This window comes from Elephas maximus, chromosome 17 (genome assembly GCF_024166365.1).
Source record: "Elephas maximus indicus isolate mEleMax1 chromosome 17, mEleMax1 primary haplotype, whole genome shotgun sequence".
NCBI classification, from domain to species: Eukaryota; Metazoa; Chordata; class Mammalia; order Proboscidea; family Elephantidae; genus Elephas; species Elephas maximus.
Window position 1 is genome coordinate 75,688,800 of NC_064835.1, and position 72,089 is coordinate 75,760,888.

Consider the following 72,089-nt stretch of genomic DNA (forward strand, 5'->3'; position numbering starts at 1 on the left):
AAGATCCTATGAACGAATTTATCTACTTCAAGAAAAAGATAACTAAATTTCTCATGACTGTGCTAAATTGATGATAAAACTCCCTTGCACAGGTGAACAACTCAGATTTTCCTAAAGGTAGACCTGAAACTCAAATAAATACAACTTCGCACTTTTTTTTTTAAGTCATTCCAATGAAGATGGTATGTGTCATTGTTGAAAATCATTCCTTTCAAGTGTTTATCGAAGGAGATGTATTATTCTGCTTTTTCATAGAAAAGTATAGTTTTTCCAAGACATTTATTCATAGCCTCATTGACAAATAAGGCATTGTACACAGACTAATTTTCCAGGTACCTGAAACAGTCCCTTTAACACCAATAGTTTTCATCTTAACCTTTCTAAAATGTATTACATATGTTTTCTCTCTCTTAAGCAGACTAATAATGGCTCTCATTTCTTGAGGACCAGCCATTGTTGCATGTGCTAACTCTAGTAAATCTTTTAAGTAAAGCTTAATTACCCCGGTGGTGCAGATACTGTGGCCCAAGTTATGTGACTTGTCCAGTACCACACAGCCAGCAGGTGGCAGAGCTGACATTCAAACCTTGTTCTCTGTCTTGTTTAACCTTTTGAAATTACTCAGCTTGGTCACAGTGTCAGTTACTGCATTGGAATTTTAATGCAGAAATGCATTTAGAGACCGTTGGGGTTGCTTACTGCTATTTAATGTTTTTGAGTTTTCATTTTTTATAGTTTTTCTGTCTCTTTGTCAGACATAACCTGTTCCAATTTTTTGCCTTCCTTCTTTAGCTGGGACTAGAAAATCAAATAACTGAACTTAAAATAATTATTTTAAAACTAAGTAAAAGTGAAGGTCTTCTATTAGTAAAGTGCTGCCCTGAAGTTATTTTTTCATCGTGTTTTCTCATTGATCACCTGTAATGGTTTTCGAGATTCATGGATAGTGACTCCTGGTTAGTGACCCATTGCTATACTGACAGTGCTTTAAGAAATAAAAGGCAGAAGCTTCGAGAAATTTGACTAAGCTGCATCTCAGATCAACAATAGTGTTAACACCAATGTGTGTGACTTCAGCGAGTGTGAAGAAGGGTGTCTAACTGTATGCCAATATTGTTTCTGTTATTACCCAATTCTCCAGTAACATTGCATGTCGTTGTTAGGTGCTGTCAAGTCCATTCTGACTCATAGCGACACCAGGTGCAGGTAGAACTGCCCTATAGGGTTTTCTAGGTTATAATCTTTATGGGAGCAGATCTCCAGAGCTTTCTCCCACGGAGCTGCTGGGTGGGTTCGAACCACCAACCTTACTCAGCAACCGAGCTGCTTAACTGTTTGCGCCACCAGGGCTCCTTGTGTTGCCCAGTTTCCTAAAAATGTGTCCTTGCCAACTGTAACGTAGCCATGTTGTTATCATCAAAGGAAAATTTGAGGTGAAATGTTATGGTCGCCAGCCTCTTGAAATCACTGCCATCTACCAGTTAGATACGGGTTACCATGTAAAGTGTAGCCTTTTATGACAGTCATGTACCCAGAACCACAGTCATTCCAAAATTCCTGCTCTGTTTTGGCTGCAAAGTTTTGTGCATACACATAAAGCAAAACATTTTAACAGGTTGGGTAATGTGTAAGAAGCTAGACTTCTTTGTAATACGCTTATTTTCTCACGTAAAATCATAAGCTTCTAAGTGTATTTTGTTCACTCTATCTTGAAATTTGTATTATGAGATCTTATTTAAAGAATAATTTTATCTGACAAACCTGAATTCTAAAATTCTGTAATTTTTATGAAACCATTTATCAGAACATTATTTGTGAATAATAACAAAGTGAAAAATCAGAGTTTTAAAACATGGACAGTGGTAGCTCTTGGGAAAAAATATTTGGGCATTTTGCTAGCCAGATTTACAAGAAATACACATTCTTACTATTTGGAAAAAGAAATGAGATTTGATTTTTAAAACAACTTTATCAGGATTTAATTCACATACCATACAATTCACTCATTTAAAGTTTACAGTCCAGTGGTTTTTAATATATGCAGAGTTGTGTAACCTTCACCATGTTAATTTCAAAACACTTTCATCACCCCAAAAAAGAAACCTTGTACCGATGAGCAGTCCTCCCTGTCCCCTCCCTCACAGTCGTAGGCAACCACCAGTTTACTTTCTGTATCTAGTGATTTGCCTATTATGGACATTTCATGTAGAGGGCATCATACCATAAGTGGCCTTTTATGACTGGCTTCTTTCACCTAGCATAATATTTTCAAAGTTCAAGGTAGCGTTGTAAAGTGTATCAGTACTTTATTCTTTTTAATGGCTGAATACTATTCCACTTTGTTTTGTTTCCCAAAGCAGCTGCACCATTCTGTGTTCCCACTAGCAGTATATGAGGATTCCAATTTCTCCACATATTCACCAACACTCATTATTTGTCTTTTTTTGATTCTAGCCATTCGAGTGGGTGTGAAGTGGCATCTCATTGTAGTTTTAATTTGCGTTTCTCTGATGACTAATAAGGTTGATTCATGTGCTTATTGACCATTTGTGTATCTTCTTTGGAGAAATGTCTATTCAGATCTTTTTCACATTTTTTAACTGAGTTGTCTTTTTACTATTGACTTTTAATAGCTCTTTATATATTCTCGTAAGTTTCTTGTCAGATGCATGATTTGCAAACGTTTTCTCCCATTCCGTGGGTTGTCTTTTCATTTTCTTGGTGATGTCCTTATAAGCAAAAAAGTTTTTAATTTGATAAAGTCCAACTTATTTGTTGTCATTGTGCATTTGGTGTCGTATCTAAGAAACAGTTGCCTTATCCAAGCTCATGAAGATGTACTCCCACGTTTTCTTCTGTTTTATGATTTTAACTCTTACATTTAAATCTGTGATCCATTGTGTGTGTGTGTGTGTGTGTGTGGTGTGAGGTAGGGATCCAACTTCATTCTTTTATATTTGGAGATCTAGCTATCCCAGCCCCACCTGTTGGAAAGACTGTTCCTCTCCATTAAATTGTCTCGGCACACTTATCAAAATCAATTGACCATAAATGTAAGGGTTTTCTTCTAGACTCTCAATTCCATTCAGTATACAGGGAGTATACTGTAGATATTTTGAAGGAGAAAAAATAAATGGGCCAAGTCATGTGAAAAAGACAAAGAAATATGATACTTGTTCTGCAAGAGCTTATGTTTTGTATGTTTCAGCAAACGTGGGTACCTGTTAGGTGCCAGATACAGACCTGGGCTGGGGAGGAATAAATGAATAAATTCATAGTTTCTGTTTTCAGTGAAGTCCCAGTTCTGAGTGGAAACTGCACAGAAAGTACCTCAACCCTTATTGTACAATGTAGTAAATAGAGAAAGGGAGGTATGCTCAAGGTTCTGTGGAAGCTCAAATGAAGGGCCCTCACCTTGACTGGGATTCTGTTGGTCTGAGAGAACGTAAGAAAGGTGGACAGAACATTCTAAGCAGAGGGCATAGCATAAGTCCTGACTATAGTGGTGGTGGGAGACAAAATATGAACACAAGAAATATAAGACATTGCATATGCTTTGACCTAATGACAAGTGGGAATGAGTTCTTTCCTCCACTTGACAATTTTTGTGAGTTTTAGCTCAGTAATAAAGGAATTCCTCTGAAGCAAAAGTGCTTCAGTAAGATTATTTTATAGACAGGAGGTGTGAGGTTCAGAATCCATTTTATTATCCCAATTTGGAAACATGACTAAAAAACTAAAATCCTGAGTTTGGTGATAGTTTAATCTGAAAAATATTTAAAAAGAGGGAAGACCTGCAAATAGAGAGTAGTTTTAAAAACATATATTCAAAATATATGTTCTGTATTTAAAGACTGCTGACACATCCCAAATTTAAAAAGTTTCCTTTTTTTTTTTTTTTGCCATCAGCAACCCTCTTTAATTATTCTGCTCCTACTTCCCACTCACACTATAAAAGATTTTGTCTGGCAATCACATTTTCCCACTTTTTATCAAAGATAACACACTGTCAGAGCTTTTGATCCACATAGCTTTATCATATACTAAATTGATTTGAGACAAAAGGAAAAAAGCTGTTGGCCTAGCCTGTGCCACCGTATCATAGGTGCATTTCTAATAGTATTCCTTTAGGTTTTATGGATTACTGAAAAGAGCTCCTGGCCACCTTTGTGGGGTTTTAGAGAACTCAGGTTTGGAACCACTTTATGAGCCTTTTGGCCGATTTAAAATATCACCTATCAAATGTGGTCACAGATAGTGGCTAAAACACTGGATTGAGCTAAGAAACCTGGATTTACTTCCGGTTGACTGCCAGTGACTCCTGTAAATCTCTTAATCTGTCAATCTCTCAGTGCTTCAGCTGCTCCATTCTCTAGTCGTTTGTGTGTGTCCTTGAAACTCTTGAAAGAAATGTGTTATAAGTTAAAAAACACGAGAAAATAGCAAAAAAAAAAATGGAATTTCAAGATAACTTCCAAATGATGCTAATCAAAAGTGTTACTGGCTGCTTGTTTGTTAAAAAGTAAATGTGAACCCAGTTTTAATGTCCCATTAGTTGGAAGCCTTAAAGAGCTGAATAAAAATTATACTGGAAAACCTTAAGGCCCAGTATTTCTGGAAGCATTTATTTTATCCCGTATAAGAAAGCCATGTACCAACTTGCGTCAGCCACTGGACCCTTTTTTTTTTTTTTTTAACTGTAATTGCTGTTCTTTAATAAAATGTTCAAATATCTTTGGAAAAGAAGAAAACTGTAAATATTCAGCACACGTATTTCTCAGGAATGTTTCGCCCAACAGCCTTCTATGTTTAGCCTTCTATTTGGGGAACTGAGATTCAGCAATGCAGACCCAATTTTATGAGCTCCTGCTTACGCCAAAAACTCTCTGGTTCTGAATTTCTGTGGAGCTGTGCCTGTCACCTGACCAGCTGAACCGTTTAGTGGCCAAGAAGCTAAAAAGAGGAGATGCCATTATTCCCTTCTTCCTTCTAGTTTCCCGGCTTCTTGCATGCGGAAAGCGGGTGCAATCCCAGCCACCGCCACGCCATCTCTGTAAACCAGTGTTTCTCCAAGTGCCCCGCACGCAGGACCACTGTCAGGGCACACTGGGGGTGCTAGCTGAAAGCGAGGGCTCCAGGGCCACACCTGAACCCACTGTGTCAACCTCTGGTACCTGGCCCCAGAGTCTCGCCCCGGCCTCGCCGCACACCCCTGTCCCTCCCTCGGTTCCCCTGCCCCGGGGTGGGCGTGCTCCCGGGCCTGGGGACGGACGTGCAAAGCCGTGGGAAGGGGCAGAGGCGAGAGGGGCGCGGGCGACCGAGAAAACGTGGCATTCTCGCGAGGTTTCGGCCGAACTCTCGGGGTCGGGGGAGGCGGGGAGGCGGCTGCCCCGAAGCGGCTGCGAGATGCGCTCGGAGAGGGAGGCGGCTGGTGGCGCCGGGGCCACCGGGGCTGCAGTGGCAGCTCGAGGCTCGAGTGGGAGGGAGAAGCCGTCAGCGCTCACTCCCCGCGGGGGGCCGGCCATGGAGGTCCAGTTCCGCTGGGAGTCGCCGCGGCGAGAGCCCGAAATGCCGTCTGCCTCCGCCTCCAGCTGTAGGGGTGGTGGGGGCGGGGCGGGCAAACCTCGCGAGGAGAAGAGGACGGTTCTGAGCAAGGTCCGGGAAGGGGGCGGGGCGAGGACGGGGGAAGGGGAGGGGCGGGGCGAGGGCGGGGCGGGGCGGTGAGGGGGCGGGGTGAGGACTACGGAGGGGCGGAGCACCTTCAGGACCCCGGAGAGCGCCCGGGCAGGTCTCTGATAAGCGACTGACAAGAGTTGGGGAAAGGGATGCTGAGGGAGACAAAGTTTCCTGCACTTTCTGACTTGGTCTTTTCCGACTCAGAGGAAGAAGAGCCATTTAAGTGAATATATTAAAAAAAAAAAAAAAAAGCCGTTTGCCGTGGAGTCGATTCCGACTCATAGAGATCCTATAGGACAGAGTAGAACTGCCCCATAGGGTTTGGCTGGTGGATTCAAACTGTTGATCTTTTGGTCAGCAGCCGAGCATTTAACCGCTGCCCCATATTTTTCAGATGGATTTAGAATCCTTGGCTTACCACCATCAGACAGCGTGTTCAAAGCAAGAAATTTCACTCCTTCTACCCCTTCTTCCTTCCCACCCCGTACTATTTCCGGTTCCAAACCGACATTATTACTAATGACCACCCCTCTAGATAGGATTTAAAGACGCCTCAAAATCTGAAACATGAGACTGCTGAGAAGCCCCCAAACGGGTCACACGAAGGTAGACGATTACTTAGTTGGCAGAGTCACATTCAGAAGGCTGGTACATACCGATCTAATCAAATAAAGATTTCCAGAGAGGAACTGGAAATGGCCACTGCAGAAAAGGATTACCAGATAACCCTGATATTACTAGCATAAGAGACAGAGAGGAATGAACGAACACTGGAGAAAGAACTGCCAGTAATACGTATCAGAGAGGTGAAAGTGCCCACCACAGGCAGCCAAAGTGCTGCAGGTCGTGAAGCTGGCCAAGAACTCCTACTGGCAACAAGAACAAATACACTTTACTTTTTATTGCTTGCATTTCTCTGAATGTGTTTTCCCTTCTAATACTAATTAAGGTAGAGTGTGGAGAAGATTTCATTTTTCAGTGCTGGCACAAACAGTACATATCATATGCCAGCAGTTTTCTCGATGTAGTAATAAAATGCTTACATGAAAAAGAGCTGTGTTATACACAGCCTTTTCTGACCTCACTGATAACTTTTAAATTACTCAGCCATCTGTACCCTTTGACCACCATGTTCTCTGTGCATGTATGTCTTAACCTTTTTTCTGTGTGTGTTTCTGTTGGACTCCTGGTTTAGATTTTCCTCTGTGCATAAATATAGGGGATCAAGCATTCCAACAATTGACACTTAATAAAACCCATTAATAGTGAAAACAAAATCCAGTCAGCGTCGGTTTTACCTTGGTGCTCCTCAGGTCGTCATACAGTTTTACCTTGGTGCTCCTCAGGTTGTCATACAGTTTTATCTTGGTGCTCCTCAGGTTGTCATATGGTTTTACCTTGGTGCTCTTCAGGTTGTCATACGGTTTTACCTTGGTGCTTCTCAGGTTGTCATACAGTTTTACCTTGGTGCTCCTCAGGTTGTCATACGGTTTTACCTTGGTGCTCCTCAGGTTGTCATACGGTTTTACCTTGGTGCTCCTCAGGTTGTCATACGGTTTTATCTTGGTGCTCCTCAGGTTGTCATACGGCGGCTTCCTCCCAGTCTCACCAAGGAGCAGCTGGACGAGCAGCTACATCCGCTTCCTGCACACGACTATTTTGAGTTCTGTACTGCCAATCTTAGGTGAGGAGACACGTTAAGCTTCAACATTAAACAGCTGAGAGGTGTTGTCAGTTGATGGGCAGTTGTTATAGATAAGGGAAGGCATCCTTTTTTCCATATTCTCTACCAAATGTCCGCAGAAATCGGTACCGTTCTTTATTTTTGCAGCTCACTTCTAAGTAGGCAGATTACTAAAAAAAAAAAAAAATTTTCCCCTAAAATAGAATTTTGGAATATACTTCTACTGTCACCACCAGAGTATAAAAGGAAAAACAGATTTACACCATTATTACTTAGCTTTTGAACCTTGTTTCCTGTAGCTTGTTAAAGTAAATTATGTTGAGATATCACAAAATAAATGAGTATGTTATAAATGTGTAACCTGGGGAATTTTCACAAGTGAACAAGCTTATGTAAGTAGGTGTCAGTTACATAAAGAAGCCAAATATTTCCAGGACCCCAAAAGCCCCTTGTGCTCGGTTCTATCACTAACAGCCTCCCCTGCCAATTGTATCTTTTTCAGCACTCTTTTACAGTTTGATAATAGGATGACTAGCCTCACTTTAACACTTACTAATCTCCTTCTTAAAAGAGAGGCGACCTCAGCTCAGACCTTTAACAGACAACAGGGCAGCTAGAATTTTGTGATTTTTCACTATATTATTGTCTTCGTTATCATGATTTCCCATTTATGGTAGTCATGTAAACTTTCCTTTTGAATAAATGCACGCATTTAAGTTAAAAAAAAAAAAAGATCCATTCAGAGAAAAATATTACTAACAGGCAAACATAGATGTAGTGAAAAACAAAGGTGGTTTTCAAATGACTGAAGTTGAGGAAAATACTGGTATGTTAAAAGAGAACAAGCCTGGGAACTAGAATGATCTAGACTGGAACCCCAGTCCCACCTTTTAACTAACCATACCCTCTAAACCCCAAAAAAAACCACTGCCGTCAAATTGATTCTGACTTCTAATGATCCCATAGGACAGAGCAGAACCGCCCCATAGTGTTTCTAAGGAGCAGCTGGTGGATTGGAACCTTTTGGTTAGCAGCTGAGCTCTTAACCGCTGCACCACCAGGGCTGCACCGTACGCTTGACAAGCACCTGATTTCTCTGAGCTTCAGTGTTCTCATCTGTAATATGGATCGAAAGCACCTTTCTGTGAAGGAAACTGGGTTGCTGTGGGACAGAGGAAAAAGCTTAATTCTTCCAGTAGACCCCACTGAGCCTTTTGAATTCTGTACCATGTGCTACAATAAATACTCCTAAAATATCTAAAAGTGTTCTCTAAATAGTAAAGAATCCCTTTTACGATATAAATAAATCATGATTAGAGTTCTATGCCAGTTGTGACTCATAATGTAGGAATAACATTTTCTTTGGTGTTTTAACCTCTGAAGACCAGTATTTTAATCCTGGCTTTGTGCAATAAACAAACTGTCTCTAAATTGCCCCCCAGGTCATTAACAATATCTGTTAACTTCCCCCCCGAAAGAATATCCAGATTATTAAAAATAACTAAGACATTCTTTGGCATAAAGGCTTTATCTGAAGGAGTTTGTTGTGTCCAGAAAAGAAAAAGGCAAAATTAAAGAGATCTTGTATTTTTTTACTAACCATTATCTCTTATTTCAGTCTTTATCCTCATCTCTACTCAAGAGCATACATTAATTTTAGAAATCCTGATGACATCCTTCTTTTTAGAGATCGTTTTGATGGATATATCTTCATTGACAGTAAAGGTTGGATCTTTGGTTTTTAAGTCTTTATTGTAATCTCAGTATATTAATGAAATTTTGCTGGAATATTTGTGAAATTTAATTAAGATGTTCTCAGATATTAATCTAAAATAAGTTCATAAATAGAGAACTCACCAGTCTGTTTCGTTCCTTTCTTCTCTCTACTTTATTGAGATACGTATTTTTAGAATATGGGCTTTTTTCTTCTTTTCCATGATTATTATAAGAAATTGAAACTCATTACAGGCTTAGCAGAAATGTATTTTCCGGTTTGACAAAAATGATGTCAAGAAGGCCACTTGGGAAAATATTTCTGATTGTTTGTTGATAGAAAACACTTGAATTTTTGGTGACAGTCCTTTTGTTTTAAAGTGACAATGCTTCCAGATAAGCCGTGGGGAAGACCTTTGAATGCTCTGTGCGTGGCTGTGTTAGGGAAGGAGCACCATGCTCACAAAGTCAGAGTCTGTCATCTTTGCAAAAATCATAGTCACGGAGGGACACCTCAGGGGGATAAGACTGTAATAGGAAACGTCATTTATGGACTGTTACAGTGTTGCCTGCAGCCATGATGATATTTACTCCTGTAGTGAACGGTTCCACTTCCCTGTCCTTTTTGGGCTCTCACATCTTTCTGCTCCTCTCCTGTCTGTCTGCCAGCTGTGGTATCCACTGCCGTCAAGTCTGTGTTCCTTTCACGGCAAATTGTTTTCTACTGTCCCCTCACCAGCCAACCTCTTCCACTCCCTTCCCACCCCTACTACTGATTGTTTTTTTTCTTCTCTTCTGCTGTGGGGTAAAAAAAACTAGAAAAGGTTGTTAAAGCGTAATTTGGCAGAGGGCTGAAAGGTTTCTCCTGTGAGGAAAAAAGTTTAACGCTTGGACTGTTCGACTGCTCATTTCTTCAGTAATTCATTTAATAAGTATCTACTACATGGCAGGCACAGCAGAAGGCATTGTGGACGCAGCAGTGGATCAGACAGTCCCTACAGGTCCAAAGAAAGACCTGCTTTCTTCCCGTTTCTTGCCCTTACTCTGGATAGTTGAGGTTAGCACAAAAATGTCTTCCAGATAAATGAGGGTACAGTATCATAGTCAACGGGCCATTACTAATAAGTCTAAAAATGATTATTCAGTGGGTTTAGTACTGAGGTAGTAGTGTTCTGTTTGTGGGTTAAGCATATAGCAGATTCTTAGTGAAAGTGTGTGTGTGTGTGTGTTGGTTTTCCCCAACATAACAACAAAATCTTACCTGGAATATTACACATATTCTTTTTAAGTCCCTTTTTAAAGCCATATGTTCCCTCTCAACAAAGTAATTTTCTTGAACTCACATAGCAGATTGATAATTGGGTTAACCTTTTAAAAATTGAAAGTTTTAAAAAATGTAGCCAAGAGGCTTGGCTATTTAAAGGTATTCTATGTTAAATTATTTTTGGAGGGGGCCAGGTTTATTGAGGTACAGATCACATATGGTCAAATTTGCCCTTTTAAAGCATACACTTTGATGAATTTTGGATATACACAGTCATATAACCACTACTACAACATAATGAATTGTTTTATTTAATAAATAATTACTCTTCCTGTTACCAGTTTATCCTTTGTTTAAATCTGGAATTTAACATGCCAAGGGTACTTGAAAATAGATTATAATTTAAACAGTAATAATACATTATCATTGTTACACTTAACCCTGTAAGCAAACTACATTGTTATTTTCCAAAACGAATGTCGTAGAATTTCAGAATGGTTTTTGGAATTTGTTTTCTATTAAAGGGTTAGAATACCCTGCAGTAGTAGAGTTTGCTCCATTCCAAAAGATATCCAAAAAGAAGCTAAAGAAAAAAGATGCCAAAACTGGAAGCATCGAAGATGGTAAGCTGTTTTTTAAATACTGGATCAGGACACCACCAAATTAAATATACCGATCAGATAGAGGTCCTCTCCCGTCTATGTAGAGGAGTATTTTTCTTGTCTTCTTTTTTTTAATACAGATCCAGACTATAAGAAGTTTTTAGAAGCGTACTCTATGGAAGAAGAGAAAACTAGTGCCAATCCTGAAACTCTTCTGGGAGAGATAGAGGCAAAGACAAGAGAACTCATTGGTCTGTTTCCTTCACTTCTTCTCTCTAATTTATTGCGCTATGTATTTTTAGAGTGTATACTTTTTTCTTTCTTCCATGATTATTATAAAAAATTGAAACTTGTTACAGGCTTAGCAGAGATGTATTTTCCAGTTTGACAAAAATGATGGCAAGAAGGCATCTTTGCACAGAGCGCAGTCACAGAGGGACGCCTCAGGGGCCCATAGAAATGAAACCTTTTGCTTAAGTATGAGGTAATCTTACTGCTCTTTAAAAATTTATCAAGCACCCTGAGCAAACCAAACAAACTAGTGAATAAACCCTGAGGGACCACAGGATCTGGTTTAAATCCTGGCCTTTGTCCCTACACCCACAAATGGTATTTTTAGAAATGATTAACTCCTAGGTTTTTTTCCAATTGCCTTTGAGTCAACTCTGAGTCCTTTTGACCCCATGTGACTCCTGTCTCCTAGTAGCAGTCCCCAGAAATCTCAAGAGTAGATGTCAGACACTTTTAGCCATCAACAGGCAAGCTGCTTGTAGTTCCCGCACATATCTTAGAATGCCTCTCTTCTCTCTTTTTCTGCGGAATGCTAGGTCTGTTCTCAGGGCCTCAATGCTCCTTCCTCTGGCCCTTCCCAGCCTACTTCATCACCGTGGCTCTCTCTTACTCAGTCTTTAAGACTGATATGACATGACAGTTACATTGTCTATTGTTTATCTGTTTATTTGTCAATCCCCCCTCCACATAGACACTCTTCTGGGTCCATTTCCACTTTTCCACAACTGAGCTGTATTTTCATCTCTGTAGTGCCAGCATGTGGTACAGTGCTTAGAAAAGCTTAGGTATTAAGTAAATGTTTGTTGACTAAATTGAATGGTTAACGTTATTGACATAGAGTCTACTCACCTTCTAAGTCGGAATCAACTCAACAGCAATGGGTTTGGTTTTAGTTGGTTACCCTTCTTCATTTGGAGCCCTTGTGGCATAGTGGTTAAGAACTCGGGCTGCTAACCAAAAGGTTGGTGGTTCAAATCCACCAGCCTCTCTTTGGAAACCCTGTGGGGCAGTTCTTCTCTGTCATATAGGGTCACTATGAGTCGAGATCAACTCCGTGGCACACAACAACAACAGCCTTCAGAGCCGGAATTGACTCAGTGGTAACGGGTTTGGTTTTGGTTCGTTAACCTTCGTTAGTGTAGTAATGAAGTTTTTATATTTTATATTTTATATTTTATATTTTATATTTTATATTAGCTGATTCAGTGTGTGGCTAAAAGAATTCTTAATCACAAAAAGTAAATATTTATTAAGATATGCTTACGATGCATTTACTAGTTTTTATTGAACACGTGCTGACGGGCTACCAACTCTGAGCAGGTACTGTTCTGGGCACTGGGAATGTAGCGATGACAAAGGTAGACGAGGCCTCTGTCCTCGTGTAGCTGCCCTTTTATTGGGGATGATAGGTAGTAAGTGCATGCAGAAATAAACCAGCAGGAGCAGCTCAGTCTGTGAGAAGTGCCACACGTGTAATGAAATAGAATAATGGAATAAAGAGAGTACTCAGAAAGGCCCTTCTGAGGAGATGCTATTTGAGCTGAGACCAGAACATCAGAAGCCAGCTGTGCTGAGAGATGGAAGAAGAGAGAACTGTAAACACAAGGGACTGGAGGCTAGAGCTAACGCTGGGACGTAGGAAAGGAATGAAAGTTTGTATGGTTAGCACATAACAGGCAGGGGACAGAGTAGCTGGAGAGATAGGTTGGTTAGATCGTGTAGAGCTTGGTGGGCTGTGCTAAGAAGTTTGGATTTTTTTTTTTTTTTAAGGAACTTTGGATTTTATTCCAGGGCAACTGGAAACTATTGGGGGAGCTACCTGAAGGGGAGCGATCTGATTTAGTTTTTCCCAGAACTCTGGTGCTCCACACATGGTGGATACCAGGGGAAGCAGCAGGATCACTGGTCCGGAGGCTTTTACTGCAGCCCAGGAAAGTGGTGAAGGTTGCTGGTACTAGGCTGGTAAATCCAGGATGCCTTCTGGAGTTGGAGCTGACAGGACTGACTGGTGGATTGGCTGAAGGAGACAAAGAGATGAAAGACTCTAAGACTCCAAGGTGTTTGACTTGAGCAGATCAGCGGATGGGGGCAGCGTTACTGACATGGGGAGAGCAGTGTTGGGGACAAAAGTGAGATTTCAGTTCAGAATATGTTACGTTTAAGAAGAGGTCAAAGAAAAGCAAATTAGAAATGATTTACAGAAGTAGCCCTTCCCTTCCCCCATTTCTTTTCCACTTCGTTTTAAATGTCCCTTCGTACAGCATAAGTAAAGGAAGAGAACAGGGTTCTGTCATACCACTGCAGGATCGACACATCTTTGAAGGTGGACCCTGTAGGGAGACTCATGCCATCCAGCAAAGTCCGACTGTGCTCCTGGGGAATAGCGGCATGTCTCATTCGTCTCTATTCCCAGCACCTTGCTCGGCCTGGTGCACAGTTGGTATTTAATTTTTTGGTTTTGTTTTGTTTGTGGTAAACACCAGGAGCCCTGGCGGCACAGCAGTTAAGTGCTCAGCTGCTAACTGAAAGGTGGGCGGTTTGAACCAACCCGCCACGCTATGGGAAAAAAAGGTAGCAGTCTGCTTCTTTAAAGATTACGGCCTTGGAAACCCTATGGGGCAGTTCTGCTCTGCCCTCTAGGGCTGTTAGGAGTTGAATTGACTCCATCGCAATGGGTAAACACATACATAACAAAACATTTGCCATTTTGACATTTTTTACAAGTACAATTCAGTGACATTGATTGTGTTCATCATGTCATTCATCCATCACCTTTCCAATTTTTTCCCACCAAAATCACACGAATTTTGGATGATTTAACTGTTACAGCTGCTGATCGTTGACTTCCATGAGTCAGCTCTACTCATCCTGAGCTCAAGTTCATGGTTGACCCAGGAGCCACCCCAGCGGGAAGCAGGGTTCTCATGGCACCTTGCACTTGTCATAAAAGTGCAGGTGGTTGTACCCTTGTCAGTTCTCAGTACAGCTGGCCCACCTGAAGCAGAGCTGGCTGGCCATCTCCCCAACTCGAAAGCCTGTTTAGTTCCAAAAGCCTGCTGGAGGATACCAGAGAAGCCTAGAGTACTTGTTCTTCTTGATGGAATGGATCTCTTTAAAAATCTGATAAAAGTTTTTCTTTAGAAAATACCCATAGGCATAATTATACAACATTTTACACATAATTTCAAAGTGTTCATGAATCCTGCATTCCAAATTAAGAACCCCCAGCCCAGGGACTCTCCTGTAATTCCTGAATAGGCCACATGGTCCTGGTTAATTCCTGTTCCTAGGAGTTCTGGCAATGTCATGTCAGCCTTCAGGTGTGTTATGGATTGAATTGTATCCCCCCAAAATGTGTGTCTACTTGGCTAGGCCATGATTCCCAGTATCATGTGGTTGCCCTCCATTTTGTGATCTGCTGTATTTATCCTGTGTGTTGTAAATCCTACCTCTGTGATGTTAGTGAGGCAGGATTAGCGGCAGATACATTAATGAGGCGGGATGCAATCTACGGGATTAGGTGGTATCTTGAAAGAGAAGCAAGCAGAGAGGAGAGGGACCTCCTACCATCAAGAAAGAAACACCAGGAGTGGAGTGTGTCCTTTGGACCCAGGGTCCCTGTGCTGAGAGGCTCGTAGACCAGGGGAAGATCGATGACGAGGACCTTCCCCCAGAGCCGACAGAGAGAGAAAACCTTCCCCTGGAGCTGGCGCCCTGAATTTGGACTTCTAGCCTCCTAGACTGTGAGAGATGAAATTTCTGTTTGTTAAAGCCATCTACTTGTGGCATTTCTGTTACGGCAGCCGTAGATGACTGAGGCAAGGTGCAGCCAGTGATTCATCCCTTCGCATTTAATCTGTGATCTCTAAGACCTGGAGAATAGATGCAAATCATCTTCCACTTACCTCCCTAAGCCCTGAATTTGCCATTCAGACCACCTCATCCTCAAACTTTGGAGACCACGGATAACCCAGACCTCTTGGAGCTAGTCCATCTTATATATGTATCTGTCAGCCTGCTGCATGTTTGAGCAGCCAGAATCCAGATCAAATCATACCCATGCAATATAAAAATTGAGAATCAGAGTTAGCGTTGGTGGAAACATTCATTCCTCATTACTTGGTGCCTTTTGGATCACTAATGGCATAAGGAGCCATTTTCTACACCAGAGTGATTCTGCTTTATGGAGTGTTTGTTATAAGAAATTACAAGAATCTAGATTGGGTAAATTCATTATCTGGAGAGCAGACTAGGAAGAAATTCCTAGAATATGTGTTAAATAAAAGTGAACATAGAAATACATTATTTAATGATTTAAAATATCTGCAAAAAATGTGAAGAGAGATTTGTAACTTTGGGGAAGTTTAAAACATTGTATTCATTTTACTTTTTGTTTTTATACCGTGTTTTTGAGTAATGTATTAAGACACCTTTAAGAATCAGGAGTTAAATACCTACCGTGTATAGAATTGTCAGTATCCTCACATTACTTGACTATATGGTGATGGAATAAGAATGCCCCAGGATACAATGTATGCTCATGTAGATTTAAAAAACAATGTTAAAGGTTAAATTGAAAACACATATTTAAAACTGAAAATTTTTATTTTACAAGTTAAATACATTACAATTTTTTTGTTTTAGCTAGAAGAACCACACCTCTTTTGGAGTACATTAAAAATAGAAAATTAGAAAAGCAGGTAGGTCTGACCTTTCGTCTGATGAATACTTCCTGCTTTTACCATGTTCTTCAGATAATTTATACACGTACTTTTCCATAACTTTAGCGAATTCGAGAAGAGAAGCGAGAAGAACGAAGGAGGAGGGAGTTAGAAAAGAAACGCTTGCGGGAAGAGGAGAAAAGAAAAAGAAGAGAAGAAGAAAGATATAAAAGAAAAGAGGCAGACAAACAAAAGAAAATTGTTGAGAAAGAAATAAGGATCAAGGTAATTTTGAACATTTTATTTTTCCAAAAATAATTCTGTTCTACTAACTATACCTTTTAGATATTTTAACTTTTGTTTTCAAGACATTTTTGCTTAACCTATTCTTTTGTTATATAGAAAAACAGTAGCTTTCAGACCGTGTTCCACAAAGCCCTAGGAGTTCCTCAGCCATGCCCTGCGGACCTTGGGAGGACGGGCGGATGGGTGGGAGAGTAAAGAAGGACCACCTAGACTGGGTGTGAAGCAGGGAATACTTCACGCAAAGCAAACCAGTTGTCGTCCGGTTGATTTCAACTCATGATGACCCTGTGTGTATCAGAGCAGAACTGAGCTTCATCAGGTTTTCAGTGGCTGATTTTTCAAAAGTAGATTACCAGGCCTTTCTTCTGAGGTGTCTCTGGGTGAACTTGAACCTCTAGCCTTTTGGTTGGCAGCCAAGCACATTAGCTATTTGCACCACCCAGGGAATCCTCACCCAGAGTAGCCCCAATGTTAAATGTTACATATCTGGCATCTGCTTAAATTTTTTTTTAAAGCAAAGGTTTCCTGACTGAGAAATATACCCACATTGGAAAACCACTGGCTCGGCACATACCAGCCTTTCTACATGAAGGCTAACTCATAGAGTAAGCTTGGGTCGTTTCCTTTGTGGCGGCAGCAATGGGTTTCTACATCACTTGTCCAGTTTCTCCTGTGACTGATGCATTTGTTTAGGAGGCTGGTTTAATGCATGTTGTTGTGTGCTGTCGAGTCAATTCTGGCTCATAGTGACCCTACAGGACAGAGTAGAGCTGCCCCCTAGGATTTCCTAAGCTACAGTCTTTCTGGGAGCAGTTTGCCAGGTCTTTTCTCCTGTAGAGTGGCTGGTGGGTTCAAATCACCAACCTTTCAGTTAGCAGCCAAGTGCCTAACCACTGCCTCCAGGGCTCCTCGTTTAATGCATAGAGGGCGTTTTTCTCTGTGCAGAATGTATTGGCCCAAACTGGGATCAGTCCTTATCTTTCTAGTACTCTGCTCAGATGACATGATTAAGTCTAAATTTCAGCCTGAAGTTTCTCTTACTTCTCCCAGGAAAGATGTAAGGGCCTTTATAGGGATTCAAAAGGAACCCTGGCGACGCGATGTTAAGAGCACTTAGCTGCTAACTGGAAGGTCAGTGGTTTGAACCTGCCATCTACTCTGAGGGAGAAAGATGTGGCAATTTGCTTCCATAAAGATATACAGCCTTGGAAACTCTATGGGGCAGTTCTACTCCATTCTGTAGGGTCACTATGAGTCAAAATCAACACAATGGCAATGAGTTTTGGAGATAGGGATTCAATAAAATCATATAAAGAAAAGAATAAAATGTCAGGACTTGGGAAAAGACACACTGGAAATGGAAGGATAGGGGAAGAGATCACAGATAACTGAACTGTAGATTAGTTTCTCTTATTCTCAATAGTCAGAAGCAGAAAAGTGGATCAGAAATATAGTTTTCATTATCCATGATGAGACAACATAACTAGTTCTTCAGGGGATGCAAATTTTTCCCTAGGGACTCACTCTAAAATAATTTCTCCATAAGTAATCCTGTGGGGTTCATTAGCAATGGAGGGAATAATTTCTTAACAATAGTTCTACAAAAACATCCAACCATTTGTATTAGACAGGATTGGCTAGGTTACGCTGCAGTAACAAGTAGTCTCAAAATCTCATTGGTTTAACATAACTGAAGTTTATTTCTTGTTCACGTTACACGTTCATTTCTTGTCCATTGTGCATTGGCAGATAGGTTCTGCTCATTGTAGTCATTCAGTGACCCAGACTGGTAGATGCTCCATTTTGGCATTTGCTTCCATGATCTTCAGGACAGGGGAAGGGAATGTGTAACATGACAGACTGTGCACTAGTTCTTAAAACTTTCACATGGAAGTGACACTTCTTACTTCTGAGTACATTTTATTGGCCAAAACAAGATACACGGCCCCACTTAATTTCAAATGGGTGGGAAAGTACAACATTCTTAATTTCCCAGAACAAGGAAAATCTGAGATAGAAAATGGTGAACAGCATCAATGAATAACAATTTATGAAGACTCTTTCTTTAAATGTCTGTCTTTAAAATGTAAGGACATTCCTCCAAAACACAACTGGGTAAAAGGTGTGGGGCAGGAACCAGATAATGTCAGTCTGGCATGTTTGCTTCAAGGATAAAATCTAAATGTACAAAATGAGTAGGTAAACCATTTGTCCCACAAAAAGTCATCCAAAATAGTTTCTTTCATCTTGTTTTTGACAAGAGCCTGGGTACAGATCCACCATATTTTTACGCAGACAACGCATGCCTTCTATGTTTGTTTACCAGCCATGCCCTCCCTCTGCCCCCGCCAAGGCATTTTTGTAAGCACACTATGATAATATTTTTTTTTTTCACAGCAACATGTAAAAGAAAACTGGCATAGCGGTGCTTACAAAAATACCTCATGGAGGGAGAACATGGCTAGCAAACAAAGGTGGAAGATGCATGTTATTTGTGTAAAAATACGGTATATGTTTCTAAAATCTCATAATCTGGTAATAACATCGATGACATTGAGGAACTCAGCAAGACTGTGAACTGAAGATTGACTGTCCCACATGGTCAAGGACATGAACCTAATAGGCAGAGCCAGGGTTTTCTTCAGGAAGTAATTCTGAGAACAGTGTTTGTTGTTTGGTCCATGCTTATTTAAATGTGCAGACACAACTCTCCGTAGCAAACATTGCAACAAATATATTTCCTATAACAAACATACGTAGTCTCTAAAATGTCAATTAACAAACAGCCCTTGGAAGATAACTAAAATTACAGGAAAGTTGTTGGTAGTTGTAGAAATTTAACACTATCATCATAACCAGGTACAGAAGAGGTATATATTTAACTGAAAATGTATGGTCACAGATATGTGAATATTTTCTAACCTTCTCATTTACCTTTCTAAATGAGTAGCAGCTTACCTAGTGCCTGGTGCTTTACATTTGCGAAAGCAGTTTTATCAACAACCTTTTTTCTTAAAGTTTTTCAGAAAGAACCATTGGAGCTTGCAGCCTACAATTTCAATTATAATTTTAACTAAGGCATAATTACAGTATTTGGAGTTGAATATGTAATTAGAATCTACAACAAGCCAAGAAATAACAAATTTATGTCAGTAAAAGTAAATTCAGGATCCTTCATTTAGGAAAAAAAAAAAAAAAACAACCAAAACATATAAACACAAAAAGAGAAAGTCATGTCCAAATCTGGTAAAACAAAATCTTGATGACAGGTTGGATCCAAGTGACTTCTTTGGCCCCATGACTTCTGTACTTAGAAGTGGCTGGTATGATTAATGAGCCTAACAAACATAATAAGACCCTTGACGAGATGGATTGGCACAGTGACCGCAAGAGTGGGCTCAAACATAATAACAATTGTGAGGATGGCACAGGACCAGGCAGTGTTTCGTTCTGTTTTAATAGGTCGCTATGTTTCGGAACCGACTTTGACAGCACCTAACAAGAACAATACATGTGAGATTTAGGTCATCTGACCCCAAGTTTAGCCTCTAATAAGCATCTGTGATCAATTTGGGGACCTCTGACTTTTAAATCATTTGGAGAATTTAAATTAAAAAAAGAACTGAAAAATAAAATCTGGAGAAATTCCAAAAGAATTTGTTTTACCCCAGACTGTTTGTTAGCCCAAGATGGGAACCATTCCCGAAGTGAACTCTCGGGAGAGGGCTTGAACTGGGCTATAAGATAGATAACGATACTGGTGAGGAGTCAGCTTCCTGGCTCAGGCAGACACATGAGACTATGTGGGCAGCTCCTGTCTGGAGGGGAGATGAGAAGGCACAGGGGGACAGGAGCTGGTTGAATGGATATGGGAAACACAGGGTGGAGAGGAGGAGTATGCTATCCCATTAGGAGGAGAGCAGCTAGGAGTACATAGCAAGTTGCGTATAACTTTTTGTATGAGGGACTGACTTGATTTGTAAACTTGCACTTAAAGCACAATAAATAAAGAATTTGTTTTAATAACCCAAAGACAGGTAGTTAGACAGATGTTCTCATAGCTATTATTAACAATAAAGAGAAATATGACAGAAGAACAATCCAGCTGTTCATTGTTTTTCTTCTGATGACCCTAAAACTAAGCAGTGAGCTTGAGTTGGAGTAGAAAGTCAGGTTACCAAAGTTACAAATAAAATTCCTGCATATGTACATTGTATGCAGTGGATTACATTATCTAAAGAAGGTGTGTAATCTTTTTCATGAAGCTCTTTAAAAATAGACTTGAGTGTGTGTGTGTGTAACAATGTTATAGGTATATAGAGTAAGCATAGAAGTCTGGAAGCATACACACCAGACCCTTAGTAGCTATTGGCTCTCAATAGAGTGCTGGCATGACTCCATCAATCTGGACCTTACTTCCACTTTATCTTATATGGTGTTCCCCTGCTTCATTCTCCAGCCACTCTTGCTTTCTTCCTTTTTTCTTTTTTAGTATAGTGTTTTTGGTGAAAGTTTACACAGCAAATTAGGTTCTCATTCAACAATTTCTATAAATATCGTTCACTGACATTGGTTACACTTTTCACAATGTATCAGCATTCTCATTATTTCCATCCTGGTTGTCCTGTTTCCCTTAATCTAGTTTCCCTATCCCCCTTACCTTCTCATGTTTGGCCTAGGGAAAATGTTTCCATTTGGTTTCACTTAGATGATTATGTTGAGGAGCACAGTACTCACAGGTGATATTAATTATATTATGGGCCAGTCTGTCAATTTGACTGAAAGGTGACCTCTGGGAGTGGTTTGAGTTCCAAGTTTAAAGGGTTTTCCAGGGCAGTAATCTCAGGGGTTCATCCAGTTTCTACCGGTCCAGTAAATCTGGACTTTTTTTCGTTTTGTTTTTTTAGGAATTTGAATTTTGTTCTACATTTTTCTCCCATTCTGTCTGAAATCATCTTCCTTCTTAATTAAATACACCAGGTTGGTTTCACCTTGTGGTTTTTGGGTTTGCTTCCCTCCACAGGGAACTTTTTTCTCCAGACTTATGCATGGGTAGTTCCTTCTCAGCACGCTGGTCTCAGTTCACGTGTTAATCTCTTCTGAGAGGCCTTCCCTGGCCCCAAGCTGAAGGATTCCTCCTCTTCCTCTCACCCGAGATATCAATATCCCTTTAGTATGTTTTATTATGTGTTCATAATATTTAACCCTACCCAGAATTATCTTGTTCATTTATTTGTGGTTTTTCTTCACTGTGTACACCATCACCTTCACTACCATCCTTCCGCCACAACCACCGCTGCCTCAACTAGGATGTAAAGTGCAACCTGTTTCTTAAATGCGAGGACCTTGTCTGCCTTATTCACAACTATATCCCTAGCATCTAAAACAGGATCTGGCACGTAGTAGGCACACAGAATTATTTGCCGAATGAATGAATACGTTTACTATTGCCCTTCCTTATGGTTTGCATATATTACTTTTGTAATTAAAAAAAAAAAAAAAAAAGATCATCTTGATAGATGCCACAACACGGATGAACCTCAGAAACAGCATGCTGAGTGAAATAAGCCAGTCACAAAAGGACACGAGCTGTATGATCTCTCATGTAATAAGGAAATATGTAGAAACCGAAGATGATTAGTGGTTACCAGGGGTGGGAGGGAGGGGGAGAGAGTTTTTGCTTAGGGGGCATTGAGTTTATGTTAATGATGGTGGAGTCATTTGGAAAAGGAGAGTGAGAATGGTTGCACAACTTGAAGAATGTAATCAATGTCACTGAATTATATATTTAGAAATTGTTAGGAAAAGAAGACCAACGCTTACCTGAAAGGAAATATTTCGATGCACAGATCCCTAGAGGCAGCAGAATAGAGGACTTGCACAGGCTAACCGTGCATGCCTTTGATGAGAAACAACTTTAGTATTTTGTCTTACATTACTTCTGTTTCATCAGTGGTTAAGTGTTCGCCCGCTAACCAAAAGGTTGGCAGTTCGAATCCACCAGCCGCACCTTGGAAATCCTATGGGGCAGTTCTTCTCTGTCCTGTAGGGTTGCTGTGAGTCGGAATCGACTCAATGGCAACAGATTTTGTTTTGTTTCTTCTAATTGAAATATATCTGTATATAGGTTTACTACGCTGCAATTTGAAATATGTTTACTCTTAGGAAAAAAAAAAATTTCAGCACTAGACCTTTCTGTTTCTGTTCTCCAATCTGCCTCTACGTGTGATACTTAAATTTCAGAGTAAACTGTATAGAAAACAGGGAAAGGTCTAAATGCAAAGACATACTAAATTAAATGCATCATGACAACCTGCTAATTCTGTCTCAGGAAAGGGACTAATAAATGCTTTGAAAACTATAAACTGCTTCTAAAAGTCATCAGTGTAAGTCTAAACCTTTGAAAAAATTTTTTCTTATTAGAAAAGTAATTCTTGTTATTGTAGGAAAACTGGAATCTATAGATAAAAGAAAAGAAAAATCATCCCAGTCCTGCCACCTTGGAATAATCACCATTGACATTGTGTTACAGGACCTTTTAGACATTTTTCTATGTGTGTGTGTGTGTATGTGTGTATAAAAAAAAAAAAAACCACTGCCGTTGAGTCGATTCCGACTCATAGCGACCCCATAGGACAGAGTAGAACTGCCCCGTAGAGTTTCCAAGGAGCGCCTGGCGGATTCGAACTGCCAACCTTTTGGTTAGCAGCCATAGCACTTAACCACTACGCCACTGGGGTTTCTGTATGTGTGTATATGAACATAGAAATAGAAATTGGATGGTGATGCACATTCTGGTTTATAACGTTCTTGTATTCATTAATGTGAACACCTTTTCATCACATTAACTATTTTACAAAAATGAACTACAAAGTACTTCATTGACTGAATGCTCCACTGTTTATTTAACCAAAAACCTGTTCCTTGTACCTTTAACTTATGTTTTTTGCAATTCAAGCATTGAACTCAGTATTGGCATATACTTTATTTTTTTTTAAATAATATCTTACTGAGTTTTTGGTGAAAGTTTACACAGCAAATTAGGTTCCCATTTGGCAATTTCCACACAAATTGTTCAGTGACATTAATTACATTTACTACAATGTGCCAACATTCTCTTCAGTTGTGTTCTGTTTGTTCCCTCTCCAGTACTCTAATTTCCCATAAATAGCCACTGTAGATGTATACCACATTTTGCTTATGCAGTCATCCGTTGATGGGCGTTTTGGTTGTTTCTGTTCCTTTGCTATTGTGAATAAAGCAGCAATGAGCATAGGTATGCATATAATTGTTCATGTCATTATTTTTAGGTTCCAAGGGTACCTAGGAGTGGGATTGCTGGCTCATAAAAGTGGGATTGCTGGCTCATAGGGTAGTTCTATTTCTAGTTTTCTGCAAAAGTGCCTTAACCATCTTCCATAGTGGTTGTATCATTTTACAGTCCCACCAGCAATGGATAAGGGTTCCAATCTCCCCATATCCTCGCCAATATTTGTTATGTTTTTTTTTAAATCGGTGCCATTTTAGCCAGATCACTTTAGGTAGAATTGACATTTTCACTATATTAAGCTTCCAAACCGTGAGCATGGGATGCCTTTCCGTTTTTGTTGGTCTCTTTTAGCCTCATGTAATAGTGTTTTATAATTCTCACTGTATTAGCCTTTTATGTCCCTGGTTAGGTTAATTCCTAGGTATTTTGTTGATTTAGGGGCCACTGTAAATGTTATTGCTTTCTTGATTTCTTTTTCAGACTACTCTTTGTCCTTAGGTAGAAGAACCTAACTGATTTTTGTGTGTTGATCTTGTACCCTGCAATGTTCCTAAATTCTTCCATTAGTTCCAGCAGTTTTCTTATGGAATCTTTAGAGTCTTCTATGTATAAGATCATGTCATCTGCAAATAGAGTTTTATCCCGTCCTTTCTGATTTGGATATCTTTTATTTTTCTTTCTTGTCTTATTGCTCTGGCTGGGACTTCCAGCATAATGTCTAAAAAGAGTGGTGATCATGGGTTCCCATTCTCAAAGGGGAGGCTCTCAGCCTTTCTCCATTGAGTATAACGTTGGCTGTTGGTTTTGCATATATGCCCTTAATTATGTTGTGGAATTTCCCTTCTATTCCTATTTTGCTGAGACTTTTTGTCAGGAAAGGTGTTAAATTTTATCAGATGCCTTTTCTGCATCAATTGATATGATCATATGGTTCTTTTCCTTTGTTTTGTTTATGTAGTGGATTAATTACATTGATTTTCTAATGTTCAACATAATCCTGGTGTGAATCCCACTCGATCATGGTGTATGATTTTTTTGACATGTTGCTGAAGTCTATTGGCTAGAATTTTGTTGGAAATGTTTGCACATATGTTGATAAGGAATATTGGTCTGTAATTTTCTATTTTTTTTATGATGTCTTAGCCTGCTTTAGGTATCAAGCTTATACCGGCTTCATGGAAAGAGTTTGGTAAGTGTTCCTTTCACTCCTATGCTTTTGAAGGGATTCTGCAGGATCGCTGTCAACTCTTCTCTAAATGTTTGGTAGAATTCTCCAGCATAGCCATCTGGTCCTGACCTTTTTTTTTGTTAGCAGTTTTTTTTTTTTTTTTTTTCATGACATTTCAGTCTTTTATTTTGTAATGGGTCTGTTTTAATTTTCTACCTCAGTTTGTGTTAGTCTGAGTAGGAAATGTGTTTCTAGGAATTTGTCCATTTGACCTAAGTTTTCAAATTTGTTGGAGTACAGTTTTGCGTAGTAATCCATTATGATCTTCTTTATCTCTGTTGGATCAGTTGTAATGTCACCAATTTCATTTCTTAACTTGGTTATTTGCCTCTTCTGGTTTTTTTTATTTTGTCATTCTCGCCAGTGGTTTGTCTATGTTACTGATCCTTTCAAAGAACCAACTTCTGGTTGTGTTGATTGTTTCTACTGTTTTTTTATTTTCTATTTCATATATTTCTGCCTTGATTTTTATTATTTCCTTTTTCTGATAGCTTTTGGCTTCTTTTGCTCTTCCTTTTCTATGTGTTCAAGTTGTATGTTTAAGTTAATGATTTTGGATCTTCTTTTTTAATGAAGGCATTTATTACTATGAATTTCCCTCTGTGTACTACTTTTGCTGTGTCCCAGAGATTTTGATGTGTTGTGTTTTCATTTTTGTTTGATTCCAGGAATTTTTCAGTTTCATGTTTGATTTCTTCTGTGATCAAATAGTTTTTTAGTAGTGTATTACTTAGTTTCCATATGTTCTTTTTTCTTGTTTTTCCTGTTCTTGATTTCTAGCTTCATACCATTATTGACAGAGAAGACGCTTTGTATGATTTCAGTCTTTATAAATTTGTTGAGACTTGTTTTGTGTCCTAGCATATGATCTATTCTGGAAAATGATCCATGTGCCCTGAAGAAGAATGTGTTAGGTGCCATCGAGTCAGTTCTGACTCATAGTGACCCTATGCCCAGCAGAACAAAACACTGCCCAGTCCTGCACATTCCTCACAATTATTACTATGCTTGAGCCCATTGTTGCAGCCACTGTGTCGTTCCATCTCATTGAGGGTCTTCCTCTTTTTCGCTGACCCTCTCCTTTACCAAGCATGATGTCCTTCTCCAGGGACTGATCCCTCCTGATGACATGTCCAAAATATGTGAGACATAGTCTCACCATCCTTGCTTCTAAGGAGTATTCTGGCTGTAGTTCTTCTAAGACAGATTTGTTCGTTCTTTTGGCAGTCCATAGTATGTTCAGTATTTTTCACCAACACCACAATTCAAATGCATCAATTCTTCGGTCTTCCTTATTCATTGTCCGGCTTTCACATACATATGAGGCAATTGAAAACACGATGGCTTGCGTCAGGTGCGTCTTAGTCCTCAAGGTGACATCTTTGCTTTTCAACATTTTAGAGAGGTCTTTTGCAGCCAGTTTGCCCAAATGCAATGCATCTTTTGATTTCTTGACTGCTACTTCCATGGGTGTTGATTGTGGATCCAAGTAAAATGAAATCCTCGACAACCTCAGCCTTTTTTCTGTTTATCGTGATGTTGCTTATTGGTCCAATTGTGGGGACTTTTGTATTCTTTATGTTGAGGTGTAATCCATACTGAAGCCTGTGGTCTTTGATCTTTATCAGTAAGTGCTTCAAGTCCTCTTCACTTTCAGCAAGCAAGGTTGTGTCATCTGCATAACACAGGTTGTTAATGAGTCTTCATCCTATCCTGATGCCCCATTCTTCTTCATATAGTCCAGCTTCTTGGATTATTTGCTCAGTGTACAGATTGAATAGGTATGGTGAAAGGATACAACCCTGATAAACACCTTTCCTGACTTTAAACCATGCAACATCCCCTTGTTCTGTTTGAACAACTGCCTCTTGATCCATGTACAGATTCCTCATGAGCACAATTAAGTGTTCTGGAATTCCCATTCTCCGAAATGTTATCCATAATTTGTTATGATCCACACAGTCAAATGCCTTAGCATAGTCAATAAAACACAGGTAAACATCTTGCCGGTATTCTCTGCTTTCAGCCAGGATCCATCTGACATCAGCAATGATATCACTGGTTCCTTTCTAAATTTGGCTTGAGTTTCTGGCAGTTCCACGTGGATGTACTGCTGCAGCAGCTTTTGAATAATCTTCAGCAACATTTTGCTTGCATGTAATATTAATGATATTGTTTAAGTAGTTCTGCATTCAGTTGGATCAGCTTCCTTAGGAATAGGCATAAATATGGATCTCTTTCAGTTGGTTGACCAGGTAGCTGTCTTCCAAATTTCTTGGCATAGATAAGTGAGCACTTTCAGCCCTGCATCTGTTTGTTAAAATATCTCAATTGGTATTTCGTAAATTCCCGGAGCCTTGTGTTTTACCAGTGCCTTCAGTGCAGCTTGGACTTCTTCCTTCAGTACCATCGGTTCCTGATCATATGTTTCCTCCTGAGATGGTTAAACGTCAACCAATTCTTTTTGGTATAGTGACTCTGTGTATTACTTCCATCTTCTTTTGATGCTTCTTGCATCGTTTAATATTTTCCCCATAAAATCCTTCACTGTTGCAACTCAAGGCTTGAATTTTTTCTTCAGTTCTTTCAGCTTGAGAAGTGCTGAGTGTGTTCTTGCTTTTTGGTTTTCTATCTCCAGGTCTTTACACATATCATCATAATACTTTATTTTGTCTTCTTAAGCATCCCTTGAAATCTTCTGTCCAGCTCTTTTACTTCATCGTTTTTTCCTTTTGCTTTAGCTACTCGATGTTCAAGAGCAAGTTTCAGAGTCTCTTCTGACATCCATTTAGGTCTTTTATTTCTCTCCTTTCTCTTTAATGACATCTTGCTTTCTTCATGTATGATGTCCTCGATGCATTCCACAACTCGTCTGGTCTTCCGTCATTAGTGATCAACACATCAAACCTGTCCCTGAGATGGTCTCTAAATTCAGGTGGGGTATGCTCAAGGTCATATTTTGGCTCTCGTGGACTTGTTCTAATTTTCCTCAGTTTCACCTTGTACTGGCATATGAATAATTGATGGTCTGATTCGCAGTCAGCCCTTGGCCTTGTTCTGACCGATGACATTGAGCTTTTCCATCGTCTCTTTCCACAGATGTAGTCAGTTTGATTCCTGTGTATTCCATCTAGCAAGTCCATGTATATAGTCACTGTTTATGTTGGCGAAAAAAGGTATTTGCAATGAAGAAGTTGTTGGTCTTGCAAAACTCAATCATGCGATCTCTGGCATTGTTTCTATCACCAAGGCCATATTGTCCAACTACTGATCCTTCTTCTCTGTTTCCATCTTTCACATTCCAATCAGCAGTAATTATAATTATCAACGCATCCTGATTGCATGTTTGATCAATTTCACACTGTCAGTACAGTACAGTGGGGGCTTGTGTGTTGCTGTGATGCCGGAAGCTATACCACCAGTATTCAAATAACAGCAGTGTCACCCATGGTGGACAGATTTCAGCGGAGCTTCCAGACTAAGACAGACTAGGAAGAAGGCCTTGACGATCTACTTCCGAAAAGAATTAGCCAGTGGAAACTTTATGTATAGCAGTGGATATTGTCTGATGTAGTGCCGGAAGAGCAGCCCCTCAGGTTGGAAGGCACTCAAAAAACTACTGGGGAAGAGCTGCCTCCCCAGTCCAGTCAGCCTTAATGAGGTGGATAGAATCAAGCTTTTGGGACCTTCATTTGCTGATGTGGCACAAGTCAAAATGAGAAGAAACAGCTGCAAACATCCATTAATAACCAAAACCTGGAATGTATGAAGCATGAATCTGGAAAAATTGGTAATCATCAAAAATGAAATGGAACCCATAAAGATCAGTATCCTAGGCATTAGTGAGCTGGAAGAGACTGGTGTTGGTCATTTTGAATCGGACAATCATATGGTTTACTATGCTAGGAATGAAAACTTGAAGAGGAATGACATTGCATTCATTGTCAAAAAGCACGTTTCAAGATCTATCCTGAAGTACAATGCTGTCAGTGATAGGATAGTATTCATATACCTACAAGGAAGACCCGTTAATACGACTATTATTCAAATTTACACACCAACCACTAAGACCAAAGACGAAGAAATTGAAGATTTTTACCAACTTTTGCAGTCTAAAATTGATGCTCAGTTAGGTCTATTTGGCTTATGGTTTTATTTAAGTTCTCAATGTCCTTAGTTACCTTCTTTTTAGATGTTTGGTATATAATTGAAAGTGGGGTGTTGAAGTCCCCTACTATTATTGTGGAGCTGTGTATTTCTCCTTTCATAGTCAGTATTTCTTTCATGTATTTTGGAGCATTGCTTTTAGGTACATATATATCTACAATTGTTAAATCTTGCTGAATTGACCCTTTTATTATTATGTAATGTCCTTTATCTCTTGTAATAGATTTTGATTTAAAAGTCTATGGTATCTGATATCAGTATGACCACCCCTGCTCTTTTTTTGCTGGTGGCATGGAATATTTTTCTCCAACCTCTTTTATCTATCCTGCCACACTCTGCCCTTTGCATGGGGTGTTTAGACCATTTACATTTAAGGTTATTAGTAAAAACAAACTGTCTGCCTCACTCATTTTGCGACTTGTTTTGTGTCTTCTTTGTTTTTTATTCTGCTTTATCTGTTTTTGTTTGTATTTGGCTGCTGTCTTGTGATGAGTTTTTTTTGCTTTCTTCCTCCTTCTGAATGTCTTTTCCCTCATTTCTGTTGATGTGTCTCCATTAACATCGATATACAACCTATATTAGTTAAGTTTACTTTGTACTTATTTCTTACAAACATGATGTTGTATTGTTTGCAGAATTTAATTACTGATTTTATTCCCTGAAAATATCATATACTTGGTCATTAGGATTGCCCGTGTTGTTGCTTTTTTTTGAGATCTCTTATTTTTTGTTTATTTTTTTTCCTGTGTATAGATACAAGTATTTATTTAATGTTATTGCCTTTCCATTTGGAGTACTCCTTTAAGTCATACTTGCAGAGTTGATCTGGTAGTGGCAAATTCCCAGACCTTCAGTTTGTTTGGGAATGTCTTGATTTCCCGTTTTTTGAATTGCAGCTTTGCTGGGTAAAGAATTCTTGGTTGGCAATTGTTTTTGTTCAGTATTTTGTATATGGTGCTCTATTGTCTTCTGGCCTCTAGAGTTTCTGGGGAGAAATCACCAATTCTTATGAAAGACTCTTGGTATGTTATATTGCATTTTTCTCTTGTTGCCTTCAGAATTTTCTCCTTTGGTTTTCAAGAATTTTATTAGGATATAGCTTGAAGTTGATCTTTTTGTGTTTTGGCACTGGGTTAGCTTGAAGTTGATCTTTTTGTGTTTCTTCTAATTGGGGTTCATGTAGATTCCAGTATTTGCAAGCTTGGTTCTCTGTTCAGGTCTGGGAAATTCTCCCTGATTATCTCTTGGAAAATTGTTTCTATGCCTTTGTTGTTGTCATGGTGTGCTGGGATTTCTATAATTCTAACATTAGATTTCTTAACTGAATCCCATATTTTCATTTGGGATTGTTTGCATTTCTTTGTTCTTTTCTCTTCAGACTTCATAAATTCAGTTATTTTGTCTTCTAGTTCATATATTCTATCTTCTGTGTGTTCTACTCTATTGAGTGTTTCTCTTTTTCAAATTCAGTTGCTTTATTTTTCAGTTCATTGTTCTCTTTGGTTTTTTGTTTGTTTTATGTTTGTCAGTTTCCTTGTTGAGTCTCTTGTTTTGTTCCTCCATTTGTTTCCTGATCTACATTAGTTTGCTTTGTGTGTGCGTTTTGCTTTCTTTAAACATATTTAAGCAGCATAGTCTGAAAATTTTCAATTCTTTCTGTTAGCCTGGCCTCCATAGGAGAAATTTTCTCTTCTTCATGTTTTGCTTTTGATTGACCCTTTTTCTCTTGTGATTTTGTGTGTTTTACTATATTTTGTTGAACTTGGGCCATTTTGTTATTTTTTTTTTTCTTTAAATTTTGTATGAGCTCAGCTGCTAACAAAAGGTTCAGATCCACCAGCTGCTCCTTGGAATCCCCACAGGGCAGTTCTCCTCTGACCTATAGGGTCACCATGAGTCCGAATCAACTCAAAGGCAATGGGTTCAGTTTCAGTTCATATGTTTCCTTCATGGGTGCACCTGCACAGGCTCTCCCATGGTGCCCCACCATGGGCAGAGAGCAGGCTATTTCCCTCTGTGTTGCCTGTCTGTCCAAAGTATTCCCCTCACCTTGCTGCCCTTACAGTTCCTCCGAGTCCTAGTGCCCATCCATCTCAGGCCTCAGCAAGATTTAACAGCAAATCTCTTGCAGCGCCATGATATCCCTTCCCTCCTTCCCAATTGTGCAGCCCACAATCTGCCATGGCCAATCTCTGCTGCCTTAAAAAATCAGACTACAGCTGCCTCAGATTAGCTCCCTTTCTGTATTCCCTGTTTCAGGTGTTGCCAATCCCCGTCCCAAAATGGCTACAGTGAGCGAATGCTCTAGATGTAGTCAGGTAGGTTCTCCCAGATTCTGTGACATCCCCGCTCCTCCTCCCTGCCCCGCTTCTGGACTCACCTTGACACTCCAACACCTTAGCTGCTGTCCAGAGATCTGAGATCTCAGTCTGCGCATGTTTTTATTCATTGTTCAGTGGGTTAATTCCTGGGAGAGTAAATGGGAACCTTTACTCGCTTTGCCATCTTGCTCTGTCCTCTTGGCATATACTTTTAATTGCGTATTAAGCAATTTTTTTATAGTAAACTCTTAAAATGATATTTTACTAATATTACAATTTCTCAGCTTCTTAAGAAACCAGAAAAGGGAGAGGAGCCAGCCACAGAGAAACCAAAAGAAAGAGGAGAGGAAATTGATATTGGAGATGGAAAATGGGAAAAATTTCCTAGCTGTGCAGTCATAAAATCCAAGCGCTTAGAAAGCTCACTGAAGGAGCTCAAGGAAAAGTGAGTCGTGGTTTTGTTTTTATGACCACATTAAATATTAAAAGGTTGTTATCAAGCCATAGTCAATACCTTCTGTCAGTATAAGCACTTATATTTTACATAATTCTTGGAATTCAGGAATTTAACTAGGATGTGCTTATACATGTTTGTTTTTTATTCTCATCAGTCATGCCAGGAACTTAATGAGCTCATTCAGTTTTCAGTCTCAAGTGTGTCTTCAAATCAGGGAACTTTTCTTCCATTGTTTCCTTAACTATTGCCTCTCTTTGCCTCTTCCTTTTTCTCCTGTATCTTTCTTTTAGGACTCTTGTTATTGCACATTCGGTACGCAAGATCTGTCTCCCTGCCCCTCCAGTTTCCTTCATGGATTTTAGTCACTTTGTAATTTTGTTTTGAGATATCTTGTCCATTTGATCATCCAAACTGCCAGATTTGGATCTCACCAATGACCAAATCTTCCTTCAGTTTATCTACAGAATTTTAAATTTGAGACCCAGTCTTTGAGGACTAGAAAGTTTTTTTTTTAATTGTCTGAAAATATACACATCAAAACATTCGCCAGCTTAACAGCTTCCACATTTACAATCCAGTGACATTGATTACATTTTTCATGTTGTGCTACCATTATCACTGTCCTTTTAGAAAGTTTTTTTGATGCAGAAATGGAATCATTTTAAGTGCTGTCATTCTTTTCTTTAAGTTATCATCTGTCTCCAGATGTTATTTGACCAGCAGCAGTTAATCCTGGATATTTGGCTTGTTTTGCCTTTTCTCCCTGCTGAATGCACATAGGTGCATTTTTCTGTTCCCTTGCCTGCTCATGATGTCCAGCCCCTGTGGAGGTAGCTTGAGCAAGGCTTATCTGTGAATGGGAGAGACGTACAGTCTCTGCTCTGTGGGCTAGAAAAGGACCAGCCAGCTGCTGATCAGGAGGTGACCACTCTCTACTCCCTAATCCTCAAGGTTTGGCCACCTCCCCCACAGTCTTGCTGGGCCACACACAGGCTGGAGTTACCTTCCTCGGGTGTTTGCAGAATTCTGCAAGTTGTGGACTCTCCAAGACCCTCAGTCTTGTCTTCCTTACCCCAGGGCTCCTGCCTACTTGCTGTATGTAGCTCCCACTAAGCCCCCAGCCTCTAGGCTGCTCTTCTCAGAGTTGATGGCTGGAAGGTCATGTGGTTAGGTGGTGGCAAGGTCATGTGATTAGGCTACTGTTTTCCTGGAACCACAGTTATCTGAATTTTTTTTTTCTTTTTAATTGTACTTTAGATGAAGGTTTACAGAGCAAATTAGTTTTTCATTAAACAATTAATACACTTATTGTTTTGTGACATTGGTTCCCAACCCCACAACACGTCCACACTTTCCCCTTGGGTTCCCTGTTACCAGCTTTCCCGCCCCTACTGCCTTCTTGTCCTTGCCCTTGGGTTGGTGTGCCCATTTGGTCTCGTTTTGTTTTATAGGCCTGTCTGATCTTTGGCAGAAGGGTAAACCTCAGGAGTGACATCAGTACTGAGTTAAAAGGGTGTCCAGGGACCATACTTTAGGGATTTTTCAGTCTCTGGCAGACCGTAAGTCTGATCTGTTTTTAGAATTAGAATTAGAGTTAGAATTTCGCCCTACATTTTTCTCCAGCTCTGTCCGGGACCCTCTATTATGATCCCTGTCAGAGCAGTCAGCGGTGGCAGCCAGGCACCATCTAGTTGTGCTGGACTCAGTCTGGTGAATGCTATGGTAGTTGTGGACCATTATTTCTTTGGACTAATCTTTCCCTTATGTCTTTGGTTTTCTTCATTCTTTCTTGCTCCAAATGGGGTGGGACCAGGAGAGTATCTTAGGTTGGCACTGACAGGCTTTTAAGAACCCAGATGAATGATTTCTTACTGTCTTTTTAACACAGTTTCATTAAAGTTTTATTTTTCCTCTTTGTTTTTTGAGGTATTGTTTTATTAGGTTCTTTATAAAATTAATGTACATGCTTACTGGGTCCATTATCTTTTAGCAGTGTAGGGTCACTGTGAGTCGAAATCAGCTGGAAGGCAACGGGTTTGGTTTTTTTGGCTTTAGCACTATAGTTTATGGTATGGATGGCTGTATTATTTATGATTGTAAGTATGCCTATTCTTATGTTTCTGGCTGAATTCATACTTTGCTTATAGATCCCTTATTGTCCCCCGCCAAGTGTTACCACTACTTCCTGATAGATGGATGAGCCACTGATGGTGATGGTGGTGTTTTTAGGTGCCATTGAGTCGATTCTGACTCATAGCCACCCTATGCGACAGAATAGATAGAACTGCCCCACAGGGACTCTAAGGAGCAGATGGTGGATTTGAACTGCTGACCTTTTGGTTGGCAGCTGAGCTGTTAGTCACTGTGCCACCAGGACTTCACAGATGGTGTCTAAGGTCTTTTTTTCCTGTGGTTTGTGCAGGGAAAAGACTTTAAGAACCAAATGAGCTAAGCAGTAACTTATTTATTTACTATTCACTTAATATTTTGATACATATGTAAATTTAATTAATCTGGCATTATTAAATTTCGTTAATTTTAACTCTGCTTGGAGCAGAAACTAAGTTGTCAGTACTAGCTTTGACTATGCTGGATATTCATGTCAGCTCTACCACTTCCTAGATGGATGCTCTTAGGAAATTTCCTTAACCTGTTTTAGCCTCATTTACTTTATCTGTAAAAATGGAGGGATTAGGATGCTAACCAAAAGGTCAGCAGTTCAAATCCACCAGCCGCTCCTTGGAAACCCTATGGGGCAGTTCTACTCTGTCCTGTAGGGTCGCTGTGAGTTGGAGTTAACTCAACAGGCAATGGGTTTGGTCCTTTATTTACTGTGGATGGTTACTGAGATTTAGAAATATACATGCACATACATATATATCTCTATCTTAGTATAATGCCTATTATTTATCTGTTACTCAAGGGTTATGGTAAATACTATTATTATTATTTCTATTTATTCATCTTTTCATGGATTTTTCATTGAATGCCTGCTGTGTACCCATTACTGTGCAAATTCTGGCAATACACTGATAAGCAGACTTACATACTCCCTGTATTTGTGGAATTTACAGTCTAGAAAGGAAGGCAAGTAATCAACCAGCAATTTACATAGGTATACTAATAACTTATATTGAATCACAGGTCACAAAATGACAGTGATAAGGAGCAAACGGATATGGAGAGAAGATTTCAAGAAAAAGAACTTGAAACACAAAGATATCACTTGGATGATAGCAGAAAGCATAGAGCTAACTATGAATTTGATAAGTATCTGAAAAGGAATGAAGATGAGCTGAAATGGGGGAAAGGATTCACCCAAAACAGAGGGAAGAAAGGGAAGCAGAACTGCAGCTCCACTATGGAGGCCATAGAGAGACAAGGCAAAGAAGAGAAGTGTGATGATGACATGACATCCAAAAAGGAGCTCATGAAAAATAAGGTCCTCTTACTCATTTAGGATAATCTTTCCTTCATTAAACTATGATTTGAGGTCAGAGGTCTTCCTTCTACAGTCATACAACTGCTTTTCCCAAAAAAGTAATTCCTTTATTGAAAAAAAAAAAGTAGGTATCTTTGGGTAGAACACCCTGATGATGTGAGGTTTTGTTCCTCCTGAAACTTGCTTAGACCGTTATTTTAGGGAGCATAATGGCTTGAGGGATTCAGAATTTACTTGAGCAAGTTTTTTTTTTTTTAATTGTACTTTGAGTGAAAGTTTACAAATCAAGTCAATCTCTCATACAAAAACTTATACACACCTTGACATGTACTCCTAGCTGCTCACCCCCTAATGTGACAGCACTCTACCCTTGTGTTTGTTCAGCCAGCTCCTATCCCCCCTTGCTTTCTCATCTCGCCTCCAGACAGGAGCTGCCCCCATAGTCTCATGTGTCTACTTGAGCCAAGAGGCTGACTCCCCACCAGTATCGTTTTTCTGTCTTATAGTCCAGTGCAATCTCTGTCTGAATTGTTGGCTTCAGGAATGGCTTCAGTCTTGGGCTAACAGAGGGTCCAGAGACCATGACCTCTGGGGTCCCTCTAGTCTCAGACCATTAATTCTGGTCTTTTTACTAGAATTTGAGGTCTGCATCCTACAGTTCTCCTGCTCCATCAGGGATTGTCTGTTGTGTCCCTGTCAGAGCAGACATCAGTGGTAGCTGAGCACCGTCTAGTTCTTCTGGTCTCAGGCTGATGTAGTCTTTGGTTTACGTGGACCTTTCTGTCTCATGGGTTCATATTTACCTTGCATCTTTGGTGTTCTTCATTCTCCTTTGCTCCAGGTGGGTTGAGACCAGTTGATGCATCTTAGATGGTCACTTGCTAACACTTAAGATCCCAGACACCACTCACCAAAGTGGGATGTAGAACGTTTTCTTAATACGTTTCATTATTCCAGTTGACCTAGGTGTCCCCTGAAACCATGGTCCTCAGACACCCATCCCTTGAACAAGTGTTTTTGTTCATCTGTTGGATACCAGGTCTTAAAAGTCAGATCTTAACATGAAGCCAGCTGTCATCTTTTCTCAGAAAATCTAAATTATTTTTCACTGGAGGGGGAAAAAAAAAAAAGATAACACTAGCACATTCATACCATTTGTTTAAAATTAAGTAATGGCAAGATTATAAAATTTACCCCTAAGACAGTAAAGAATATTTTAATGACATTTCAGGGAGATTTATTTTGTATTTTTTGTGATAAAAATGTATTTAAGAAAACATTTACCAATTCAACTGTTTTTGCATGTATGATTCAATGACGTTGATTATGTTCGTCATATTGTGCAACCATCACCACTGTCCTTTTCCAGATCATTCCACCACCATGAGCAGAGACTCAGTGCCCCCTATGACCCCCTCTTTTACATTCTTACCAACATTCTGATTATTAATGAATAATCAAATGACTCATAAAAATCCATACAATCGATCTGCACAGACATCAAGGTTACTCACTTCACCCAGACGGTTTCCTCTGTAGTAGACCAGGGTGCACTGCAGGACCTGCCCCGAGCGCTGTAGAGAGCATGTGACAAATTCAGTCTACACCGTGAAAAGCTCCTAGAACTTGGATCCCAGATGAATGTCAAGAATACAAGCAAGAATATTTGTCTGACTCTCATTTACACCTGGAAGTGGAAGCCAGGATGGCTCCAAAGCAAAATTCAAAGCTCTTCCTAACGTATACTTTTAGCCCAGGAAGCGTATTCACAAGATTGAGCTTCGTCTTTTATTTTCTTTCCTAGGAGACCTGGGAAGGGAGGAGGAAAAAAGGATATGAAATATACCCAAATCGGTCCCCAAAGACTTGAGTTGATTAGGTAATAGAATGACTACGTGATTATGACAACATAATTCCTAAAGTCAAAACCAATTGAAATATATTACAGATATGTTTCACAACAAGGATTTCCCAAATTGTTTTCTTACTGGCTAAAACAATATATTATAGTAATACTCAAAACAGTCATCTTAAGTTCCCCTTATCTCTTCTCTCCCTGTCTTCCCCTTCACATCTTGCTCTCACTTTAGAAATTAAATAATTCTTATAAAATGTTAGCCATTCCCAATCGACAGCTTTTCTTTCAGAAGTTTGAAGTGAATTTTTATTGAGATCACATTTCCCCAGAGAAACATTATAAATGGTATTCAAGCTAACGAACCAGTTCCCATTTATCTCCCTTTCTAGGGCCAGATGCTCCACCAGGTGCTTCATTTGTCCCACCCAGCCAGGCCTCCAGGTGGAGGTGCCTGTCAGCCGGTTCCCAGAGCTAAGGGACTTGAGGGTCAGAGAGGTCCCTAGGGCCTGTCCCCAAGGCTCCAGTTCATAGCCACCTGCCTCCTGGCCCTCCTCTCAACCACCGGCTGTCTTTAATGTTCTCCATCTCCATAGTTGCTTCAAGAATCTTATATAAATGGAATCATACAGTATGTGGGCTTTTGAGATTGGCTTTTTTCACTCAGCCTAATTCCTATCCATCCAAGTTCTTGCGTGTATCAATGTTGATTTTTCAGATGTTACCAGTAAAGGCAAGTCAGAAGTCCAGAGGAGCACATTCTTGACTAATCACATCCATATTAAACCAGAGATTTCTGAAGTTACCTTAACTCAGAGGACATAAAGTACAGCCACATGTCTTTTTGGATGGGGAGTTTGCTCATATGAATGCTTGTTTTTCAACTGCCTTTTTAGTATAAGTAGTTATTTCAGCAGTAGTGAATGACTTGTGCATTTGCACAACTTCAAGTGTGAAAACTCAAAGTGACTTGTTTCAATTGAGTCTAAGAATGCAATAGTGGTAACGAGAAAGCAGTGTGCGTAACAGCCTTAGGAGGTCCGAATAGTGAGTGCAGGATGGATTGGAATGTACTGAGTAGTGATTATTATAATGTACTTTGCAGATCAGATTTTGAACTCCATCAGTACACATTAGTGTGAAAGGCAGAACAATGCATGTTGGCCCCAGCTAATAGAGCAGCTGTTGGAGAGTCCTCTTTGCAGCTTCTGAAACCTGTTTATCTGCCTACACAGGGGGACTCAGATCCACCAGCGACCACCGAGCCCTCTCCCGCTCTTCTCATTGGCTGGGCTTATATTTAAGAAACAGAACATTAAGTTAAGCCCCCTCTTTCCTTGCCCCACTCTCAGACAAAAGCATTACTAGCCATACCTGGTGACCTGCTGGGGGCCTGCACACATAGTACAGAAGTAGATGCAGGTGAGCTGGGGTGATTGCCAGAGAAAGACAGCAAGTGCAAGCTGCTCATCTGAACTACTTGTATCAGGGCAGCAACCTACATTCAGGCTACAAATGGTGGCCATTGAAAGGCTATTGCTTGGACTTCTCTGCCTACGCGCAGGCAGGGAAAGAAAAGTACCTTTAAGAGGGCAGTTCCTTAGTGGAGCCCTGATGGCGCGATGGTTAAGAGCTTGGCTGCTAACCAAAAGGTCGGAAGTTTGAGTTCACCAGCTGCTCCTTGGAAACCCCGTGGGGCAGTTGTACTCTGTCCTGTGGGGTAATTCTACCCTGTCCCGTAGGGTAGCTGTGAGTTGGAATCAACTTCATGGCAACCCATTTGGGGTTTTTTGCTTCCTTATTGGGCTATAAACTTCCAGTGAACTGATACTTGTGGTGGGGGGAGGAATTTGTCTTCCTCTCTTACCACTTAGTCAGTGCTGGTGCCCACAGTAAAGCTGGCTGGCTTCTACAAGGGAAGCATTTGTCCTTATTGTTACTATTGATCTTAACCTTCAGAATGACTCTGTGTTTCCTTGGCTGTCATGGTCCTTTTGCCCTAAAGCAATTGCCTCTCACTGGTTTTCAGCCAGAGCCCTGGTGGCACAGTGGTTAAGCGTTCGGCTGCTAACCAAAAGGTTGGCAGTTCGAATCCACCAGCTGCTCCTTGGAAACCCTATGGGGCAGTTCTGCTCTGTCCTGTAGGGTCGCTATGAGTCAGAATCGACTTGACGGCAGCAGGTTTTCTTTGGTTGGCACTTCAGTCATCGTTTTTGTTCCCCACTTCCAAGAGTTTGTTAAGATGATGGGGTTAGTATTTTCTATAAAGGGAACAGTTCACAATTCTGCACTATTAGTTGGTAGACAGAAATAGTCCACATGGAAACTGTCTGTTACTAATGTGATACTTTTAGTTCATAGATCTGAAGAGCCATCTCTCTGCAGGCCCATGCCTAACTCTGTTGCAGGCCTCATGTTCACTATGTGTGGTGACTTGATGTTGTGAGATATGCATGAGAATTTGAGTTTTAATCTCTCAAACTGGGAGGGAATATTCTAACTAGTTATCGAATGCCATGGTTGTGATATTTCCACGGAGTAGTCTTGGCATAAGCAATAACATTTTCCCAGATATCAACTTTTACTTTATTTCAAGTTATTTTAAATACTAACTGCCTTCTTTTTCATGGATTTTTTTCCCCCTAGAAATGACCGATTTCTGAGATAGTCCTGAGAAAAGGGCAGATTTTTAGCTGCAAAATTGGTTTCATTACACAATTAGTGTCAACAGTCCCCAGAAACATAAAATGATGATGATACCAAACCCACAAATTGACCGCTCTTGAATTACCTGCTTAGGGGATTATTTCCCCTGGAAGACTAACCCTGCCCTTCTCTCCTGGCAGGACCGGCCAGCCATGCAGTTATACCAGCCAGGCGCTCGCACCCGAGCCCGTTTGGGCTCTACAAGTAACGCCTGTGAGTGTGGTGGGAGACCCGCCGAGGAGAGCGGTGATGGGAGGAAGCGTGAGGCAGAAGCCTCAACCGGAACTGTGTCTAAGAAGAGCGAAGAGGTGGAGCAAACCCGTGTGTAAGCCAAGCTTGTGAGGGGTGTTCACTTCCTGTTCAGTTTTCCAGAGATTAGAAGGGGATTTCCTGACATATATCAGTCACCCTAGGATATAACCTAGGGTGCAAGGTAAATGTATCCCTTACAAGGAGACTAGAAATAGACAAAGGTGGCTTACAAACATCTAGAAACCATCCTTAAGAAAGAAGTGTTTTGTTTTTTTTAATTGAGAAGAATTGTTCCTGGTTTCCCGTTTCCAGAATAAACTCTTGTTTACTGTTTAGCCAAAATAGAGAAAATGATCTCTTTTGAAAAGTATGACCAAAACAGGGAAGAAAATTAGTATTGTGTGAATGTGAATTCAGAAGCCCTGTATACATTGTAGGAATAATTTGCATGTTGTGTTTTACACATTTGTAGGCGTATCATCTGTAGGAATTGTATCTCATTGTACTTCTTGTTAGTTTTCTATAAGCCATAGTGTCAGTGAGGTGAGCAATTCTCATTTCATTTTATTCTTTGTAATCACCCACTTCTGCACCTTCTGTTATAAGCATCCCCAAGTTTTGTTATTTTTTAGAATAGTCCCTCTAATACAGTCCATAATACTCTGTAACATCCAACAACTTTAAATTCTTATTAACGGTTTGGCCATTGACATGAAGAACTGTGTAATGGTCTTTTGATGTGCTCATGGTTTATACCCATTATGCTTCTAGGATTTGCTGAAGATAACATAAATGTCATTATTTGGGGGCGGGGATAACATAGATACAGCATCTAGAAGCTCTCTTTTTACAGTCTGAAGCAGCTTTCTTTTTAAACAATTTAGTGTATCCTTCTGAAACTATGCAATCTACCGTATTTTTTTCCTTTTAGTGAAATGTTTAAATGTTATTGTATTTTTGGCAGTGTGCTTTGAGCCTTTTATTAAATAAAAGTTTCTGTTGCTATGGATTTTAAGTCGTTATGGTCATTTTCCTACATAGAACTTTACGTAGTAAAAGATTGCTTTTTAAAATATGGCTTTAATTCTCTGAATATTTTGCTGATTATATCCATTCCTTGTTACTGATAAATTATAAAATGTTTGTATTTATCAAAAAACTAAGTATTAGTCATTTATCATTTTTTTTTTAAATCTATGATTATCAGACATACAGTCAATTCTGTGGCCCCAGAGAGGTGCAGGGCTGTGCTGTTGAATTTGGAGGGGAGGAAGAGGGAAGAACTTGCCGTGGATTGAGCAAAGTTCATGTACCCCAGCTGAGCCAACCCTGGCTTCAAAGGATACTCAGCCAACCCTCTTCTGTAAAGGGCCAATAGCAAATAATGTAGCCTTTGCAGACCATATGATCTCCTTCACAACTACTAAACTCTGCTGTGGGGCACAAAGGCAGTTTTAGACAATACATGAACAAATGGCCATAGCTGGGTTCCAAGAAAGCTTTATTTACAAAAACAGGCAGTGGTCCATCTTTGGCCCTCGGGCTGTAGTTTACTGACCCCTGCTTAGTGTATAGAGTGGATCTCCTGAATAGCGAGCTTGCTGTGAACCTATGTCACCGCACAGTTTGGCTTTGATCTAGAGACTTCCAGACCCAAGAGTCAGGGAAGTAATAAATACATGCTTCTAAGATCTGCCATCTTTTGGTTCTGTTAGTTTGTTGGCTGGTTTGTATTTGGTGCCTCATGTTCCCTGGAGTCCTGTTTTACTTATTTTCAAAAATAATTGGTTTAAAACTGTGGTTCTTAAACTTTTTGGTCCCAGGATCCCTTCACATCCTTAAAAATTATTGAGAACCCACAAAGCTCAAAAATTATTGAGTTTTTGCTTGTATATTAGGTTATACTTTTTGATATTTACTGTATTCAAAATAAAAGCAGAAACATTTAAAACAAGAGTACAGAAATAAATGTTCCATTTAGCCATCAGGGTGATAACATCATCACACATGTAGCCTCTGGAAAACACCACTGTTCACTCAGGAGAGAAAGAGTGAAAAATATAAATAATGTCTTAGTATAAATCTAGTTTTGACCTCACAGCTGACCTTAAAAGGACCCCAGGCCCTCTCCCCATGTATTCCCAGAACACAAATTGAGAACCACTGGCTTAAAACAATAATTAAATTAAAAAAAAAAAAAAAACTGTTGCCAGGGAGTTGATTCCAACTCAAGACAACCCCATGTGTGTCAGAGCAGAACTGTGCTCCACAGGGTTTGCAATGACTGATTTTTTGGGAGTGGATCGCCAGGTCTCTTTCCTGAGGCACCTCTGAGTGGACTTGAACTTCCTTTCTGTTACCAGGCAAAGCTGTTAACCATTTGCATCTCCCAGGGATTCCAAAACAATAATACATTTTAATAATGGTTTCTTTTGTAAAACATCAGCACCAAAAAATATAGTACTACAAAATGACAGCAATAAACTCGTATCTATCCATAATTACACTGAATGTAAATGGCCTAAATGTACCCATAAAGAGACACAGAGTGACAGAATGGATGAAAAAACAGGATCCATCAATATGCTGTCTACAAGAGACACACCTTGGAAACAAAGATGTAAATTTATTAAAAATCAAAGGATGGAAAAAAATATATCAAGCAGACAACTACCAAAAAACACCAAGAGTGGCAATACTAATCTCAGATAAAATAGACTTTAAAACAAAATCCACCATAAAAGACAAAGAACGGCACTATATAATGATTAAAGGGCTGATCCTTCATGAAGACAAACCCGTACAATGACAGGGCTTCAAAATACATAAAACAAACTCTAACAGCACTGAAGAGAGACACTGACAGTTCCACAATAATAGTAGGAGACTTAACACGCCACTTTCGGTAAAGGACAGAACATCTAGAAAGAAACTCAGCAAAGATATAGAAGAGCTAAAGAGCACAATCAGCCAACTTGACCTCATAGACATATATAGAACATTCCACCCAACACCTGCAAAGTACACATTCTTTTCCAACGCACGTGGAACGTTCTCCAGAATAGACCACGTCTTAGACCACAGAGCAACCCTCAACAAAATCCAAAACATTGAGATAACACAAAGTGTCTTCTCTGACCACAACACCATCAAGGTAGAACTTAACAGGAAGAGCCATGAAAAAAAAAATCAGTTACATGGAAATTGAATAAACACCCTGCTTAAAAACCACTGGGTAATAGAAGAAATCAGAGATGGAATAAAAAAGTTCCTAGAATCAAATGAGAATGAAAACACATCATACCAAAACCTTTGGGACACAGCAAAGGCACTGCTCAGAGGTCAATTGATAGCAATGGATGCACACATCAAAAAAGAAAGGGACAAAATCAAAACATTAGCTACAGAAATCAAACAGAACAGCAAAAAAGCCCACAGTCACCAGAAGAAAGGAAATAATAAAGATCAGAGCAGAAATAAATGGACTAGAGAATAGAAAAATGATGGAAAGAATCAACAAAACCAAGTTGGTTCTTTGAAAGCATCAACAAAAAAAAACACACCACTGGCCAAACTGACAAAAGTAAAACAGGTAAGGATGGAAATAACCCAAATAAGAAATGAAATGGATATTACAACAGAAATGAAATAAAAAGGATCATAACAGAGTATTATGAAAAACTATAACAAATTTGAAAACTTAGAGGAAATGGACAAATTTCAAAATCCTACTTACCCAAACTAACACAAAATAATGCTGAAAATCTGAACAGACCTATAACAAGAGAAGAGATTGAGAATGTAATAAAAAAAATTTCCGACAAAAAAAAGCCCTGGCCCAGATGGCATCACTGGAGAATTCTACCAAACATTCAGAGAAGAGCTTACACCAATACTACTAAAACTATTTCAGAACATAGAAAAGGAAGTGATACTTCCAAAGTCATTCTATGAAGCCAGCATAACCCTGATACCAAAACCAAGACACCACAAAAAAAAAAAATTACAGACCAGTATCTCTCATGAATATGGATGTAAAAATTCTCAACAAAATTCTAGCCAGTAGAATTCAGCATCATATCTGTGACGGTTAAGATTGTGTGTCAACTTGGCTGAGCCGTGATTCTCAGTGTTTTGGCAGTTGTATGATGGGATCACTTTCCTGTTGAAATTTGATATGTGATCACCTCCATGATGGAATCTGCTAAGTGGCACTGCCGGGGGTGGGGCCTGTGGCAGCTCACCGCCCCCTCAACCTTCATCTGTCCACCTTCTGCTGTCTACTTCCTTTTCCTGCTCGCCTTGCAAAGGTTGTTGGCTTGTTCTGGATCCAGCAGCTATCATTTGTCTGACCGCTGGTTCTTGGGACTTGAGCTAGCAGCTTACCTGTCCATCCTGGGGTTCACCAGCCCCTGCAGCTGACTGAAGAGAGACCTTGTGATCTTGCCTGCCCACCTTGGGGATTCCTCAACCGTCACAACCTGTGAGCAGGATCCCTGCTCTCCAGCCTACTCATTTTGGGTTCACCAGCTTCTACGGCTCCGTGAATTGGGAAAAGACACTGTCCTGATCCGAGGACTTGTGACGTTCCAACCCCTACAATCATGTGAGGTGTTTCCTTAATATAAATATATTTATATTTATATGCATTACTGGTTTTGCTTCTGTAGAGAACCCACCCTAAGACAATGTCAAAAAAATAATATACCACAAACAAGTAGGATTCATACCAGGTATACAAGGATGGTTTAACATTAGAAAATCAATCAATGTAATCCACCACATAAATAAAAGAATCACATGATCATCTCAATCAAGGCAGAAAGGGCATTTGACAAAGTCCAACACCCATTCCTAATAAAAACTCAATAAAATAGGTATAGAAGGGAAATTTCTCAACATAATAAAGGGCATCTATGCAAAACCAACAGCCAACATTATTCTTAATGGAGAGAGGCTGATAACATTACCCTTGAGAACACGAACAAGACAAGGGTGCCCTTTGTCACCACTCCTATTTAATATTGTGGTGGAAGTCCTAGCTACAGCAATAAGGCAAGGAAAAAAAATAAAGAGCATCCAAGTTGGTAATGAAGAAGTTAAACTGTCCCTATTTGTGGATGATATGATGTGATACATAGAAAACTGAAAAGACTCGACAACAAAACTACTGGAACTAACAGATTCAGCAGAGCAGCAGGATACAAGATAAACATACAAAAATCAGTTAAACTCCTGTACACCAATAAAGAGTACAATGAAAAGGAAATCAGGAAAACAATACCATTTGTAATAGCCCCTAAAAATATAAAATACTTGGGAATAAATCTAACCAGAGATGTAAAAGACGTGTACAAAGACAACTACAGAACACTAGTGCAAGAAACCAAAAGAGACCTACGTGAATGGAAAAACATACATGCTCATGGATAGGTAGACTCAACATTGTGAAAATGACAGTTCTGCCCAAGCAATTTACAAATACAATGGCAGTCCTAATCCAAATACCAACAAGATTCTTTAAGGAGGTGGAAAAACTAATCATTAACTTTATATGGAAAGGGAAGAAGCCCTGGATAAGTAAAGCACTACTGAAGAAGAAGAATAAAGTAGGAGGACTCACACTACCTGACCTCAGAACCTATTATAAAGCTACGGTAGTCAAAACAGCCTGGTAATGGTACGACGACAGATGCATTGACCAATGGAACAGAATTGAGAACCCAGATGTAAATCTATCCACCTGTGGTCACCTGATCTTCGACAAGGGCCCAAAGTCCATCACATGGGGAAAAGACAGTCTTTTTAACAAATGGTGCTGGCAAAACTGGATGTCCCGCTGCAACAAAATGAAACAGGACCCATACCTCACACCATATACAAAAACTAATCCAGAATGGATCAAAGACCTAAATATAAAGCCAAAAACTATAAAGTTCAGAGAAGAAAAAATGGGATCAACACTGGAGGCCCTAATACACGGCGTTAACCAGATACAAACCATAACCAACAACACACAAACTCCAGATGATAAGCTAGATAACTGGAATCTTCTAAAAATTAAACACTTATGCTCATCAAAAGATTTCATCAAAAGAGTTAAAAGAGAACCTACAGACTGGGAAAAAATTTTTTGGCTATTGCAAATCAGAGAAATCTCTAAAATCCACAAGAAAATGTGACACCTCTACAACAAAAAGAAATAACCCAGTTAAAAAATGGACAAAGAAAATAAACAGACACTTCACCAAGAAGACATTCAAGCACCCAACAGACACATGAGGAAATGCTGTCCATCACTAGCCATTAAAAGAAAAATTTTTTTTTTTGCAAATCAAAACCACAATCATCTCACCCCGGCATCACTGGCACGAATCAAAAAAACAGGAAATAACAAATGTTGGAGAGGCTGCAAGGAGACCGAAGCTCTTATGCACTGCTGGTGGGAATGTAGAATGATACGACTATTTTGGAAAACAACATGGCGCTTCCTTAGAAAGCTAGAAATAGAAATACCATGTGATCCAGCAATCCCACGCCTAGAAATACATCCTAGAGAAATAAGTCATACCGTGAATAGACACACATACTCATGTTCATTGCAGCATTGTTCACGATAGCAAAAAGATAGAAACAACCTAGATGCCCATCAACAGATGAATGGATAAACAAACTATGGTACCTACACACAAAGATGTATTATGCAACAATAAAGATCAGTAATGAATCTGTGAAGCATCTCATAACATGAATCTGGAGGGCATCATGCTGAGTGAAATAAGTCAATCAGAGAAGGACAAATATTGTATTTAACTACTGTAAAAACTCATGAAAAGGTTTACACAGAAAAAGAAACAATCTTTGATGGTTACAAGGGAGAGGAGGGGTGGGGATGGAAAAACACTAAATAGACAATAGATAAGTGGTAACTTTGGTGAAGGGTAAGACAGTCCACAATTCTGGGGAAGCCAGCACAACTTGTACAAGGCAAGGTCATGGAAGCTCCATAGACACATCCAAACTCCCTGAGGGACTGAATTCCTGGGCTGAGGGCTGTGGGGACCATGGTCTCAGGGAACATCTAGCTCAATTGGCATAACACAGTTTATAAAGAGAATGTTCTACGTTCTACTTTGGTGAGTATCATCTGGGGTCTTAAAAGCCTGTGAGCAACCATCTTATATACTCCACTGGTCTCCCCCCTTCAGGAGCAAGGAAGAATGAAGAAAGTTAAAGCTACAAGGGAAAGATTAGTCCGAAAGACTAATGGACCACATCTACTATGGCTTCCACCAGACTGAGTCCAGTACAACTAGATGGTGCCCAGCTGCCACCACTGACTGCTCTGACAGGGATCACAATAGAGGGTCCCGGACAGAGCTGGAGAAAAGTGTAGAACAAAACTCAAGCTCACAAAAAAAGACCAGACTTACTGGCCTGACGGAGACTGTAGAAACCCTGAGAGTATGGCCCCCAGATGCCTTTTTAATAATAAATAAAGTAATAAAGTCACTTCCAAGGTTCACCCTTCAGCCAAAGATTAGACACACCCATAAAACAGAATAAGACTAAAGGGGCACACCAGCCCAGGGGCCAGGACTAGAAGGCAGGAGGGGACAGGAAAGCTGGTAACAGGGAACCCATGGTCGAGAAAGAAAAGTGTTGAAATGCCGTGGGGTTGTTAATGTCATAAAACAATATATGTACTAACTGTTTAATGAGAAACTAGTTCTGCAAACCTTCATCTAAAGTACAATAAAAATTAATAATAACGATGGTTTACTTTGTTATAAAATAGGAGCCCTGGTGGCACAGTGGTTAAAGCATTCGACTGCTAACCAAAAGGTCGGTGGTTTAAAACCACCAGCGGCTCCACAGGAGAAAAATGTGGTGGTCTGCTCCCATAAAGATGTATAGCCTCGGAAACCCTGTAGGGTCGCTATGAGTCAGAATCAACTGGACAGCAATGGTGTAGCAAATATACTTTGATATCCATTTCTCAGTTTAGACTTAGACTCTCTTTAAAGATTAGCTGAGTAGTACACACATTATTCACTCCTTTTTATAAATGAGGAAACTGAGGTTCAGAGATGTCTAGCAGCTTGTGACTGCTAAGATCTACAGCTGTTCACAAACATGTAAAGTTTTTATTACCAACTACAAAAAGAAAAAAAATGAAAACATTTGGGTTTATCGTTTGCCTAAGAAATGGTAAAAATGCTAAGGAAAGAATTGGAATCCAGTGGGTATTATAGTAGATCATTTGGGGGCGGGACTAAGGTTCTCAGCATGACCAAGAGGCTGTTGGGAGGTTGGCCTCTTCTAGATTTTTAGTAATTTCTTTTCTAAAACTTTGCTTTAACATTTTCTGTTGTTTCCCATTTTGGATTCTAATCTTTGGGTTTATTGAACTACTCAGTTTTAATGATTCTGTTCTAAACATGGAAACCCTGGTGGCATAGTGGTTAAGTGCTACGGCTGCTTACAAGAGGGTCAGCAGTTCGAACCCGCCAAGCGCCCTGTGGAGCTTTCTAGGGCAGTTCTACTCTGTCCTATAGGGTCGCTATGAGTCGGAATCAAGTCGACAGGACTGGGTTTTTGGTTTTTTTGGTTCTAAACATAAGCACAGCAAGGGAGAGGAGTTAACTACTATTACTTTAGTTGCGCAGAACCTTGCTGGTAAATGATAAACACCAACCGATGGAAATAATTTTTCAAATCTGACATGAAATGGGCAGCTTGAGAAATCTCATTTGCAGTCTTTGGAAAAGAAAATTTCGTACTTGCGTAACAGTAGTACTTACTGAGCAATCTTCTCCTGTTGTATGGATTCCACGGCACTAAAACACTTGTGGAAGATGCAGCAACTCAGGATAATAGGTTCCATTTTTAAATGTTGAGCAAATGCTTCCCAGTAAGCGTTTGTTGCTACCATTCTTCATAGCAACCAGGGCATACCCAGCATCTCAAAAAGGAGAATGTCTTCCCCATAGAATGGGGCACATACGGTCATTCTCTGTGTGGTCCCTGGGTGGCGCCAACAGCTCAGCGCTCCACCACTAGCCGAAAGGTGGGCTGTTCTCTAGCGGCCCCTCCAGTTACCGTTAACTAAGGCGGTAGAGGTACAAGTTGCTGCTTTCCCCTAGCTCACTGACTATTTAATAGCCATAGTCCTTCTGAAGTGAATGAGTTCTGCACATCCAGAGGACCTGAGATGTAGAAGGTCATTAATTTCTTCACATCATGCTGTGAGACTTTTTTTTTTTTTTAATCTCTATCATTAAATTCTCATTTTGGTGCTCCTTCTTAACTCTGGTGTAAAAAGATGGTGTTTACCACCTTCTCTAGGATATAGTCATCTACACTTTTAAACAAATATACTTTCTATTCTGTTTTTTCTGTCTTTAAGATTAAGTCTTTAAAACAGAGATTAAAATGAAGAATTATTTAATCTATTTTATCTGTGTTACTACATTAGTACCCAAAAAAAAAGGGAAAAGAAAAAAATTTTAATTTCAGAACAATATCCCAGAGTTGAGAGTTTAAAAAAAAAAAAAAAACACATAAATCATCCTACTTAAGTCCATCATGTATGATCGCTTCAACCCACTCTGAGCTATAGGTGAGATTTAATGGTAATAATTACTTGAAAATTCAGTTTGAGAATCTTTGTTTTTATTTTGCTGCTCCAGTGAAGTTTAGAAAAATGCAGTCTGTCTTCTCTGCGTGAGCTTCTGGTGGGCTGCATTTTGGTGGAAAGCTAGAAGCTTCTTGTAAGTTGTAATCCCTATTTTCTTTGCATCAAAAGCATGTTTATCTTGTAAAGTTCTAAATTTCTCCCAGAATTCTTCGCTGTTACACATCTAAAAGGAAGATAATTACACAAGTGACCTTGTGTCACAAAAAGGATAAACCAAAATGCCTTGGTCAGTTTAAATACAAGCAGCCTACCCCAGAGAAGGAATGGTATTTTCCATTTTTAGTAGAATAATTTTAAATTATTTTCATGGTTGAAAAATGAACGTGCCAAGTCGACAGTAGTATGCCTGCAGAGGGTTATCCACGTTACATAGCTCACGGAGCAGTCATTTTCTACATAACTATGATGATTCCTTTCTTAACCAAAACATGGAACAAGTGATGTGACAGAGAATTCTTGTGCCACTATGGGGTTTGAGGGCCAAGGTAGGAGATGCTGTTTGGACACCAAACTGCTGGTGTTTCTAGGGTAGCTTAATGAATCATAGGAACCATACTAGAGCGTATCTGAAGGCAGACCTCCTCCAGAAAACCTGAGGAGTGAGAGTGAACATCTTTTCTGATGTTTTTGCACAAAATGAGCACAGACACTTCCACTCCAGCCATCACTATTCACCCAGACCCTACAGTTACCTCCTTACTCCCCTCCCTGTATCCAGGCTGCTTTTCTCAGTCATTTTCCATCAAGTTAGGGGAACATGCCAACGTTTCCTATTGCTTGTAGGTTAGAATTCAGCTTTCAGCATGGTCTAAGGGACATTGGTGGTTCAATGGAGAATTCTCACCTTCCCCGGGGGAGACCCAGGGTCGATTCCCAACCAGTGTACCTCAAGCTCGGCCACCACCTGTCTGTCAGTGGAGGCTTGCATGTTGCTGTGATGCTGAACAGGTTTCAGTAGAGCTTCCAGACTAAGAGGCACTAGGAAGAAAGGCCTGGTGATCTACTTCAAAAAATTAACCAGTGAAAACCCTATGGATTATAACAGAACATTGTCCAACCTGCAACCTGTTATGAGGATGGCACAGGACCGGGCAGCGTTTTGTTCTCTCGCGCATGGAGTCTCAACCAAGTCAGGAGCAGACTTGATGGCAGCTAACAGCAACATGGTCTAAAAGTCCTGACCGTACCTGGGTCTCCAGCCTCATCTCACACCCTCTCCCCCTTATTCTGCACTCTGGCCACACCAGCCATTCAGATCCAGAAAAGCTCCCTTCTCTCTAGCACCTGAGAACAGCGCCAGGCTGTGCCTCTGCAGAAAACACCATCACCCCTCACCTGTCTCAGACCGACTCGGTTTACACATCACTTCCTCAGAGAGACCTTCCTGTGTCCCCCAGCTGACGTCCCTTAACAGCTTTACCTGTGTATTTTTATGTGGGGCATTGAGTTCATCTCTCTAGCCTGTCCACTAGACAATCAACTCCATGAAGGCAGGAACTAAGTGTTGTTTACTGCTCTGTAAGCCTGGTGTATTGCACAGTGTGCTGGCACGTCGGTGGAATTCAGAAACACTTGCTGAATGAGTACATGAATGAGCAAACAGACAGTGCCTCATACTGCAACTTCCTGGTTCTTAAATAAGAAAATTTACCTTCAACCTAGTATTTATCTTACAAATAAAAATTGTTTTATGACTAAAATATCTGACTGACTGGATCCTTTTAGTTACGCATTTTGGTTTTGAAACCACACAAACCTCATAGTGAAATACCTTTAAAAACACTCAAGCTTTTACATACCAAAATTTAACAGCAATTGAACGGAAGATTACGGATGATTTTTTGTTGTTCTTTATTTTTCTGAAGTTTCTAATTTTTTAACACTGATTATGTCCAAAAAATAGATGAACCTTAGCTCTCTTTCCAAATTTTAGATTAAAAATTTAGGTGTTATCAGATATGTACAAGTCTCTGAAATGAGGAATATGAAAATGAGTTCTTCCCCCAGTGACCTTCGTTAATCTGCCGAGGTCACACGGAAGTGCCAGAGAGAAGATCTGCGTTTACGAATTCCTGTGCAACTTCCCTTTTTGTTGCTGTTTGTCAAGGTCAAGAATGAATAGAAACTATATTAGCACTATTTTTAACATTCTCTTTCATATTTGTCTTTTTTTACATCCAGTTTATCTTCAAAGGTGGCATGATTGATTCATTTTTGTTGTAAAAAGCTTTGTCTCTGACCTTCATTGGCCTTATTATTTTACAAATGACCATTCTTATTAAACCTTATTTTAAAAATCGGCATCATTCACTCTGCTACTTGTGCTGTTTCCCTTTTGGGAGGTAAATTAAGTAGTTTCTTAGGTCATAGGTGAAATACTTGTTTACTATTGCCCAAATACAGTATTTGTCATTAGATGAAATTATGATTTTCTAAATCATCCCTTCCTCTTTGAAATTCTGTGTAATTTCAAAGAGGAAGGGAATGATTTAGTTAAAAAAAAAAAAATTGAAGACTTTACCTTTTGGAATTTTTTGCAGGTTTTTGACAGCTGTCCAATGTCATCCACGTCAAGAAAAGAGAAGATCTGTATGGTTATGTTGTCAGGCATGCGAACCAACAAATCAAATTTTCCCTGGCACAGATTCAAAGAATAATTCAGCACTTCTTTGCCAAACACTTTCTGTATCTGCCCTAAATATGGGGCGGCGGGGGGGCGGGGGGGCTAGGCGCAGAGAAACAGAAAGAGAAATTAGGTTATCTAACATGCAAACTCACTCCCACCCGCCCTCAAAAAAAAAAAATCACTTGGCTTTAAAGTACATAGACTGTATGCTTCTTCACAAATACATATGTATCTTTAAAATGATTTCCACAATCTTCTTGCCATAAACATAAAATGCAACCATTCAATATTATAGGCAAAAGCTATTACCTAAAATAACAAACACTTAATATGCATTATTTCTCAACTGCAGTCACTGTTGAGAATTTGCCACTGTTCCCTACAGGCACCCGTTACCCCCGTCTTTCTTCCTTGCAGAACTCTGCTCACAGGCAGATACCACCTACCAGATACCACCTACACCTGCTCTGTAGCCCATGCGGCTCAGGGCTGGCTTTCTTCAGTTCCGGCCTCAGGAATAAACCAATCTGTTTCTTGCATACGCCCTCCCAGCTGTCATTGGTCAAGTGGTAGGCACATGAGCTCGATGAGTACAATGAGATTTCAGGGCAAATTTACCTTCTGTGGTTGTAATAAAAGATTTTAATTTCTCTCTCGAGTCTCATCAAGGAGGCAAGTTTCCCTAGTGCTGCTGGCAGCCAACTTGAAGCTCCAAGGGAAAGCAGCCTCAGAATGGAGCAACAATGTGGATGCAGATTGCAGAGATCGAGTCGGTCCCGACTCACAGCGGCGCAATGCACAACAGAACGAAACACTGCGCGGTCCTGCGCCATCCTTACAATCGTTGTTATGCTTGAGCTCATTGTTTCAGCCACTGTGTCAATCCACCTTGTTGAGGGTCTTCCTCTTTTCCGCTGACGCTGTACTCTGCCAAGGATGATGTCCTTCTCCAGGGACTGATCCCTCCTGACAACATGTCCAAAGTATGTAAGACACAGTCTCGCCATCCTTGCCTCTAGGGAGCATTCTGGCCGCACTTCTTCCAAGACAGATTTGCTCGTTCTTTTGGCAGTCCATCGTATATTCAATATTCTTCACCAACACCACAATTCAAAGGCGTCAACTCTTCTTCGGTCTTCCTTATTCATTGTCGAGCTTTCACATGCATATGTTGTGATTGAAAATACCATGGCTTGGGTCAGGCACACCTTAGTCTTCAGGGTGACATCTTTACTCTTCAACACTTTGAAGAGGTCCTTTGCAGCAGATTTGCCCGATGCAATGAGTCTTTTGATTTCTTGACTGCTGCTTCCATGGCTGTTGATTGTGGATCCAAGTAAAATGAAATCCTTGACAACTTCAGTCTTTTCTCCATTTATCATGATGTTGCTTATTGGTCCAATTGTGAGGGTTTTTGTTTTCTTTATGTTGAGGTGCAATCCATACCGAAGGCTGTCGTCTTTGATCTTCATTAGTAAGTGCTTCAAGTCCTCTTCACTTTCAGCAAGCAAGGTTGTGTCATCTGCATAACACAGGTTGTTAATGAGTCTTCCTCCAATCCTGATGCCCCGTTCTTCTTCATATAGGCCAGCTTCTAGTATTATTTGTTCAGCATACAGATTAAATAGGTATGGTGAAAGAATACAACCCTGACGCACATGTTTCCTGACTTTAAACCAATCAGTATCCCCTCGTTCTGTCTGAACAACTGCCTCTCGATCTATGTAAAGGTTCCTCGTGAGCACAATTAAGTGTTGTGGAATTCCCATTCTTCGCGGTGTTATCCATAGTTATGATCCACACAGTCAAATGCCTTTGCATAGTCAATAAAACAGGTAAACATCCTTCTGGTAGTCTCTGCTTTCAGCCAGGATCCATCTGACATCAGCAGTGATATCCCTGGTTCCATGTCCTCTTCTGAAACCAGCCTGAATTTCTGGCGCCTCCCTGTTGATATACTGCTGGAGCCGCTTTTGAATGATCTTCAGCAAAATTTTGCTTGCGTGTGATATTAATGATATTGTTCTATAATTTCCGCGTTCGGTTGGATCACCTTTCTTGGGAATAGGCATAAATATGGATCTCTTCCAGTCAGTTGGCCAGGAAGCTGTCTTCCATATTTCTTGGCATGGAAGAGTGAGCACCTCCAGCATTGCATCTCTTTGTTGAAACATCTCAGTTGATACTCCATCAATTCCTGAAGACTTGTTTTTCTCCAATGCCTTCAGAGCAGCTTGGACTTCTTCCTTCAGTACCATCGGTTCCTGATCATATGCCACCTCTTGAAATGGTTGAATATAGACTAATTCTTTTTGGTATAATGACTCTGTGTATTCCTTTCATCTTCTTTTGATGCTTCCTGCATTGTTTAATATTTTCCCCATGGAATCCTTCACTGTTGCAACTCGAGGTTTGAATTTTTCCTTCAGTTCTTTCAGCATCTTATAGTAGCAACATTAAAAAACATTAAAAAGTTAAACAGGTGAAATTAATTTTAATAATATATTTTAGCTGAAATATCCTAAGTGTTATACCATTTCAATACGTAATCAGTACAAAAATTATTAATGAGACATTTTACATCCTTTTATACCAAGCCTTTACAATCCAGCATGTATTTAACACAGCATATCTCAGTTCAGAAAGGTCGGCAGTTCGAATACACCAGGCGCTCTTTGGAAACCCTATGGAGCAGTTCTACCCTGTCTTATGGGGTCACTATGACTCGGAATCAACTCAACGGCAATGGGTTTCTTTAATCTCAATTCAGACTAGCCACATATCAAGTGTTCAATAACCACATGTGGCTAGGGACTACCATATTGAACAGTGCAGATTTAGTCCCTTGGTTACATAACATCAAGATAGGATTGCAACAAAGCCAGAAGAATGAATATCACATAGAAGAATGAGCAACTAGAAAGTGAGACATAGGAGAGGAAGCTGGAGAGGCAAGCAGGGGCCAGATCATGAGGGACATTGTAAGCCATCTAAAGAATTAAGACCTATCTTGAACTCAATAGAGAGCCATTAAAGTAGTGTCATAAAAGTGACATGATAAGATTTTAGTTTACAGATTGGGTCTCATCAAGTTGGTCCTGAGCCATAGTGACCCCATGTGACAGAGTGGAACTGCCCCATGGGGTTTTCTTTTCTGTAATCTTTATGAAAGCAGGTCTCCAGGTCTTTTTTCTGGGGAGCCACCAGGTGGGCATGAACCATCGACCTTTTGGTTACTGTTATTGTTAGGTGCCATTGAGTAGGTTCTGACCCATAGTGACCCTGTGTGCAAGAGAACAAAACACTCCCCAGTCCTGCACCATCTTCACAATCATTGTTAATCTTGACCCTATGGTTGCACCCAATTATGTTTGCAGTTGTTTCTTCTCATTTTGAGTCGTGCCACATCAGCAAATGAAGGTCCCGAAAACTGGACTCCATCTACGTCATTAAGGTCGACTCTACTTTGAGGAGGCAGCTCTTCCCCAGTCATCTTTTGAGTGCCTTCCAACCTGAGGGGCTCATCTTCCAGCACTATATCAGAGAATGTTCCGCTGCTATTCATAAAGTTTTCACTGGCTAATTCTTTTCAGAAGTAGATCACCAGGTCCTTCTTCCTAGTCTGTCTTAGTCTGGAAGCTCAGCTGAAACCTGTCCACCATAGGTGACCCTGCTGGTATTTGAATACCGGTGGCATAGCTCCCAGCATCACAGCAACACGCAAGCCACTGCAGTAGACAAACTGACAGACGCATGGGGATTTTGGTTACTAGCCAGAGTTTAATCATGCACCACCAGAGCTCCTTCTGGTAACAACAGAAGAATGAATTTAGGTGAAGTGAAACTGGAAGTAGGGAGACCAGGAGAAAAGTGAACAAATTTAAGAGATGGTAAGGGTGTGGAATCAACAGGGAGACAATCAACAGAACTCAGGAGCTAATTAGATGTTGCAAGTAAAACTGAAAGATGGCCCCTGCGTTTCTATGTTGGGCGACTAGATGAACAATGAGCCCATTCTCTGAGACAGGAAATTCAAGAGAAAGGACAGATTTGGGGGCTGACATCTGCTAGTATATCTGGCATTCTTGGCAGAAATTTAAAGTGGAGATAGGGCTTTATGAGTCATTAGCGTGAACACCGTTTAAGCACTAATACAGGCACTTAGAGAAAGAGTATTTATTTTACAGTGGTATTACCCTTCTGCACCACTGTCTGTTGTCTTGAACTAGCATTTTAACTAGGCCAGGGCTATTTTCTATAAAGTTAAGTGGTGGGGATAAAGAGGGGGTGTGCTGTGAGGCACATTTTGCCCTCTCTTCCATGATAAATCTATCCGAACGGAACTTTTTGATTACATATTACCAGATTTTTAGAATTGCAACTTAGAAAATACTTATATCTAATTCTTAATTTGAATTACAATACCTTACAAATCCCAGAGCCCTTCATGAATAACTTAGGGAGAGTGAGAAAGGAGGTTCCAGCTAGGGAAATACAGGGTCCTGGCTAGTAGTTTCAGATTTGAGTAGGCAAGTATCTAAAGAGCTTTCTAAGTGTAGATTCTTGGACACCATCCACCAGAAAGTTTGATTCAATGGTTTTGGGTGTGGCGAGGAACTTGCATTTAAAGATTTAAAGACACTCTAGGTAATTTTGACGTATATAGGCCTAAAAATACTGCAAATGTCCCCCTTCACCCTGTGGAAACCGCCACCCCTTTAGCCCTTGCGAAGTATAGCTGTCAGGCCCCTTGAACCAGTGAAGAGCCTGGCTTCCGTATTGTGATAAACCTCTGAACAAGACAGAACCATGTATCTTTAATTCCCCCAACATGCCAAGCCCTTTTACAGATACATTTTTATTTGGCCTCAATAACCAGGGATCCCTAGTGTCGCAATGGTTAAGAGCTCAGCTGATATAAAGGTTGGTGGTTCCAGCCCACCTAGTGGCTCCATAAACGTAAGACCCGGTGATCTGCTGCCGTGACAATTCCATTCTAAAAAACCGTATGGGGCAATTCTGTTCTGTCTCTCCACAGCACTGGATTTTGTTTTTTTTTCTCTTTTATGAGTCAAAAACCGACTTGATGGCACCCAACAACAACAGCAAACAACTCCTTGAAATCAGTATTGTCCTCATTTTACAGATGTGGCCACTCGGACTCAGTGATCAAGTGTTTGTAGCTAGTAAGTGAAAGGCAGGGATTAGAGAAGAGTGGTAAAACCCTTTCGGTGAGAGTGAAACTGCCAATTATGGTATTCTCTCACAGAGTGCTTAATCCTAAAAGTATTTAGTGGTGATTTATTTAAAGTGCTATTTTGGGGTTTGGCCTTCCTCACTTATTTTTTTTAAATACAGATTCCTTGGAATTACAGCAAAAAAAATTTTTTTCCAGTAATTGTAAATAATTATAAATTTAGAATGGAAAATAGCATCTATCTCAGATACACAAATACATATCTCACAAATACACTGTATCTCAAAAGCCATCCCTCTGCAGAGAGATGAAAACAGACCTAAATGCTGAGCTTCCCAGTTCCTTTAAAAGGAATTCCAACTGTCTTGCTCAGTGAAAAATATAATCAGATGCTCACTGGAGATCAGTTAGAAAATTCCAGAAAGCATGAATAGGAAAATTAAAACCGTGTGTCATCTCACCAGATATAAAAAAAAATAAATCCCTGGAGTTGACTTTCAAGTCTTTCACCCAGTAAATAAAATGGAATTTGAATCATTCTACATATAAGTAGTATACAGCATTATATTGTTATTGTTATCCCATATCACTATTATTTTTCTAAAATGTGATATTGAATAACTGAATAGAGTTTTTTGATATAATTTCATTGTGAGACTATAGCATAATTTATTCAGCTGGTCTCTATTTAAGTGGTTTCTGATATACTGCATTTTTTAAAAAATTTTTTAAAGGAGTCATTTTTTGTTTTCATAAAGGCAGCATGTAGAGGGGGAAAAAACTGGGATGACATGTAAAAAATGTTGAAATGGCCAATATTTTGTTTTATATATATATATATATATATATATATATATATATATGTATGTATCCCTGGTGGCATAGTGGTTAAGAGCTATGGCTGCTAACCAAAAGTTCGGCAGTTCAGATCCACCAAGCACTCCTTGGAAACCCTATAGGGCAGTTCTACTGTGTCCTATAGGGTTGCTATGAGTCAAAAGCGACTCGATGGCAGTGGGTTTGGGTTTTTTGGTTAGGTATATATATGTGTATATATACACACACACTTTGGTTTTATATATATATACTTACCGCAATTAAAAAAAAAAAAACAAAAACCCAGGCTAGGGTCAAATATGGGTTTCAACACCTGTCCTGTCTCTTACCAGCTGGATTATTTTGGATAAATCATTTAACCTCTTTGGCCTTCACTTCCCTCCATCAACAAAATAAAGGGTATGGCCTTCGTGGTCTAAGACTTCTTACAACCCTACATTCAAAAACGTGCAATGGCCTATACATTTCTTCACAAGTGGAAGAGCACATTTCCCATAATGATATGGCCACCACTTTTGAATGTGATCATATGACATACCTGTCCTTAAAGGAATATGAGTGAAATCTTGCCCAGTCTTTTGTGTCCCCTACCCCACTCTTACCTCTACCACTTCTAGCCCCTGAAGAAGTTTCTGGGTACTCTAAACTTTTAAGGGAAGGATATGCTGTCTTCTGAGCACCTCTCAAAGGACTAATCTCTGCCTCAGGCTGCCTTCAAGAGCCACATACCCAAGCAAAGGAAGAAGTCAGGAACTAGCATAACCCCAGACAGCCATCTTGGTGTCAGGAACATGGAGGTCAGGCTTCAAGAGAACAACCAACAGCCCAAGGAAGCTCCAAAGAGCCAAGCCCAAGAATGTGAAGATAGAGGCTCAGGTAAGGTTCAGAATACAACAGAGCAGACCCACTGGCAACTCAGGCTACCTTGGCGGACCAGTGTTAGCTAAGGCAATAATTAGGGGGAATTTTAAAAACTTAAATGCAGATATATTATTAAACAGAAATAAATAAGAATTAATGAAAAACTTTTAACTCATGAAGTTAGAAAGGAACAATAGGAAAACTAAGAAGAGGAAGGAGGGAAATAAAGGCTGAGAGCAGAAAGTAATGAAATAGAAACCAACAAACAGAACAATAATAGAAGAGATCATCACATGGTTGGAGTGCCAAACGTACAGGTTCCACATCAAGCTGGGGACCCTTAAAGGGAACCAAAATACCCCAAACTAAAAGTACTCCCTGGCCCATGGCAAAAGCAAATGCAAATCTTCTCTGGAGGAAAACATTCTATTTTTGGCCTTCATGACTCCCATAAATTAAGTCTAAGTAAACATCAGCTCACAATAATAAATTCTGTAACACACAAGGAAGCAAAAATAAGTAATGCTCCTTGATAAACTTATAAATGAAATACAATCCCAATAAAAACATCACCAGTTTTTTTTTTTTTTTTTTTACTAGACAAGTTAAACTAAAGTTCATATAAAAGAAATGAATAAAAATAGCAAAATCAAATTTGGAAAAAGATAAATGAACAGACTAAATTCATGGTTATTGAGTGGATTCTGACTCATAGTGACCCTATAGGACAGAGTAGAAATGTCCCATAGGGTTTCCAAGTTGTGCCTGGTGGATTCGAACTGCCAACTTTTTGGTTAGCAGCCGTAGCTCTTAACCACTATGCCACCGGGTTTCTGAACATAGACTAGTCCTATCAAATATTAAAATGTGTTTTTTTTAAACTCAATAATTAAAGGTAGTGTGGATTGACAAACAGACAATAGAATGCAATGAAAGATACAGAAGTAGAAAAATATGGAAAATTTTTATATAATAAAAGTGGCATCTAAATGAGTGGAGGAGGGAGAAGATGGACTACTCGATAAACAATGTACAAACAACTGGATTGCCATTTTGAAAAAATAAAGCTGCATTCATAATGTGCAGCTGAAACCAGAATAAATTTCAATGGATAAAGGATTCAAATATAAACATTCTAAAAGAAAATATGAGAAAGAATTTTTTTAAGTCCTAAAATGGGGAAAGCCTTTCTAACTAAGACTGAAAATTAAGAAGCCATAAAAGAAAAGATTAATGTATTGAACCACATAAAATCAAAAGCTACTTGTGGTATTTTTCCATGCAAAAAAAAATCAAAAGACAAATCAGAAACTGGGAAAAATATCTGCCCAACCAAAAAACCCAAACTCATCATTGAGTCGATTCCGGTTCATAGCAACCCTATAAGACAGAGTAGAACTGCCCCATAAGGTTTCCAAGGCTGTAAATCTTTACGGAAGCGGACTGCCACATCTTCCTCCCATGGAGCGGCTGGTGGGTTTGAACTGCTGACCCTTCAGTTAGCAGCCAAACACTTAACCACTGCACCACAAGGGCTCCTTAAAATACCTGTAATTCATATCAAAAAGGGCAAAGTTCTCTAATGTCACTGGACTGGAAAAAGTGCCCCTCAAAATGCACACCCTTCCTAGAACCTCAGAATGTGACCTTATTTGGAAATAGGGTCTTTGCAGTTGTTATTAGTGAAGATGAGGTCATACTGGAATAGTGTGGCCCTAATCTATTATGACCGATGTCCTTATAAGAAGAAAATTTGGGCACAGACAGAAGATAGCTATGTGAAGCCACAGAGACAGAGATTGGAGTGATGTGTCTACAAGCTAAGGAATGCCATGGAATTCCAGTAACACCAAGGATTTCTGGCAGCACCAGAGGCTAAGAGAAAGGCATGGAACAGGTTTTTCCCCTGAGCCTTCAGAGGAAGCATGGCTCTGCTGATACCTTGATTTCAGACTTACGTTCTCCAGAACTGTGACAGAATACATTTCTCTTGTTTTAAGCCACCCAGACTGTGGTGCTGTGTTATGGCAGTCCTAGGAAACTATTGCAACCAGTCAAGAGACATGGACAAAATACCTCTAACAACCACCATGCAGGCATGATAAAGAGGTTTTATTTGAGCAAGGTTATCAACAGAGGGTCAGAAGGGTACACATGTGCACATGGAACATTCTCCAGAATAGACCACATCTTAGGCTGCAGAACAACCCTCAACACCCACCACTCAAACCCTCAACAAAATCCAAAATATTGAGATAATACAAAGTATATTCTCTGACCACAATGCCCTCAAAGCAGAAATTAACAAAAGGAAGTGGGAGGAAAAAAATCAATTACATGGAAACTGAATAACACCCTGCTTATAAACGACTAGGTAATAGAAGAAATCAGAGATGGAATAAAAAAATTCCTAGAATCAAATGAGAATGATAACACATCACACCAAAACCTATGGGACACAGCAAATGCAGTCCTCAGAAGTCAATTTATAGCAACAGATTCACACATCAAAAAAGAAGAGACAAAATCAAAACATTATCTACACAACATGAACAAATAGAAAGAGAACAGCCATCAGAAGAAAGGAAATAATAAAGATAAGAGCAGAAATAAATGAAATAGAAAATAGAAAGAATCTACAAAACCAAAAGTTGGTTCTTTGAAGGATCAACAAAACCAACAAACTGCTGGGCAAACTGACAAAAGAAAAACATGAGAGGATGCAAACAACCCAAATAAGAAATGAAATGGGGGACGTTACAACAGACCCAGCTGAAATAAAAAGGATCATAACAGGGTATTACGAAAAACTACAACAAATTTGAAAACCTAGAGGAAATGGACAAATTTCTAGAAACACACTACCTACCCAAACCAACACAAAATGATGTTGAAAATCTGAACAGACCCATAACAAGAGAAGAAATTGAAAAGGTAATTAAAAAAAAATAATAACTCCCAACCAAAAAAGCCCTGGCCCAGGTGGCTTCACTGGAGAATTCTAGCAAACATTCAGAGAAGACCCTACACCAGTACTACTCAAAATATTTTAGAACATAGAAAAAGAAGCAATACTTCCAAATTCATCCTATGAGGCCAGCATAACCTTGATACCAAAACCAGGCAGACACCACACAAAAAAAATTACAGACCAATATCTCTCATGAATATAGATACAAAAGTTCTCAGCAAAATTCTAGCCAGTAGAATTCAGCATCATATAAAAAAAAAAAATACACCACAGCTAAGTAGGATTCATACCAGGTATGCAAGCATGGTTCAACATTAGAAAATCAATCAACGTTATCCACCACATAAATAAAAGGAAAGAAAAGAATCACATGCTCATCTCAATCGACACAGAAAAGGCATTCAAGAAAGTCCAAAACCCATTCCTGATAAAAACTCTCCGTAAAATAGGTATAGGAGGGAAATTTCTCAACATAATAAATGGTGTCTATGCAAAACCAACAGCCAACATCATTCTTAATGGAGAGACTGAAAACATTCCCCCTGAGAACACGAACAAGACAAGGATGCTCTTTATCACCACTCCCATTTAACATTATGCTAGAAGTTCTAGCTAGAGCAATAAGGCAAGAAAAAGAAATAAAGGGCATCTAAATTGGTAATGAAGAAGTTAAACTGTCCCTATTTGTGGATGATATGATACTATACATAGAAAACCCAAAAAATTCCACAAGAAAACTACTGGAACTAATAGAAAGATTCAGCAGAGTAGCAGGATACAAGATAAACATGCAAAAATCTATTGGATTCCTATACACCGATAAAGAGAACGATGAAAAGAAAATCAGGAAAACAATACCATTTATAAGAGTCTCTAAAAAAATAAAATACTTAGGAATAAATCTAACCAGGGATGTAAAAAACCTATACAAAGAAAACTACAAAATACTAGTGCAAGAAACCGAAAGAGATCTACATAAATGGAAAAACATACCATGCTCATGGACAGGTAGACTCAACATTATGAAAATGACAATTCTACCCAAAACAATTTACAAAGACAATGCAATCCTGATCCAAATACCAACAACATTCTTTAAAGAGATGGAAAAACTTATCATTAACTTTATATGGAAAAGAAGAAGCCCCAGGTAAATAAAGCACTATTGAAAAAGAAGACTAAAGTAGGAGGACTCACACTACCTTCCCTCAGAACCTACTATACAGCTACGGTAGTCAAAACAGCCTGTAATGGTACAACAGATACATCGGCCAATGGAACAGAATTGAGAACCTAGATGTAAACCCATCCACCTATGGTCACCTGCTCTTTGACAAGGGACCAAGTCCGTCAAATGGGGAAAAGACAGTCTTTTTAACAAATGGTGCTGGCAAAACTGGATGTCCCTCTGCAAAAACATGAAACAGGACCCATACCTCACGCCATATACAAAACTAATTCAAATGGATCAAAGACCTAAATATAAAGCCAAAAAATATGAAGTGCATAGAAGAAAAAATAGGATCAACACTAGAGGCCCTAAAACATGGCATTAACAGGATACAAATTACAACCCAGCAACGCACAAGTTCCAGAGGATATGCTAGATAACTGGGATCTTCTAAAAATTAAACACTTATGCTCATCAAAAGACTTCACCAAAAGAGTAAAGAGAGAACCTACAGACTGGGAAAAAAATTTTGGCTATTAAAAATCAGACAAAGGTCTAATCTCTAAAATCTACAAGAAAATCCAACACCTCTACAACAAAAAGACAAATAATCCAATTAAAAAATGGGCAAAGGAAATGAACAGACACTTCACCAAAGAAGACATTCAAGCGGCCAACAGACACATGAGGAAATGCTCTTGATCACTAACCATTAGAGAAATGCAAATCAAGACCACAATGAGATACCATCCCATCCTGGCATTACTGGCACGAATCAAAAAACAGGAAATAACAAATGTTGGAGAGGCTGTGGGGAGATTGGAACTCTTATGCAGTGCTGGTGGGAATGCAAAATGATACAACCATTTTGGAAAACAATATGGCATTTCTTTAGAAAGCTAGGAATAGAAATGCCATATGATCCAACAGTCCCACTCCTACAGATATATCCTAAAGAAATGAGTTATCACACAAATAGACATATGCACACCCATGTTCATTGCAGCATTGTTCACAATAGCAAAAAATGGAAACCACCTAGATGCCCATCAACAGATGAATGGATAAACAAACTGTGGAACACACACACAGTGGAGTATTACACAACAATAAAGAACAACAAAGAATGTGTGAAGCATCTCATAACATGGAAGAATCTGGAGGGCATTATGCTGAGTGAAATAAGTCAATCACAAAAGGACAAATATTGTTTGAGACCACTATTTTAAAAACTCATGAAAAGGCTTACACACAAAAAGAAACAATCTTTGATGGTTATGAGGGAGGGGAGGGGTGGGGATGGAAAAACACTAAATAGACTATAGATAAGTGGTAACTTTGGTGAAGGGTAAGACAGTCAACAATTTTGGGGAAGCCAGCACAACTTGTACAAGGCAAGGTCATGGAAGCTCCATCAAAAACCAAAAAAAAAAAAAAACAAACCCAGCGCCGTCGAGTCAATTCCAACTCATAGCTACCCTATAGGACAGAGTAGAACCGCCCCATAGAGTTTCCAAGGAGCACCTGGCAGATTCAAACTGCCGACCCTTTGGTTAGCAGCCTTAGCATTTAACTACTACCCCACCAGGGTTTCCCGGAAGCTCCGTAGACACATCCAAACTCCCTGAGGGACCAAATTGCTGGGCTGAGGACTGTGGGGACCAGGGTCTCAGGGAACATCTAGCTCAATTGGAGTAACAATTTATAAAGAGTATGTTCTACATTCTACTTTGGTGAGTAGCATCTGGGGTCTTAAAAGCCTGCGAGTGGCCATCTAGGATACTCCACTGGTCTCACCCCTTTAGGAGCAAGGAGAATGAAGAAAACTAAAGATACAAGGACTAATGGACCACATCTACCACAGCCTCCACCAGACTGGAGTCCAGCACAACTAGATGTTGCCCGGCTACCACCACTGACTGCTCTGACAGGGATCATGATAAAGGGTCCCTGACAGAGCTGGAGAAAAATAGGACAAAATTCTAACTCAAAAAGAAAGACCAGACTTGCTGACCTGACAGACTGGAGAGGCCCTGACAGTATGACCCCCAGACACCCTTTTAGCTCAATAATGAGGTCAATCCAGAGGTTTACCCTTCAGCCAAAGATTGAACAGGCCCATGGAACAAAACAAGACTAAAGGGGCATACCAGCCTTGGGGCAGGGACTGGAAGGTAGGAGGGAACAGGAAAGCTGGTAATACTGAACCCAGGCTTGAGAAGGCAGAATGTTTACATGTCATGGGGTTGTTAACCTATGTCATAGAACAATATGTGTACTAACTGATGAGAAACTAGTTTGTTCTGTAAACCTGCATCTAAATAAAGTGCAATAAAAAAAAGAAATATTTTTTATAGCAGGCAAAAAGAAAAAAAGACCAGACTTTCTGACCTGACAGAGACTAGCTTCCGGAAAGTATGGCTTCCGGACACCCTTTCAGCTCAGTAATGATGTCACTCCTGTGGTTCACCCTTCAGCCAAAAATTGGAGAGGTCCATAAAACAAAACAAGACTAAAGGGGCACATCAGCCCAGGGGCAAGGACTAGAAGGCAGGAGGGGGACAGGAAAGCTGGTAATAGGGAACCCAAGGTTGAGAAGAGAGAGTGTTGACATGTTGTAGGATTGCTAACCAATGTCATAAAACAATATGTGTAGTAACTGTTCAATGAGAAACTAGTTTGTTCTGCAAACCTTCCACTAATGTACAATAAAAAAAAAAAATGGCACACATGCCCAGGCAGGGACATGGCCAGATGGATGCATAATGGTGGTCTTCCAGGAAGAGGACCCCATCCTCATATGACTTTGCATATTTAAAGTGAGGTTATAAGAAAGAGCAGGAAACTCCTATGCACTGTGACTGTGTAACTGTAATGGATTGAATTGTGTCCCTCAAAAATATGTGTCAGTTTGGTTAGGCCGTGTGTGGTTGCCCTCCATTTTGTGATTTTTCCTATGTGTTATAAATCATAATCTCTGCCTGTGGTTAAAGACGATTAGGGTAGGATGTAACACCCTTGCTCAGGACACATCCCTGATCCAATGTAAAGGGAGTTTCCCTGTGGTGTGGCCTGCACCACCTTTTATCTCTCAAGAGATAAATGGAAAGGGAAGCAAGCAGAGAGTTGGGAATCTCATACCATCAAGAAAGCAGCCCCGGGGGCAGAGCATGTCCTTTGGACCTGAGGTTCCTTCGCTGAGATGGTCCAAGACCAAGGGAAGACTGATAACAAGGACTTTTCTCCAGAGCAAACAAAGAGAGAAAGTCTTCCCCTGGAGCCAGTGGCCTGAATTTGGACTTCTAGCTTACCAGACTGTGACAGAATAAAATTCTTTTTGCTAAAGCCATCCATTTGTGGTATTTCTGTTACAGCTGCACTAGGTGACTAAGACGGTAACACCGGCCTTCTTTGTAAGGGAGACTGTTTGCAGCTCAGCTAGGGAGTTTGAATACCAAAGCCACCTAGTGCCAGCTAGAGCTTATATTGCTCTTCCATTTAGCCAACTCAGTCCAATTGCCCTAGGGAGAGAAGGGAGAGACATAGCAGGTCTATCTGGGAGAAAATGTGTTCTTTCCTCAGTTGGCCTCTTGGCCTTTGGAGGCTCATTAAAAAAGTCTGATCAGCCAGAATATGCAATAGTACAAGGAAGTTAGCACACCATCAGTCAACCCTTGACCAAAGAGAGTTGAGAGGTGAGAGATAAATATTCACTTCTTAGTCCTCCAGTAGACAATACCGAGATGCCTTCCACTTGCAGGATGGAGACACACTTACCCAGACTAATTCAAACACACCCTTCTTTTGACTTTTCCTTTTTTTCCTAATTTACTTTCTTAGTTCTCCACGCCTACTTTTTGGGGTTACTTCTAAAGATAAACTACTTGTATGCAAGTTGTTGGAGTCCCTGGGTGGTACAAACATTTAATGCTTTCGGCTGCTAACCAAAAGGTTGGAAGTTCAAGTCCACCCAAAGGCAACTTGGAAGGAAAGACCTGCCAATCTGCTTCCAAAAAATCAGCCATCGAAAACCCTATGGAACACAGTTCTACTCTGACACACGTGGGGTCGCCATGAGTCAAGGTCAACATGACAGCAACTGGTTTGGTTTTTTATGCAAGCCCTTGTCTCAGGCTCTGCAGCCTGCGGGAGCCCAGGCTAAGACACAGTCGATCCATTCACATATCAGAGCAGTTGCCAAAGAGTGTGCTTACCCCTTGTCTTAGTCATCTAGTGCTGCTATAACAGAAATACCACAAGTGAATAGCTTTAACAAAGAGAAATTTATTCTCTCACAGTCTAGAAGGCTAGAAGTCCAAGTTTAAGGTGCCAGCTCGAGGTGAAGGCTTTCTCTCTCCTCTCTGGGGGACGGTCCTTATTGTCAGTCTTCCCCTGATCGAGGAGTGTCTCAGTGCAGAGACTCTGCTCCCTATGCTGCTTTCTTGATGGTATGAGGTCCTCCATCTCTCTGCTGGTTCTCTCTTTTATATCTCAAAAGAGATGGACTCAAGATACAACCTAATCTTGTAGACTGAGTCCTACCTCATTAAATAACTGCTTCTAATCCTGCTTCATTAACATCATACAGGTAGGATTTACAACACACAGGAAAATCACATCTGATGACAAAATGGTGGACAATCACACAACACTGGGAATCATGGCCTAGCCAAGTTGACACACATTTTGGGGGACACAATTCAATCCATAATACCCTTCAAATCCTCCTTGTTCCCACCCTCTGGCTCCTAGGAACTCAAGAACTCTGCCATGATTGCAGAGGTGGTGGTAGGGGCGGAGAGGGGCTATTGAGAGTTATTGTTTCTTCAGTGACATCATCTATCTCCAGCAGGACCCCATAACAGACTAACAATTACTATTTAAAGGGTGTATGTCATTTGGCAGGAAACCCTGGTGGCATAGTGGTTAAGAGCTACGGCTGCTAACCAAAAGGTTGGCAGATCAAATCCACCAGGCACTCCTTGGAAACTCTATGGGTCAGTTCTACTCTGTCCTACAGGGTCATTATGAATGGGAACCGGCTCAATGGCAATAAGTTTGGGTTTTGGTTTTAAATCATTTGGCAGTTCCCTGGGTAGTGCAAATGGTTTGCTCTTGGCTGCTAATCTAAAGGTTGGCAGCTTGAACCCACCCAGCGGTACCACAAAAGAAAGACTTGATGATCTGCTTCTGAAAGGCCATGGCCTTTGAAAACCCTACAGAGTGCGGTTTTACTCTTCACACATGGGGTCACCATGAGTTGGGGCCGGCTCGATGGCAACTGTTCAGTGGTTCAGTTTTTAAGTACCACAAAAGCACACTGCATCATTCGTTTTTGCATCCCAGAGCCTAAAGCTGTTCCTACACAGTGGACACTTACTAAATGCCTAATGAGTGAATAGTCCAATGCATCCTTCATTGGTTCTACTCACTGTGACGTTCCTGGATAGAACAAGAGAGGGTCTGGCAGTGTGGCCATGATAAAATAATACTCAAGGTTCAGTCCTCTGGGGAGTCTGGGATGAACCCCTGATAGCTGCCAGACAAGAGGTACACACCAGCCAGAGGCCCGAAGATTTTCAGAAAGCCTCAGAAGCCTGGGTTCAGCTCTCGTCTGGGCTTCCTGAAATCACAGGAAGGGCCTATAGGAATTTAGGCAAAGCTGGTGCAGCCTCTTTGGCGAATTTGTAATGAATTGCTCACATCTCCCACCCCAGGCATCTAGCACCAAGAACAAACAGCTTTCCTGAAAGAGTAAGGAAGACAAAGCCCAGGCCGTTCATCTACACCGGGGTGCCCAGGGTTAACTCAAAACCATGCCACACGACACACGCAGACCATCCCTGCTGTTTGCCAGCCCAATACTTGCTGTGTTGCTGCTTGCTCAGCAGAAAATCCGCGTGGGATTTCTTCACTTCTCTTGGGAGGGTTGTTTCTTGTTCCAGGCAAAGAGAAACCACCCTTGACTTCCAGACAACCTGCAAAAGAAGCAAACAAATGTAGTCTGGTTAAATGTAGGCCAAGTTGCACACCATAGAGGCCAGAGAAAAGGGGCTTTCAAAACAAGTCTTTAGAAATGACCTAGCCAAGCATGGCGGAGACTTGGGTGGGTAGAGTGAGGCACACACCTGGAGTGCGAAATTTAAGAGGGTGGCAGAAAAACTCATCCGTCAAGATAAGTAACATTTTAATGCAATATCTTTAAAATCTAAATTAATGCAAAAAATGCATGATAAACGAAATATCAACATTTTCAATAAAGACAGATCTGGCCATCTCCTTTGGACAATCCATGAGTGTTGACATTACATGGTCCTTAGGTACAGCTTGGAGAGGCCACCAGTGTTAACATGTGCAGGACCCTGCCCCACTCCAGCCTGGGAAGGATTTGTCCAAGGTAGGCCAATCACCTATCTTGGAATCTCTGGGACAGCTACCTATGAATAAAGCTTCTTTGACCCTACCCCAAATCAAAGCAAACCCGTTACCGTAGGTCGATTTCAACTCGTAGCGACCCTATAGACCAGATCCACTGATCAGACTCTGCCTTTATCTAATACTCTAATGATTCTTAGGTAAGATATGTCTGATTTTTTTTTTACCCTTTCCAGGCCCCAAAAGACTGACTGATAATCAATGTGTACAGTTTGCGTGTGTCAGAAAAAAACAAAAAGTGGGTGAGGAATCAGGGAAGACTGGTCCCGGTTACAAACGTCAATTTCTATTCTTAGCCAACTGTCGTTTCCTTACCAAATCGTCTTCAAAACTTTTTGTTCCTATATTTCCTAAAAAACTTTTCATATTTCAACTTTATTTCCCCTACCTGATTTATCCTAGTGATAATTTGTATCATACTTCGCTGTAATAAAAATATACATATAAAAAAATTTAACATCCTATCATAAAGTCCTAAGTATTAAAAAGATCTTTGTTATGATAAGTGCATTTTTTATTAAAGCCAATATCTAAACATAAAAAGTAAAATGGTTAAAAATACATCTTGAATTAAAAAATGTAGGATGCTGGTAACTGTTTGAAGCTGGTGAACGTACATGGGGTCTATTTTACTACTCTGTTTACATTTGTGGATGTTTAAATTTTTCAATAATAAAATGTTTTAAAAAATTATCTCAGATAAATGGGGGCTTATTTCCCAACTGGTTCATGCATCAGTGGCTGAATTAGATGAATCTTTTTATTAATAAAATAAAACAGTGTTGGACATTCTATTTCAATTTTTCATTTTTATTGATATAATTGCTGAGGAAACTGATTTACATAAATAACTAGACGGGAACTGGAAGGCATTTTGTTATATTAATACCACTTAGTTCTTTGAATTTCTTTCAAGTTATATGCAAAAATACATGTAGTTTTCTATATCAAAAAAGACTTCCAATGGTCCATCATCTGATAATTCTTTCAATTTTATTGAAAGCAAAGGATTGGAAACTATCTGACTCTTGAAAGGATTTTGTTATTCAATCATTACAGTCATTCAGTTTCTCAGTTTCTGGAAAGTAGTCATAAAGGCTTTCCCAAGACTTATCAAATTATACCTTTAAATATAATCCAGAGCCTTGGGTTGCAGATTTAAGTCATTCAATTTATTAAAATATAAAATTTATTAAAAATAGTCACCCTGAAACTTCAGCTAAAATGTACTTATTATCAAACCAATCAGCCAAATCAGGCTTATTTTCTCAGACATTAAAGCTTTATTTTTCAATTCAAACAAATGTGAAATTTGTTTCAAAATGAGGACTTATAAAAACAAATTTGGAACATGTTATGGGTTCAGTTGTGTCTTCCAAAAATAAAAAAAATAAAAAAATACATGTTGTAAATTCCAACACCTGTATCTGTGGTTATAATCCCATTGGAGAATGGGTTTACTTTGCTATGTTAATGAGGCAGGATTAGCATTTTAAGTCACTCTTTTAAAATATAAAAGAGCAGATTAAACCAGGAAACCAGCCAGCAGAGATGCGGGAAGATAGATGCCATGCCACGTGAAAATCACCAAGGAGCCAAGGAACAGAAGCTGAAAAGATACAAGGAACTTCGCCAGAGCCAACAGAGGGAGAAAGCCTTCTTAGAGCCAGCGTCCTGAATCAGATTTCTAGCCCCCACCTAAACTGTGAGAAAATAAATTTCTGTTTTTTTAAAGCCACCCACTTGTGGTATTTCCATTACAGCAGCACTAGCTAAGACAGAACATATCTAGTAAGAGATTACTACAAGTAGCAAAGTCGAGATTAGAATTACGTAGTGCTAATTCTGATTCCCATTACTCAATTTAAAATAATGCAATATAAGGTGCAGCTAAGTCCGAGTTATTGACAAAGTGAGGAGTGTGATAGGAATTTTATTTTGTCAGTAAATATGTTTGCATGAGTGTATCACACTTTAGCATTGAGCTTTTGGGAATAATTAAATAAGATTCATTTATTTTTAAAACTCACAAATAAACCCATTAATTTTGTTTTGCACCACGACCAAACATTTCCTACGTATTTAATAAAAGAGAAAAATATATACTGCTAAAAACCAACCTGTCTGGTAACTATCATATAATTGTATTTTCTCATCAATGGAAAGTAGAAAAAATAAAATATTTAATTGAGCTGTAATTGCAAATGTAATTGGAAAACACAGTTGACATGATTTGATAAAATAGATTTTAACTCTATTAATGATCATTGCACATCTTATCTGGAAGCAATCACATAAAATTTTTATCCATAGGCTTTGTAGCATGGATTTTTGAAATAGTCCCAGAGAACTTCCAGCTATGTTTCAAGGAAATTAGCATCTCTAACGTGCTCTGC

At 39.9% G+C, this 72,089-nt stretch overlaps 1 protein-coding gene across 5 annotated transcripts; it reads left to right on the top strand.

Annotated features, from left to right (window-relative positions):
- Nucleotides 1-5,355: 5,355 nt before the first annotated feature.
- On the top strand, nt 5,356-40,897 carry UPF3A (UPF3A regulator of nonsense mediated mRNA decay). Of its 5 annotated transcripts, XM_049856984.1 has the most exons (13): nt 5,356-5,655; nt 7,254-7,360; nt 8,979-9,085; nt 10,862-10,960; nt 11,080-11,190; nt 15,875-15,930; nt 16,018-16,176; nt 24,611-24,656; nt 31,122-31,180; nt 31,468-31,628; nt 34,785-35,082; nt 36,887-36,961; nt 39,784-39,870. In XM_049856984.1, exons 1-12 carry the CDS (start codon nt 5,407-5,409, stop codon nt 36,950-36,952), a joined length of 1,518 nt encoding a protein of 505 aa, XP_049712941.1. In that variant the 5' UTR covers nt 5,356-5,406; the 3' UTR covers nt 36,953-36,961; nt 39,784-39,870. The 5 variants fall into 5 exon arrangements, with proteins under 5 accessions (XP_049712941.1, XP_049712942.1, XP_049712944.1 ...); XM_049856985.1 differs by lacking the exons at nt 24,611-24,656; nt 31,122-31,180; XM_049856987.1 differs by lacking the exons at nt 24,611-24,656; nt 31,122-31,180; nt 31,468-31,628; nt 34,785-35,082.
- Nucleotides 40,898-72,089: the final 31,192 nt, after the last annotated feature.

Coding starts and splice junctions, on each gene's coding strand:
- UPF3A (XM_049856984.1), top strand. CDS start 5,407: ATGCGCTCGGAGAGGGAGGCGGCTGGTGGCGCCGGGGCCACCGGGGCT. Junction 16,177..24,610: donor AGAAAGAAATAAGGATCAAG/GTAATTTTGAAC, acceptor ATGATGTCTTAG/CCTGCTTTAGGTATCAAGCT. Junction 35,083..36,886: donor AGGAGCTCATGAAAAATAAG/GTCCTCTTACTC, acceptor TTTCTTTCCTAG/GAGACCTGGGAAGGGAGGAG.